Source organism: Rhinoraja longicauda, chromosome 24 (genome assembly GCF_053455715.1).
Source record: "Rhinoraja longicauda isolate Sanriku21f chromosome 24, sRhiLon1.1, whole genome shotgun sequence".
In the NCBI taxonomy this organism is placed as follows: domain Eukaryota; kingdom Metazoa; phylum Chordata; class Chondrichthyes; order Rajiformes; family Arhynchobatidae; genus Rhinoraja; species Rhinoraja longicauda.
This window is the reverse complement of record NC_135976.1, coordinates 24826832-24898920: the sequence shown is the minus strand read 5'-3', so window position 1 is coordinate 24898920 and position 72089 is coordinate 24826832. Positions and strand designations below refer to the sequence as shown.

At 45.7% G+C, this 72089-nt stretch overlaps 1 protein-coding gene across 1 annotated transcript; it reads right to left on the bottom strand.

The window, feature by feature from the left end:
- Positions 1 to 22299: 22299 nt before the first annotated feature.
- LOC144605315 (ankyrin repeat- and BTB/POZ domain-containing protein 3-like) lies at positions 22300 to 62832 on the bottom strand. The gene is made up of 17 exons (XM_078420437.1): positions 61988 to 62832; positions 47081 to 47212; positions 45990 to 46194; positions 44467 to 44619; positions 43805 to 43970; positions 40639 to 40728; positions 39034 to 39135; positions 38268 to 38355; positions 36962 to 37097; positions 34079 to 34299; positions 30720 to 30895; positions 29801 to 29906; positions 28793 to 28895; positions 27787 to 27877; positions 26984 to 27052; positions 25997 to 26110; positions 22300 to 23989 (listed from the first exon to the last, which is right to left on the bottom strand). The coding sequence occupies exons 1-17, from the start codon at positions 62826 to 62828 to the stop codon at positions 23789 to 23791; spliced, it is 2994 nt and encodes a 997-aa protein (XP_078276563.1). The 5' UTR covers positions 62829 to 62832; the 3' UTR covers positions 22300 to 23788.
- Positions 62833 to 72089: the final 9257 nt, after the last annotated feature.

Sequence of the window (72089 nt, the reverse complement as noted above, 5' to 3'; positions counted from 1 at the left end):
GATTTAGATTTTTAGATTTAGTGATACAGCGCGGAAACAGGCCCTTCGGCCCACCGAGTCCGCGCCGCCCAGCGATCCCCGTACATTAACACTATCCTACACACACTAGGGACAATTTTTACATTTACCCAGTCAATTAACCTGCATACTGTACGTCTTTGGAGTGTGGGAGGAAACCGAAGATCTTGGAGAAAACCCACGCAGGTCACGGAGAGAACGTACAAACTCCGTACAGACGGCACCCGTAGTCAGGATCGAACCTGAGTCTCCGGCGCTGCATTCACTGTACGGCAGCAACTCTACCACTGCACCACCGTGATCCCCCTGTGATCATGTAGCTTTCCATTGGGTGCCAGATTCCTATCAGATCCCAAAGGCAGACAATTTGGTAGAATAATTAACAGCTGCAAATTGCTCCTGGTGTACAGGTAGAACAAGAGAACAGAAACAAGGAACTGCACATGCTGAATCTTGAACGGGTGAAGTAGCACCACTGGAGGACACGAATGGGCAACGTTTCCGGTAGTGACCTTTCCTCAGACTCAGAGAGGCGACGTTTCAGGATGGGATCCTTCAGACTGACCCAAAACGTTGTGTATCTGAGTCGAGTTCAGTTCAGTTTAGTTTATTGTCACGTGTACCGAGGTACAGTGAAAAGCTTTTTATTGCATGCTAACCAGTCAGCAGAAAGACAATACATGATTACAATCAATCCATTTACAGTGCATAGATAGGAGTACAGATTTAAGGGTGTGGAGTGATTGTAATATAACTTTGTCGATCTGCTTCTGTGGCTAGCCCGCAAATAGTCACCTATATGGGAGCGATGGTTCAGAGACACATCCTGAGATGCAGCCTGACCCATTGAGTTACTCCAGCCTTTTGTGTTTATAACAAGCGGGTGTTTGATCAGAATGTGGGGAGAATAATAGGGAATTAGAGTCACAATACTGTAAATGGTCAGTAATTACTTGTTGGGCTGAAGGGCCTGTTTCCTAGCAGCATCTCTTTCTAACTCTATGACTCACGGATTATGAAAAACTGTAGAACAACCGGTCATATCCTCCAATTTAACTACTTTCTCATTATCTTTATGAGCCAGTTTCCTACACAGGAAATCTGGTTTCTTTTCGTTCATGAGTTATCTATCTGTGCCATATAACCGTCTTCAAATAAATGTCTGTTGGTCATCCATATAAATAACATTTCCCTCATCCACTACTTCAATTACTACTACTTTAGTTAACCAAAAGAGCAAGAATGCAGGGTACTACAGGCCCCAGTTTGTTTGGCAGTAGCAGGAATAATTGCCATAATCGGCCATTAAGGATGTGATAATTGAGCATTGTAAAACAATGAGGATAGACACAAAATGCTGGAGTAACTGCAACGATCACATTGAGTTGAGCCAATGTAGATTTAAAAACTGCAGATGTAATGCTTTTGGATTTTCAGTGGCTCCAATTGAGTTTTCATAAAGATGTTATTAACGAAAATGAGAGCAAATGGGATTCAGGATAATATAATGGTGAATTGAGGATTGGGGAAGGGAAAGGAAACAGAGATTAAGAATAAATGGGTTATTCTCAGGAAGGAAGTGTTGATTGGTGGGATGCTACAGGGATCAGTACTTGGGGCCCCAGCCATTTACAATCTCCATCAATTACTTGGATGAGGGAACCTGAGGTAATAAATCTGAAGCTGCTGATGGTTCTTGTTGTAAATTGTAAAGATGAAAATACTAAGAGCCTTCAGGGGGATATAGATAGAAGAGGTGAATGGGCAAAGGCATGGGATATAATGTGGGAAAATGCAAGCGTATCCACTTAAGTAGAAAAAGTAGAAAAGCAGGATATTTTATATACAGTAAAACATAGTAGAATATTTGGTGATCAAAGGGACCTGGGTGGGTGTCCTTGTACATGAAGCATTGATGTGTACAGCAAGCAACTGGGAAGGCAAAACACAACGTGCTGGATGTACTCAGTGGGCCAGGCAGCAATGCGGGAGGAATGGACAGGCGCCGTTTCAAGTCGGGGTCACCCATTCAGACTGATTCAACTAGGAAGACATTTTTAATTCCAAGTACAGTTTAGTACATTAGAAAAAAACACAAGCTTTATAGTGTCATAGTGGGACCTCAACTGGAATAATGTGAACAGATCTGCTCTTCCTACCTAAGGCAGGATAGACGTGTCATGGAGAGACGTTCACCAGATTGATTTATGGGACAAGATTAAAGTCAACTGCCCAAATACTGTCCAGATACTGTTCCAAGGACTAAAGGAAAGAGAACCCTTCTCTTTGGAGCTTAAAATTCTGACAGGACTGCACAGGTTGAATGCAGGGATGATGTTTCCCAGACTGGGACATCTAGAATTGTGTCAAGGTAAGGGGGTTGACCTTTCAGGACTGAGTTGAGAAGAAATCTCTTTGGATAGAGGGTAGTGAACCGTTGCTGTTCTCTGTCCGTGTGAGCTGTGTAGGCTCAGTCACTGAATACATTCTGTACAGAGAGAGATTAATTTTGGAATATTAAGTGAATCAAGATATATGAGGTTAGGAGAAAGTTTGAGGTTAAAGTTTGGAAACAATCATGTGGAAAGGTTGACGAGGTATGAGAATCTGAATGGCAAACAGTTCTTTCTGTTTGGTGTGTTCTCATGTTCAAAACTTTGATCAGACTTGGCAGCATGCCCTACCCTTTAGAAAGCAGTTGGAGTAACTCAGCGCAGTAACTCACGGCAGCAACTCTGGTAGATAGCGATAGGTGACTTAGGACCCTCCTTCAAACCACAGAAAGCAGTACAGGTTCTTTCTAATAGTTTATTATTGTCGCGTGTACGGATACACACTGAAAAGCTAGTACTGAATGCTGTCCAGTCAAAGCTTACAGTGGTACATGAGTACAATAGATTCTCTTCTGGAACAGCATGCTGAGAGTCGTCATGTTCTAGTGCATATTCCAACTTCCAAGTCTCTGTAAAAGTCAATCTTGGCCCATGAAGATATGCGATTTCTTATTTTCTCGCATAGGACCCGGTGTCCTTACGGTACTGGATCAGTAATATAGGGGCCAGCCTGGCTTAGCACGATCCCACAGCTCATTCCACCGCCGCTCCATGCAGATGCCGCAGGCTGCCTCGATACACTCGCTCACCCGGCTACTGTAGGCCCACCCGCAACCACCTCTGACAACACTACAACCCGTGACCACCGCAAATGTACTGTCCATTGTCTCCAGCAGCTGCCCCTCCGTTTCCGTGTGCTAAGGTTGGGGAAGTCCCACTTCCCGAGCCCATCACAGACCTTTAGGGTAGACACAAAATGCTGGAGTAATTCAGCTGGTCAGGCAGCATCTCAGGAGAGAAGGAATGGGTGACGTTTCGGGTCGAGACTCTTCTTCAGACTGAGGGATGGGTGACGTTTCGGGTCGGGACCCTTCTTCAGACTGAGGAAGACTGCTGTCTACTTTGAGGAAGTTCTTCCCCTCTCTTCGACGAGAGTTTAGCAACATGCTCTCTCACTGTTCCCCCTCTGTGATTACTCCTGCCCTCCAACTCTACGACATCTACCTTCGATTTGAACCAGCATCTGCAGTTATTTTCCTATACATCTTGCCGCTTCTCCCTTCGATTTGAACCAGCATCTGCATTTATTTACCTACAGACTTTTAGGGTGACCTCCTAGGGCAGGGAGGTGAGTTTGCAGATTGTTCACATTCCCCTTCACCTTTCAACACCGCCAAATTGGAGCAATGGGTGAACATTTTCTATCCATGTCTATAGATCCAGTAGTTTCCCAACAATAGATCTTATTGTAAATGGTCCATATTTTCCTTAATTGTTTCTCTCATCTTTCTTGAGTGGAGACTTCCAATGTAAAAGAATAATTCCTCAACCAAGGGAGCTTTAGAAAATGATAGTTAAAGTGTGTTCAGTGCCCTCGTTGGTTTCCTATCAAACCCCATGATGGAAACCATGGGGCGCTTGGGCTTAGTCACTCTTTAGAGCTGTCATTTTCTTCATTGCTGTTGTGCTACTAATTTCCGGCCCTTGGTTCAGTGCTGGATTTGTCCAAGGTACAGTGAAAAGCTTTTTGTTGTGCGATATCCAATTGGTGAAACGACTATTTATGATTACAATCAAGCCGTCCACAGTGTACATATGCAGTCTAAAGGACATAATGTTTAATGCAAGATAAAGTCCAGTAAAGTCCAATTAAAGATAGTTCGAAGGTCTCCAATGAGGCAGATGGGAGGTCACGACCTCTCTCTATTTGTTGCGGGATTGTTCAGTTGCCTGATCGCAGCTGGTAAGAAACTGTCCTTGAATCTGGAGGTGTGTGTTTTCAAATTTCTGTACCTCTTGCCTGATGGAAGAGGGGAGAAGAGGAAGTGGTCCAAAGAACAGCTCTAAAGAGTGATTGAACTGGGGTGAGACTGGTCCTTGATTGTGTAGGAGGCCTTGCCGAGGCAGAGTGGAGTGTAGATGGAGTCAATGGAAGGGAGGGTGGCTTGCGTGATGGTCTGCACCATGTCCACAACTCTCTAATTTCTTGTGGTCTTGGATGGAGTAAAATGAATACCGCCCCCAGTTGGTCCTCTGGACAGAAATCTGTACCAGGACATTCAGTTCATAAGATCATAAGTGATAGGAGCAGAATTAGGCCATTCGGCCCATCAGGTCTACTCCGCCATTCAATCATGGCTGATCTATTTCTCCCACCTAACCCCATTCTCCTGCCTTCTCCCCATAGCCTCTGACACCTAGTTTAGAGATACAGCATGGAGACGGGCCCTTCGACCCACCGAGTACGCGCCAACCTGCCATCATCCATATACTAGTTCTATCCTACACAATTAGGGACAATTTAGAGAAGCCAATTAACCTACATAACTGCATGTCTTTGCGATGTGGGAAGAAACTGGAGTACCCGGAGAAAACCCATGTGGTCACAGGAAGAACGTACAAGCTCTGTACAGACAGCACGCCCTAGTCAGGATCGAACCTGGGTCTCTGGCGTGTAAGGCAGCAACTCTACCGCTGTGCCACTGTGACACCCAACTGAGGCTCCAGTTGCATGGATACAGATACCATCAATGTAACCCCTGCCTGGATTGGCTGCACTGTACTATCTTATCCCAGAACATATAGCTCACCAGAGAATTGCCTTGTATGGATGGTTTTCAATTTTTATTAGTTCTTCTGTGCTCACCACTCTTCTGTGCTGTTATTTTCCAACACAGCGTGTAAATGATGCAGATGTAATATGAAACTTGGGCAGCATAGTAGAGCAATTTATAGAGTTGCCTCCTCACAGCACCAGAGACCTGGAATCCAGTGTTGTCTGTGTGGGCTTGATGGGAATATGGGGAGAATGAAACAAAACATACAGGATGAGTGCAAAAAGGTTGGTTAATGGTTGGCACAGATTCAATGAGTCAAAGGGTTTGTTTCCGTGGTGTATCGCTTGCTCATTATGAAACTGAATGATAAAGAGGTTATGAGAAATCATCTGAGTCTAAAGGGAAAACGTTTGTTCTATCCAATATCCCGAGGAGGAATGGATTGGTATTTGGTGTGTGAACACCCAGACAGTTCCAGGATTTTAGACCTGGAATTTAGGAGAAGAATGAGGCCATTCAGCCCATTGAATAGGATGTCACGGTGGTGCAAAATGGTTGGTTGATGGTCGGCACAGATTTAGTGAGCCAAAGGACTTGTTTTTGTGCTGTATTATTTGCTCATTTTCAAACTGCCTGAAAGCACCAGAGACCCAGGTTCAATCCTGCCTAAGGGTGCTGTCCGTACGGAGTTTGTACGTTCACCGTGAGAATGTGTGGGTTTTCTCCAGGTGCTCTGGTTTCCTCCCACACTCCAAAGATGTACAGGTTAATAGGTTAATTGGCTTTGGTAAAATTATAAATTGTCCCTGTTGTGTAGGATAGTGCTAGTGTACGGACAGGGTGATCGCTGGTCACAGCAGACTCGGTGGGCCGAAGAGCCTGTTTCCACACACACTAAAGTCTAAAGATTCAATCATGGATGATCTATTTTTCCCTCTCAGCCCCATTCTCCTGCCTTCTCCCCATAACCTTTGATTCCCTTACTAATCATGATCCCATCAATCTCCGCTTTAAAAATACCTGGTGTCTTGGCCTCCACAGCTGCATCTGACGATGAATTTTGACCTAACAACGGTGAAGGATCAATGATATATTTCCAAGTTAGGATGGTGTACGGTTTGATGGACAACTTCCAATAATTGCTGGCCATTGCATTTGGATCACCCCTGGTCACCCATGTCAGTGAGTGACCCACACAAATTCACTTTAGGTTAACTAGGACAAATCTAGCAGCCCGGAGCTATACAATGTACATGCACTATTTTGTGCTCCTATCTTGGGCAGATTTAGAAACATAGAAAATATGTGCAGGAGGAGGTCATTCGGCCCTTCGAGCCAGCACTGCCATTCATTGTGATCATGGCTGATCATCCACAATCAGTAACCTGCGCCCAACTTCTACCCATATCCCTTGATTCCGCTCGCCCCTAGACCTCTATCTAACTCTCTCTTAAATTCATCCAGTGATTTGGCCTCCACTGTCCTTTGTGGCAGAGAATTCCACAAATTCACAACTATCTGGGCGAAAAAGTTCCTTCTCACCTCAGTTTTAAATGGCCTCCCCTTTATTATAAGACTGTGGCCCTTGGTTCTGGACTCGCCCAACAGTGGGAACATTTTTCCTGCATTTTAGCTTGTCCTTTTATAATATTATATGTCTCTATAATATCTCCTCCCATCCTTCTAAACTCCAGTGAATACAAGCCTAGTCTTTTCAATCTTTCTGAGTCTATTGTGACAGCTTGCTGCTTAAAATAGTAAACCATGTCTGGAAAGTGCCATTACCACCCCACCCTGCCCAGGCAAACAGTTAATCTTTCACATGACCTTACTCCCTGGTTTTGACAGATACCCTTAAAGTCAAAGCAACATCCTCACTGCCACTGCTGTAAAATTCTGATAATCCAGCATCCAATTGTTTGGAAATCCTGACAGTCCCGCATCTGATTTCACAAGACCATAAGACATCGGAGAAGAGTTTGGCCATTTGGCCCATCAAGTCTGGGGAGGGGGTGGTTTGGAGGGGTAATGATAATTGAACCAAGGATTTGCCGAGGGAGTCTGAGGAAGGCGGATAGTTGTGGGGTAGGAAGGTTTACCAAACACTTGTGCTTGGTCTGCCAAAGCCTACTGGATCTCTGCTTCCCATTCCCATACTGATCTTTCTGTCCACACAAAGAACACCTCATAAACCATTTGGGTAGCTTGCAACCCAGTGGTATGAATATTAAATTCTCCAATTATAGGTACCTTCATTACGGTCACTCTCTCCCTTCTATTCCCACATAAACCCCTTCCCCACTTCTATCCCCTCCCTCACTCTCCCCAGTGTCCCACCTGGACTTGCATCGGCTTCTCCTCTCCCCCTCCCCTTCCACCTTCATTGCTTCCTCTCGCTTCATAATTTTCAACTCTTTAATACTTTGTCTCACACCTTCTGTCTACCTCTGGTCTTTGTCCAAACATCTGCCTATCAAAAACCCTTCCTCATCTGTGTCAACCTCCCAGGCTTTATCCTGTCCCAGCTTTCTTCCCCCTCCCCCCTACAATCAGTTTGAAGGAGGGTCCCGACCTGTAACGTCACATATCCATGTTCCCCAGAGGTGCTGCCTGACCCTTGAGTTATTCCAGAATTTTGTGTCTTTTTTTGTAAACCAGCATCTGCAGTTCCTTGTTTCAACATAAGAAGTGGTTGAAGATAAGACCATACTCGCCTGACTTCACCTCATGCCCTTTCCATTCAGTTCCTGCTGTGGAAATTCCAGCGCACACTTCCTTTCGTACACCAGCCAAACCCATCTCCTTCTTTGACTCAGCATCATGTGGTCTTCATTCTGTTGCGATGAACACATTGGGTGTTGTATGTAGTCCTGATATTATTAAGTGGAAGTTTTGTAGCAACTGCTCTTATCCCTTTCTCATGTTTATCTGCATGTGATCCTGGTCTTAATCCTAATTCCCTTCTGCAATCGTCCCCCTATGTTTTGGCCAATACCAAGTATCAACTTTTCCCCGTGGGTTCCTCATTATCCATTCTCCTCGTAAGATATCCACTTTCCATCCCATAATCAGCCGCTGGCTCTGGGAGAATCTGTGGATGGACTTCACTGGACGATTGCCATAAAGTAGGGCAAAGTGTTGGTTTCTGGTAATTGTGGAGCATATTATCATCATCATCATATCATATATATACAGCCGGAAACAGAAAGCTATCCCATGAAGGGATCGACTAGCTTGGATGGAAAATCGTCCCTGGATAAGGAATGCTGACCAGGGAGATTCAGATCCAAGGTTGCATTTAACTGGGAAGATGAAAAATGTGTACACTAATGAGAATCCACAAAGATTAGTTACTGTTTAGATCTTCCTGACTAGAGTGGGCCTGTCCACAGTAGACTTTCTGCATCCGTGGGCTCAGAGTGGGCCTCCGTTCGTCCTAGGTGCAGAAGGTAGTTGGTTGCCAAGCAATTTCCTGGAGTCATAGAGAGATACAGCACGGAAAAGGCACTTCAGCCCATCGACCCTGTACTGACCATCAAGCACCCTCTGACACTAATCCTACATTAATTATCTTTTAAATTCTCCCCACATAATTATCAACTCTCCCCAGAATCTACCACACAACCAACACATTCAGGGCAACTTACATTGGCCATTTAACTGACAATTCTTTGGGACACGGGAGGAAACCGGAGCACCCGGAGGGAACTCACATAGTCACAGGGAGAAAATGCAAACTCCAGAGAGCACTGGAGATTAGGTTCAAATCCAGGTCTCCGACCTGCTTCACCCACCCATCTGCTCCTTTCATTGCCCTGTCATTTCTCCAGCAATCCTGCTTCTGTGCTTCTACAATATCCCTTTGTATAAAGTTACTCTGTTAACGCTACACATTTGTTGTCACTACACCAGTGACATCCACTGGTTCTTGTTCTTCCACTGTCCACTTTGCTTCTACGTTAGTCCATTCATTTCCTTTGTATTCATTGCTGTCTTTCTTCTTGCGGGTTTTCACATAATCACTGCTGTATCTTTCATTAATGCCACTGATTTTTAGAGTTTTTCAATTCCCATATCAATCCCAGTTCTTGTGGAGGTCATTAATACATCTGTTCTCTGCACCCTTTCCTCCCTTCGATCCCAGTTCTTGTGGAGGTCATTAATATATCTGTTCTCTGCACCCTTTCCTCCCTTCGCCAAACCAACCATGTCCTTGTACCTTTCTTACTTCAGCGAATAATGATAGGCCAATGACTCCCACACGAGGGAGCAATTGCATTTCTAGAAAACAGCCCACAATTTTCCATCATACGAAACCACGTCACCTGCTTATGTATTAAGAACCTTGAGTTGGAGATAAGAAAATTGTGTTGATCTATTTACTTTTCGCTTTGCATGAATTGAGGGAGAGCCAGTTGTATTCTGTATCGCAAATTTCAGTGTAGTGATTTGTGAATCCGTAAGGGCAAGTTTCCCTGATACAAATAGCTGTAACACAGGTCGCCTGTACCACAGCTACATTTGGAAGATGTTATGTTACTTGACAACAGTGTCCATCAGCTCAGTGGTGCCATGTGTTGAGTTTATTATTCCGATGTATAATTTAGTTTATTATTGTCACCTCTACTATCCTTTATCTCCTTATCTTACACTTTCTGTTCTTTCATCTCTTACCTTTGTACAACCATCTGTACCAAAAGCCCCCTCACTTGTATCCACCTATCACTTGCCAGGCTTTGCTCCTCATTTCCAGATTTCTGCCCTCCCACCACAATCAGTCCCAATGGTCCCAACCCAAATGGTCACCAATCCATGTTCTCCGGGGATGCTGCCTGACCTACTAAGTGACTCCAGCACTTTGTGTCTTTTTTTGTAAACCAGCATCTGCAGTTCCTTGTCTCTACTTCTTTTGTATGCTGAGTGGTGCAAGTAGTACAAAGTTGTCTCTGTGTCTTTACCTTTTCCCAGTCTAATCATCTCTCATTTTCCAACACTTCTCTAGGCCTGGCCAGGTCAAAGAATGGGATGAGCCGGGAAGGAGTCATGGTGAGTAGTTTTCATCTCTGATGCATATAATAGTTCAGCCTGGAGGCAGCCGTGCATGTATCAGTGCGGGGATTGGACATCTTTGGGTCAGATTCAGAATACATCTCCTTTTTTAACCTCTCTGCAAAACACTCAAAGACCATACAGGGCAGTATAACGACGCTGCAGTGGAATTGCTGCCTGACAGCACCAGAGACTCCCCCTCGATGTTGACTGTGGGTGCTTGTCTGTACGGAGTTTGTATGTTCTCCCTGAGACTGCATGGGTTTTTCCTGGGTGCTCCAGTTTGCTCCCACAATTCAAAGATGTACAGGTTTGTAGGTTAATTGGCTTTGGTAAGTTGTGAAATTGTCCTTGGTGTGTAGGATCGCTTTAGTGTATGGGGTGATCACTGGTCCGCATGGACTCTTGTGGGCCAAAGGGCCTGTTTCTATGCTGTATCTGTAAAGTGTAAAGTCTAAAGGATGGGTCAGATTCAAAATAAAACTTGGCCTATACCCTCTCCACAAACACTCCAAGGCAGGTATGGGATGGGTTAGATTCAGATTCAGATTCAAAGCTCTTTTTATACATTGGTTTAGGTTGAAGGATAAAGAGGGCATCTGAGGGGGTCCTTTCTCACCCAGAACGTGGGGAGTACCTGGAATACATCACGAGGGAGAGGGGTGGAAGCAGAGTCACTGATTGTATTGAAGAAATGTCTGGTCAAGAATAGTCTAGGCTTGGACGACTACGAGCCAAGTGCTGGACAATGCGATTAATATGGATTGGTCAGTATGGATGCGGTGGGTTGAATGGCCTGGTTACATGCTGTATAACTCTATACTAACCCCTTAGAGCTTATAAGCCCACTTGCATACAGAAAAAGCTATGCCTGTGCACATGGTACTCAAACACAATACAAAGCACCCTCTATATTTTCCCAGTAAATACCCACAGTAGAGACAGCATGGGGTGAGTGTTTTGCACTGAGTTTAGTTTGTTGTTCCATGTGCCTTGGTACAGTGTAAAGCTTTTATTGCATGCTAACCAGTCAGCGTAAAGACTATACATGATTACAATCAAGCTATCCACAGTGTACAGATACATGATAAAGGGAAATAATGTGTATAACCGTCAGTGCAAGATAAAGCCAGTGAAGTCCGATCATAAATAGTCCGAGGTTTTCCAATGAGGTAGATAGTAGCTCAGGACTGTTCTCTAGTTGTTTGTTAGGATGGTTCAGTCGCCTGATAACAGGTGGGAAGAAACTGTCCCTGATTCTGGAGGTGTGTGTTTTCACACTTCGATAACTTCGGCCCGATGGGAGAGGGGAGAAGAGGGAGATGCCGGGGTGCTCGATTGACGATGAGGTTCCTTCTGCATTGCCCGAGCAAGAAGAATAGTACAGCCGGTGTTGGAGATGGAGTCAGGAATACTCGGGAAGGTGGGTGGATTTGTGGCTGCATCCTGAGTCTGGGCACAAGAGACCACAGATGTTGAAATCTTCAGTAAAAAACAAACTGCTGAAGGAACTCAGCAGTCAGGCTCCATCTGTGGAGGGAATAGACACACAATGATTCTGGTCAGGACCCTTCCTCACACTGATGGAGATGGTGGGGGAGGATAGATGATAGAGAGGGGAAGGGGTGAGGCAAGAGCTGGCAAGTGATAGGTAGATTCAGGTGAGGAGGGGTTGATTGTGGGATTTGTCAGGTGGGGGAGAGATAGGTGGAGATTGTAACCGAGGCTGGAGGTGCTAAGTGGAGAATACAAAAGGGTGCAGAGGGTGGAAACCAGCGGTGAGATGGGAGGAGAGGGATGGTGCATAGAAGGAATGGTGGTTTGTGCCACAGTGATTTGTGGAGGGAAGGATAATTGTGGACCCCGGGACAGGAAAGGGTGGGTGATGAGAGCATGGACGATGGATGAGAAGCCAGGATCTGGTGTGCTTGTGTATTTTGCAATCCCTTTCAACCCACTGGATTTACTGGAATATCAGTTCAGTTCAGTTCAGTTCAATTTAGTTTATTATCATGTGTACCGAGGTACAGTGAAAAGCATTTGTCGTGTGCTAACCAGTCAGCAGAAAGACAATACATGATTGCAGATTCTAGCTCTAAATAGTATAGTATAGACCGATCAGCCAAAACATTATGACCACTGACAGGCGAAGTGAATAACATTGATTATCTTGTTACAATGGCACCTGTCAAGTGGTGGGATATGTTAGGCAGCAAGTGAACATTCAGTTCTTGAAGTTGATGTGTTGGATGCAGGAGAAATGGGCAGGAGTAAAGACCTGAGCGACTTTGACAAGGGCCAAATTGTTATGGCCAGACGACTGAGTCAGAGCATCTCTTAAATGGCAAGGCTTGTGGGGTGCTCCCAGTCAGCAGTGGTGAGTACCTACTGACAGTGGTCCGAGGAGGGACAAACCACAAACCGGCGACAGGGTGTTGGGCACCCAAGGCTCATCGATGCGCGAAAGCAACGAAGGCTATCCCGTCTGGTCTGAACCGACAAAAGGTCTACTGTGGCACAAATCACAGAGAATTTTAATGGTGGTCACAGGAGGCATGTGCCACAGTACACAGTGCATCGTACCCTGCTGCGTATGGGGCTGCACACGAAGGACCAACAGCATATTAGGCAGGTAGTCATAATGTTTTGGCTCATCAGGTCATAATGTTTTGGCTGATTGCTGTATACTATAACATATACTATACCACAGTGCAATATGTAAAGAAAATGTGAATTAAAAGTGTTTGGGTATTAATAGGAGTTATATCTGATAGTCTGGAACATCAACTAGTCCGAAAACTCCAAAGTCCCAAGGGTGCCGGATGACTGGAGTTTAACTGTATTTATTGAAGGAGGGGTTAATAATTTAATATTATTGATTCAGATTTCTTTCACTTCACAGCGCCAGTTCTGGCAAGGAACAATCGTGACCAATGAGAGACTCGAAAATGGAATGAAGTTGTGAGTACCAGAGGATGCATTCCGGCTCGTCGTCAATCAGAGCTTGTTGCTGATCACCCCTCACCCACTGAGTAATGATATTTGCCTCTGTTTTACAGACAGATAAGATGGGAAACAGTAAGTCAAGTGTATCCAATGTACTGCACAAAAGCTCCCGGAGTGCGATCGTCATCCAGTCACCCATAGTAAGTGTCACAGTGTAATGGTACCCAGCCTGTCTTGTACTGCACCTTCCTACACCACTATCTGCTTGAGTCATAGCAGTTGCATCATGAAGCAACTCCCCCATTTGTGCTTGGTCTTTGCTGGCCAATTCAGCCATAGTCCAATCATCTTTGATTCTTATTCAATGGCGCCAAAACATGATGCCTCTTGCATGTGGGATCATTAGACTATTTATGTACAGTTTTCTAATCAGGACGAAGTATGGCAATACCGTACTGCACTGTTTGTAAGAAAATAATTTCACCGCGTGTTTATACTTCGCACGTGTGAAATGAAAAGCACCATTGAAACCAATGTTCCTGTAATCCTTAACCTCTCCAATTTGTAGAATATTGATGTTGATTTTTCACCGATCCCACATACACCATAACTCTATGATTGATTGATTAGTCATGGAGTCATACAACATAGAAACAAGCTCTTCAGCCCAACTTTCCCACGCCGGCCAAAATGCCCCATCTACACAAGTTCCACTTGCCTGTGTTTGGCCCATATCCCTCTCAACTTATCCTACCCACGCACCTGTCCAAATGTTTTTAAAATGGTGTGATAGTACCAGCCTCAACTATCTCTTCTCTGGCAGCTTGTTCCATATAACTACCACCCTTTATTTAAATAAGTAGCCCCTCATGTTTCTATTAAATCCTTTAACAGATGTCCTCTGGCTCTTGATTCCTCGCCTTCACTGATTGATCGAATGATCAATCGATGGATTGATTTATTGATTGATTTTCATCAGACACCGTCAGAAATTATGACATCCAGTATCTGACGGCCTATAAATGTCCAGTCTGGTGAGATGATTTTTTTAAAAACTCCTGGTGTCTTGTTTTGTTCACTTCTTATGTTCAGACACTGGGTGTCAGTATTTAATTTTAAAAATATCCCCACAAAACTCCAGATGCTGGAAATCTGAAATATAAACAGAGTCCTGGAAAGACTTAGCAGTCCAGACAGCATCTATGGAAAGAGACCTCCAGTTAACATTTCTGGTTGGAGACTTGCGGTCATTTTTTTTCAAGATCTGCAAACAGAATAAAGTGAGATTAAAGTAAGATGAATGAATGATGGTTGAAATGGATTAATTGGGCAACACAGCCTATTTCCTTTCTCTACAATCATATGTCCCACTTTAGACTTTACTTTACTTTAGACTTAAGAGATACAGCGTGGGAACAGGCTCTTCGGCCCACCGAGTATTCACTGACCAGCGATCATAGACAATAGGTGCAGGAGGATGTATCATCCCATACACCAACACTATTCTTCACACTAGGGACAATTTAACAATTTTTACCGAAATCGATTAACCTACCAACCTGTGGAGTGTGGGAAGAAACCGGAGCACCCAGGGAAAACCCATGCTATTACAGGGAGAACGTACAAACTCCCTCCAGACAGCACCCATAGTCAGGATTAAACCCGGGTCTCTGGCACTGTAAAGCAACAACTTTACTGGTATGCCACTGTGCTGCCCTTCTCGTGCAGCTGGTAGAGCCACTGCCTCACAATTCAAGAGTACCAGGTTCTGACTGTGTGGAATTTGCACACTCTTGCTGTGAGCTTTCTCTGAGTGCTCCAGTTTGCTCCCACATTCCATAGATGTGTGGGTTAATTGACCTCTATAAATTGCTGTAAGTGTGTAGGTGCCAATGGTAATATGGAAAAAAAATACCTTCTGTTATTTCATTGCCTAATTAGTCTCAATCCAATGATCGCAGGGCATGGCCAGACGATGTTTGGATGTGCATGTATGCATATTGATGTATGGATTTGTGTTTCTATGTGCATACTTACATTGCAAGGTCTTGTGGATGGTCTACCACAGATTCATTGAGGTCTTGTTCTCACATTCCCTCACCCAGTGGGTGCACATACTCTGAGTGTCAGTGATTCAGGGGGCAAGGCAGGAGAATGGGGTTGAGAGGGAAAGATAGATCAGCCATGATTGAATGATGGAGTAGACTTGATGGGCCGAATGACCTAATTCTGCTCCTAGAATCTATGAACATATGTCGAAAGCCCATTGCAAAGTGGAATCTTGCCTACTGAGTTTTAGAAAATTGTTACTTGTGTTTTGTCCATGTCTCCAGGAACTCGGGAATAACCTCACGGATGATTCTGCTCCTGCCACCCCTCCTCCGTCTACAAGCACGCCAGAAGCCAGCAGCGGCGACCACGATTTGTCAACAACTTCCACGTTGAGTGCAAGGGGAGTCAAGGAGACAGCAGGAATAGGATCGTTGACTGAATTTGCAGCCTTAGGTAAATTCCCCGTAGGACTAGACAATGACTCCAGAGAGCCAGACAAAATCCCTGCAGGACCAAACGAATTTCCAGCAGAACCGGGCAAAGTCCCCACAGCAACAGACCAGGTGCTGACAGAAGCAGCCAAGGACCTCACAAAGCCAGACGAAATCCTCGGAGAGCCGAATAAAATCCCTGTGGCAACAGACAAAGTCCCCGCAGAAACAGTTACATTTCAGACAGAACCAGACAAAATCCCCGCATTATCAGAACATGTTCCCACAGAAGCAGACAGAGTTCCCGGAAGGCCAGACCAAGTCCCCACAAAAGCAGACAAGGACCCCGCAAAACCGGGCAAGGTTGGAGCAGAACCGGGCCAGGTCCCCATAGAGCAAAACAAAGTCCCAGCAGAATCAGGCGAGATCCCTACAAAACCAGATAATGTCCCAGCAGAAGGCCCTACAAAACCAGACAGAGTTCCAGCAGAGCCAGGTGAGGCCCTCACAAAACCAGATAAAGTCCCAGTAGAATCAGGAGCGATCCCTACAACACCAGACAAAGTCCCAGCAGAAGGCCCTACAAAACCAGACAGAGTTCCAGCAGAGCCAGGTGAGGCCCTCACAAAACCAGATAAAGTCCCAGTAGAATCAGGAGCGGTCCCTACAACACCAGACAAAGTCCCAGCAGAAGGCCCTACAAAACCAGATAACGTCCTTACACAAGACAAGATCCCCACACAACTCGCTAAAGTCCCCGCAGAAACAGCAGATGTACCTACAAAACTGGACAAAGTTCCAGCAGAGATCCCTACAAAACTAGATAAAGACCCAGCACAAGGTAAGGTCCCCAAAAAACTACACAAAGTTCCAACAGAACCAGCAGAGTTCCCTACAGAACTACGTAAAGTGTTAGCACAAGGCAAGGTCTTCTCAAAACTAGACAACGTCCCAGCAGAATCAGTGGGGCTCCCCACGAAACTAGACAAAGCCCCAGCAGAAGACAAGGTCCCCACAAAACCATACTATGTCCCAGCACAGCCAGTAGAGTTCCCTACAAAACTAGATAAAGTCCCAGCACGAGGCAATGTCCCCGCAAATCTAGACAAAGTTCCAGTAGAATCAGGTGAGCTCCCCACAATATCAGACCACGTCCGAGCAGTGCCAGGCAATGTCCTCACAAAAATAGACATAGTCCCAGCAGAAATCTCTATAAAACAAAACAAAGTCCCAGCAGAATCAGGCGAGGTCCCCACGAAACCGGACAACATCCCAGCAGAACCAGCAGAGGTCCCCACAAAACCAGACAAAGTCGAAGTAGAACCAGCAGAGGTCCCTGCAAAACTGGACAACGTCCCAGCAGAAGTCCCTACAAAACCAGACAAAGTCCCGGCAGAACCAGCAGAGGTCCTTACAAAACCGGACAACGTTCCAGCAGAACCATCTGAACTCCCCACAAAACCGGACAACGTCCCAGCAGAGGTCCCTACAAAACCGGACAACGTTCCAGCAGAACCATCTGAACTCCCCACAAAACCGGACAACGTCCCAGCAGAGGTCCCTACAAAACCGGACAACGTCCCAGCAGAGGTCCCTACAAAACCGGACAACGTCCCAGCAGAAACAGCAGAGGTACCCGCAAAACAGGATAAAGTCCCCACAGAACCGGACAAAGTCACCTCAGAAGCAAAGAAATTCTTCGCGGCGTTAGGCAAAGTCCTCACAGAACGAAGCAGAGTGTTTGCAGAACCAAGTACGCCCTCCACGGAGCTGGTCAACCCCCCCACAGCGGCAGAGAAACTCGCAGGAGAACCTGAGACATCTCCTTCTGCAGTGGACCAAGGTGCAAGGGGACCAGTTGAAATCCCTGCAGAACCAGCTAAACACACTGCAGAATTAGTCACTTCCCACATAGCAGCAGATGATCCCGCTGGACCGTCTGGAAAATCCCCCACTCTGTTGGAGAAACTACCCACGGGAGCAGACGAACTTGGTCCGGGTGAACGCAAAGCCCCTGTAAATAAACTATCTGCAGAACTGCTCAAACTGCACAAAGCGTCAGAGAAACGGCCGGGATTCGCAGCCTCGGACAATCTATCCATTGTACGTGGCCAGTCTCCCACAGCCTCGATCCACCGACGTTCTCTGTTAGAGCAGGTCCACTCTGGGTCAAGCCAGGGCCCTGGGGAAGCAGTTCGGTTCCCTGCAGCACCTTCCAATGTCTCCTTTGGGCTAAAGACAGATGAGAGCAAAGCCGTGAGTGAAGTAACGTCTCCCTCGCTTTCCGACGTGACCACCTCGAGTTCGGTCACTCAGGCGTCGTCCGCAAAGTCCCTGCAATTGGAGGGAGCCAAGGACACAAGTCCAGAAACTGTCTCCCGTGACGAGTGGCCGCAGGAGCCCAGGGACTCTGCGCCAAACCTGTCCGCTCTCAGGGCAAACTCGCCTTCCCGAGCAGACGAAGAGCCCGTGGCGCCCGGGGCAGGAAGACAGCTTCACCCCGCGGCGGCCAAGGCTCCGGCCATCTCCACCTCGGCTCCCTTCCTCACAGCCTCCGCGACGCCGCGCAACCCCGTGCACTTCGACGAGACCCTCTACAATATCCTGTTCCGCACCCCGATGTACGTGCCGGACGGCATGTTGGTCAGTGTGCCAGAGGAGGACCAGGAGTACTGGGGCGTCTTCCACTTCCTTGGGCTGGAAGCGGCCCGGGATCTGATCAGGAAACGGATAGACGACGAGGAGAAGAAACTTAAGAAGATGTGAGCATTTTTCCCCCTCTCCCCGCCGTGCAGGAGCAGATTATTTACCCACAGTTAAAGATCAGCACTGGCACCGTAGGCCGAATGCGTATGGTGGGGGTTGTTCAACGACCCACAGGAGGAAGGCTGCGTTCTCCACTGACCAATGTTTGACCCCCCCAGGACTTAGTAACTGGTCGAGAGGCCTTCGCCCACGGCTGGAGGACTCGTGGGCCTAGAGTTTGTATTGTTGAGAACACCAAATGTTTCTCCCTCTTTCTCTCTCTGCAGTCTGACACCATTGAGTCGTCCACATTAAAACGTACAAAAGGATTGATGTATTTCCAGCTATATGTAGGCTTTGTCTCAGAATTCCCCTGGGCCTAATTCTCCTGACTTGCAATGTTTATTCCAAAAAAAAAAAAAAAGCAGGGCGTTGTGCACGTGTGTGTGTTGGTGCTGTCTTTTATTTTGAATATAATAAAAACTCCAACAGAAAACGAGAGCGAGCGCTGTAGGATTGGTTGGTCGTCATGTCACTGTTGAAGACTTTGCTTGTCTCTTGAGGGGAGCAGACGGTGACGTGGAACAGTTAGTTAGTTCGTTGGCAAAGTCCATGGCGGGCAGCGTTTAAACCGCGAGTCCCTTTCCATCACGGGAAAACTGGGCAGAACTTACCCCTCGCAGTCTTGGGTTCACATCCTGGGGCTAGTGCGAAATGAGTAAAGCACACGGACATCTCACCTACTCCTGGCGATGGAGCCTTGCGCTCTCTCAAATGCAACGACAGGTTCCCTCAGCTAAAGCCACAATGGGCTCCAGTCTTGCAGCAGCGGGCGAGGGCAATGTGTGGAGATGGTGTCAGCGCACGGCACGAGTATCTTGTGCAGATCCTGTGTGCCTGCAGTTGCTGAAGGCACAGTGTGCTAATGCACTGACTGCATGCACCTGGGGATATGCCCCCCCCCCCCAGCGTTATCTGACCCTCAGTCTTGGTTACTGCAACCCCCGGGTAACAAACGAGTTCAGTCTCAACAGACGCCCAATAAATTGATTTTGTCCACAAGTAAAAAAAGACACAAAATCACTCACCTTGGTAACTACACCTCCACAGTATTGTAACGAAACGCATCAAAAGCACAATAAAACCGATAAGAAAGAACAATTACTCGAAGCGGAGGGAGCCAGGTAACTAGTTCTGCCATTTGTAACAAATGTTCGTAGGCATGTTGATTTTTAAACATTTAATATGAGAGTTCACTTGTATGTACAGGTATTCATAAGTCGGGCGTTCGTAACCCGGGACGTTCAGAACTTACCCCTCGCAGTGTTAGTGGGATTTTACTATTCACAAAAAGGATACAGAATGCTGGAGGAACTCAGTGGGCCAAGCTGCATTCCTAGAGGACATGGATAGGTAACGTTTCAGGTGGAGGAGCTTCTTCAGAATGATTGTGTGTGTGTGGTGGGGTGGGGCTGATGGTTGGAACAAAGGCCGGAGATAAAAAAGGAAGGTGTGAGCCAGGTTTGAAGAGTTGTCGAAGGTACTGCAGTGCTGGTTTACACCGAAGGTAGACACAAAAAGCTGGAGTCACTCAGCAGGTTAGCCAGCATCTCTGGAGAAAAGGAATAGGTGACGTTTCAGTCAAGAAGTCCTTTCCTTGATCATCGTTGCTGGCTTTGATTTGTCCTTTTGCATACCTTTCAATCATTCGTTCTTTGTATCTTGTCATTTCTTTGGAAAGACACAAAAAACGAGTAACTCAGTATCACAAAATGCTGGAGTAACTCAGCAGGTCAGGCAGCATCTAGGAGAGAGGGAATGGGTGACGTTTCGGGTCGAGATCCTCAGTAGGTCAGGCAGCATCTCTGGAGAAAGGGAATATGTGACGTTTCGGGTCAAGACCCTTCTTCAGACTCATTTCTTTTCTTCCTCTCTCCCCTGACTCTCATTCTGAAGAAGAGTCTTGATCGGAAACATCTCCTTTTCATTTTCTCCAGAGATACTGCCTGACCCACTGAGTAATTCCAGCTTTTTGTGTCTATCTTTGAAGAGTTGCGGATTGTAAAGCCAGAGAGACACACTCTCTGTCTCCATCACAGGGGACAGACTATTGACACCCACAGCTTTGTTTTACTATTCACAACTTGATTGCACTTTCAATGTATTCTTGTAAATTGTTTTGAGTTGTGTAATGCAGTTGACTGAGATAAAGCATCAAATGTGATCCCCTATCAGTGGATCAGCAGCCCTTTTCTAGTAGATCATTTGACCATAAAACAGCAGCAGAATTAGGCCATTCAGCCCATAGTGTCTGCTTATTAGCAGGAGCCTTTGAATAGGGTTGCTGACAGCAGGTGGAACCCTCAGGAAATGCCACATTGTCAGAGGGATTGTCCTTTGGATAAGATCTCAAAATAAAGTTGCATCTCTTGGAAAAACTCCATAGAATCATTCATCTAAAACTGCCCATGTCTAAATATGCATCCAATTGATATTTGTTTTAAGACGCCTTCGCTTGTGGCTCTGCTTGTAGCACTAAATTGATGACATTGGGAAATGTTCAAGTGCTTTAGCAGGAATATTTGTTTAAAGAAGGGCTGGGAGACAAGCACTTACCCAACCTGTTCCACTATCACTTACTGGCATCAGATCAGGCTAAGCTAGCAGCTGCCTCTTTTGCCTCTGCCTCTTTTGTTACTGTATGTTATTAGTGATGACGTGCGTAAGATTACATTTGTTTCCAGTCTGTTTGATTAGCAATGTTTGCGCACAATTCCGGATAAGGTATTCTCCATGAGCTTAGATCAATTCCCTAAGGCTGCCTTCCTACAGTTCTCATTTAAGCAACACCTCAATTTTCAAACACTTCACCTTGCTTTCAGAAACCTGTATCATCTTGTTCCTCTCAGTCTATGTAAGCTTGTCCAGACCTATCATTTGTCTGCATATCTGCAGACCTCTAAATCTAATCTCTTACTAACCACCTAATTTGTTGGTGTCACTGGATACTGTAAATGTTAACACCTATAGACAAGGTTAACTGGGAAGAGGCTGATTGGACAGTATTTGAATGGATGTCCTAGCACATACCCAGACAAACTTCACCTCAACATCTGTGCCATGTGTGAGAAACTTAACTCGAGGAATGATTAGTCCATGTACACCAGGGTTAGTATTAGTTTGCAATACTAATACAATACAATACTAATGGGTACAATACAATACCTGCTCAAATTCTAACCCTGGAAAATAGAAAAATAGGTTCCTATATTTACACCAAGGTTAGTATTTCACCAGGTATTGTACCCATTGGTATTGTATTGTATTAGTATTGCACTCATTGCCATCTCCACCACAGTTGGGCAGTTCTTAATTCCAGGGTGATTGGGACGGTTCAGTAAGACACCAACACCAGTGAAAGTCTTAGGTGGCAAAGAGTTCGACCATTATTTACTTGTGTAGGAAGGAACTGCAGATGCTGGTTTAAACCAAAGATAGACACAAAAAGCTAGAGTAACTCAGCGGGACCGCAGCATTTTTGGAGAAAATGAATAGGTGACATTTCAGGTCGATACCCTTCTTCAGACTGATAAAGAGCGGAAAGGGAAACGAGAGATAGAGACAGTGATTATAGGGAGATATAGAACAAATGAATGAAAGATATGCAAAAAGTAACGATCAAGGAAAGGTGGAGCCCACAATTGTCCATTGTTGGCTGTGGGGTAGGGGGTAACGAGTTATACAGTGAAACTCAACAGGACGGCAATGAAACTAGTACAACGACCAGGGTGGGGGAAGGATGGAGTGAGAGGGGATGTAGGGTTACTTGAAGTTAGAGAAACCAATATTCATACCGCTGATATTCATACCAAGACCATTTACTTGTCATGTGATTGAAGTTACACACCCATCTGAAGCCCACGAAGAACACAAAAGAACACATTTGGAATTAAATCCTGTTTAATTATAAAAGGCACACTACAGGGCATCAATGTGTTCAACATTGTAAATAATCATGTACAGCTCTGAAATCTTTTGTTTGATTTTCATGCCTGAAGTACAGATTTCTGACACTTTCCATAAATATGAATCTCTCTGTTTAATAATATTTTTACACCAGGAAATCCATTATTAAGCAATAAGACACAGTAGGTTACACACAATATTGCACTTCAGTAAAAAATAGTCATTTAGTTTCTCTTTTGATTGCAAACATGCATGAGGCACAGTAAAGTCTCGGAATTGAATGCTTGAGTAACACATGTGAAACAGTCCACGCCAGCCGACTTCAGGTAAGTTTATACAGTCCTTCTAGAAATCCTATTGTCACTTCAGTGAGATTCAGTGAGTCACTACATGACTCAGACCAAGGATCCATTGGGAGACTGTAAACAAGCAGCCCCCGATGCAAGCTGACTTCAGGTAAGTTTAACTTTAAGATAAGCTGTTGTTGGATGAATGGATGGCAAGCTGTAAAAGGTTCTTCTGTTCTCTACCATCTGAAATACGTTTAATGTCTCTGCTTGTCACAGATCATAACTGGCGGAGATACTCTTAAGATGCATAGGAGGGACGGTTCACCGAAACTGATCCATCACAAGGACTGTTGCCCATTAACTGCTCACAGACCATGATGTCCAGGAGGGTTGTCCATACAGCCAGTGTATTGTCAGGAAATAGCCTTAATGTAAATTAAAGCCAGTTTGAGATGGAGACATTGGTAAGATGGGATGGGATGAGATCGGGGGAGGTAAAAAAAAATCTTCATTGTCTATGATTGACAGAGTGATCCTCAATATCAAGATGACCCATAACCTGGTGTAAATATAGAGTTGACCTCATTTGTTTGCTACAGTATCAGAGGCTCTATGGGTCCACCCTATATTGAGGATTGGATCACATTATTTTAAGGCAAGGTGTTGTTACATGAATTAATAACAAGTAGTAAAAGGTTATTTTGTGTAGAATGGAACTGCAGATACGGAAGACAGACGCAAAGTACTGGAGTAACTCAGCGGGTTACGCAGCATCTCTGGATAAATTAGATGGGTGATGTCAGGTCACCTCATGTTGCCTGACCCACTGAGTTACTCCACCCTTTGTGTATATTAAAAGTTTTTCTGTTCTCTGTCATGTTTAATGTCACTGATCACAAATTAGTCCTTGCTCTGTTGGAAGCATAAATACAGGAAGGCATGAATAGAAGCCTGGATGAATCCTGGGGATAGAGAAATCAAGGCATGGATATTGAAAGAGAAGGAAGAAGATTCTCTGAGAGAAAATAGTTACGGTTCTTTTGCTGTTTTCCAAGTCACTACATATTACATTGGGCTGCTCGTTTGGTTTCCCCAGTAAAGCAATCTCCATTTACAGGCAATGTTTGTTAGTCGTCGCCACCATTGAAAGGCTAAGTCGACATTTGAGTCCTGTTGTTAAATCATACCATGGTTTCCTTAGAGATGGGCTGGTAAACTGCTTGCATCCTGGCAGTGAGAGCTTGCTGTAGGTCTGCCAGTAGATCAGATTTTACTGCCTCATTCTTCAGCAGCTGCCGGAAAGAGTCCTGCTCCAATAAAGACAGCATGTTCTTCAGAAAGTATCCACTGCAGTAGGAGACCAAATCAGAGGCATCCACGACCTGTAGCAAACAAGTGTAGCTTTTCAGAAAAATAAAATCACAGCAAAATTGCCCACTGGCGTTTTCTGACCTCAAGAGAGAGTTGCCCAATTAGTTCCATCTCCCTATTTTACTATAGCTCAAAGATTTTCCTTTTGAAATATCTATGCAATTGGTTTTGAAAGTTATCGAATCTGCCTTCTCTACCATTTTAGGCAAGGCACAGCTCATCGCAGAAAACGTTAGTCTCAATCCCTTCCAATTGTTTTGACCAACAACTTTATATTTCCTCTGGTTACCAACTAGTGGAAAGTATTTCTCCCTACTTCTTCTATCAAGCTATAGAGGGGGTGACACACTGGCACAATGATAGATTTTCTGCCTTACAGTGCCCGAGACCCAGGTTTGATCCTGACTACAAGTGCTGTCTGTACGAAGATTTTACGTTCTCCCTGGGTGGGTTTTCTCCGGGTACTCCGGTTTCCTCCCACACTCCAAAGATGTAAGGTCATTGCTAATATTGGAATTTCTATAAGGCGTAGAATTGCATTTATTGGGTTATTAGCCTCTGAAATGAAGACAGGCGTGAACACTGCAACATATCTCACCGAGAGGCAACACCAACAATAGGTGGAAAGATAGGAAAGGGAGGAGATGGCTACTGTCACTGTGGTTAAAACGGTTATGTTCTGACTATCCATTACAGTTTCAAAAGACGCAGCAAGTATGATCCCACAACAGTAATGATTTGGGGTCCCCTGCTCTTCAATAATAACAGTAGATGTGGACCATGCACCCTCTTCAATGTTAACAGTAGGTTTAAGCAGCACAGCCTCTTGAATCTGATCCACTGTCTACAGGTGATTTGATCTTTGGCCTCAACTTCAATTTCCTGCTTACTCCCCTCACCCTCAATGCTCTTTACAGCCAAAAAGTGGGTGCATCCCAGCCTTGAATGTAACCAATTCCCTGGCATTTTCAATCATACCTAATAATTATCCATATCTATAATTAAATCTAGTTTCAGATTCCAGAAAGGCATTTTATTCTGTTTAGATCACCTTCACAGAACATCTAACAGTACAGCAATTAACAGGTGCCATGTCCCACAAAGTCCAAACATGATACCAAGATACACTAATCTCATCTGTCTGCACATGATCCATTTCCATGCATTTGCTGCATATCCCTGTGCCAATCTAAACATCTCTTAAACGCCACTATCATATCTCCACACCCGGCAGCATGTTTCAGGCACCTACGATCATGTAAAAAATTGGCCCCCGCAGATCTCTTTTAAACTTTGCACTTCTCACTTTGAAGCTGTGCCTTCTCATCTTTGACATTTCCAACCTGCCAAAGGTTCTTACTGTCTATCCTATCTATATCTTTCATAACTTTATATACTTCAAACTATCCCTCCAGTTCAATTTTTTACTATGAAGTGAATCCTGTCCCATTACACTCGACCAGGTCTAAAGTAGCCTGCTCCATGGCTGGGTCAATGGGCTTAACTTTAGTGCCTTAACTTTAGTCCAGAAGATGACACCTCCAAAGGTGCAGCATTCCTTAACTACTGTTCACGGGACATCAGCCTATATTATGAGATCATAAGTGATAGGAGCAGAATTAGGCCATTCAGCCCATCAAGTCTACTCCGCCATTCAATCATTGCTGATCTATCTCTCCCTCCTAACCTCATTGTCCTGCCTTCCCCCCATAACCTCTGACACCTGTACAAATCAAGAATCTATCTATCTCTGCCTTAAATATATCCACTGACTTGGCCTCCACAGCCTTCTGTGGCAAAGAATTCCACAGATTCACCACCCTCTGACGAAAGAAATTCTTCCTCATCTCCTTCCTAAAATCCACAGAATGAGTTCTCCACACAGTGTGGATCTCCACCAATTTCAATGCCATTAATTTCTTAACTTATCTCATGAATTGTGGAGGATACTCTCCTTTAATTCAAGACACTGCATGTTATGCATCTTGGATATCAGTGTAAGATATGGATGACCTCACCTTAGCCCTTTGGTAGGTATTTGAAATGCCAGCAAGGGTCAAGTCCCTTGAACACACGACTTCACAGTGATGCTTAAGCGACTCTAGTTTGAAGATGCTGGAAGCTGTGAGAACCTGGCACAGAGGCAGAGACATGAGCACTGGAGTAAAACGATTATGGTCCAAGAATGAATAAAGTTTCTCCACAGCCATTAAAACCATTCCACCTATTCTAGCTTACACACATTCCTTTCATCTCCTCCCACAGCTCACAAATGATTATCAATTCTGCTGAACACATTTAACCTTTAATATAATCTCCTCTAAAACAAAACAAAAAATCAGAAAGCAATCACTATTCTACACCTTGGCTAGAGGCCATTTTATTTCACTCCATCCATGTCCATCCCTTTACTCCTATTCCCTGACAGATAAAGGTCTTGTTCGTCTCTGCTCCAGAATCCAACAGTTTCACCAAACTATAGATAGACACAAAATGCTGGAGTAACTCAGCAGGACAGGCAGCATCTCTGGGAGAGAAGGAATGGGTGACATTTCGGGTCGAGTTTGAAGAAGGGGGTCGACCCGAAAGGTCACCCATTCCTTCTCTCCAGTGATGCTGCCTGTCCTGCTGAGTTACTCCAGTAATTTGTGTCTATCTTGGGTTTAAACCAGCATCTGCAGTTCCTTCCTACATACAGTCAAACAATAAATATCCTTCCATTCAATGAGGGGAGCACCACATCATTTAATGCCTGTCACCTTCCCACCCTACACAGACAGCCACATTGAGCACATTGATCTAAGAAGTCCTCAGCTCATGATTCTTCCCTGCCCAGCGGTAATGAGTTTCTTGCACTAACACTTTAATGCACCTTAATATCTAAGTGAGGGAGTGGATAAGTAGATTTTGTGCTGGGACACCTGGCATCTTGCTCTCTGGCAGCAGGCAATGGAACAAGGTTTCAAATAAGCGAGAGCTGAGATACATAGGAGAGGGCATCTTACCTCCAAGGCTCGGCTTTTACTGATGTCCATTCTCTCTGTCCCTCCACTGTAAATGTGCTGAACCAGGCACTGTGGAGAGATTGCATTTCAGTACACGGGTCTGTGCATGATAAGCCAAGTGAAAAAACATTTCCCCAAATGTGACGCATGCATTTCTATAACAGCTTTGGTTATCACAAAGGCCTTTACACCCAAATATTAATTTCCAGGAGGGCAGTCATATTTTGTTGGGAAATGTCAAGGTTAAACTGTACATTGCCAGCTGTACAAAAATCTCACCAAGATGAACAACCAGTTATTTACTTTTGGCAATGTTGACAATAGATAATGTCTTTGTGGCTTAACATCTCTTCCGAAGGACAGCTCCTCCAAGAATACGACATCCCCTCTTTACTAAATTGAAGTATTTGTCTGGGACAAGTGTCGGAGAACTCACAAATTAGGGGTTCGTTACCAAAATTATGTTCCAAGCCTAAGCATGATTAGTGACCAGGACCGCTTATACACCAGATGCATGAAGGTTTGGCCATTTTGCCTACATATACCAGGTATCCACAGTAATAGTTGACAAGAAAATGTATCATAAGAACATCAATTCATGAGTGATAGGAGCAGAATTAGGACATTCAGCCCATCAAGTCTATTCCGCCATTCAATCATGGCTGTTCTACCTTTCCCTCCTAGCCCCATTCTCCTGCCTTCTCCCCATAACCATTGACACCCTCTCACACCTATGTGGTGTGCATGCAATTATCCTGCTACCCAGTTTATATTAAGAATTTGCAAAATCTGCTGTTAGTTACCTCAAATGTTTCGAACCCTACATCCTTTATCTCAATGGGATTGCTGGCCTTGGCAGTGTTGGAAGCGCAGGCTTCAATGAGTACTTTGAACCTGAAGTGTGAAAATAATATTATGTAGTAACCGCATAATCATAAATGATAGCGCACTAATGGCCTTCAGCACCTATGTTAGAGTTCTACAGTATGTACACATCTTTAATGCAACAATATGTTGCTGATCCTCGCTTCAAGAAATCTTCAAGGAATGTGAGCAGGAAATATACCCTTAAACCCTAATCAAACAAAGTCTGCTTAATTGCAGAGAAACCTCTTGACTGATGGTCAAAGTAACACCATTTGCATAGTCCTCTCCCACTTACAACTGTGATACGAAAGACACAAAATGCTGGAATAACTCAGCAGATCAAGCAGCATCTCTGGAGAATATAACCAGATAACATTTGGGGTCGGGACCCTTCTTCAGACTGACTGTGGGGCTTGGGGGGGTGGGGGGGCAAAAGAAAGCTGGAAGGGAGGAGGGGCAGGTCAAAGCAGGGAAGTGATAGGTGGATACATGTGAGGAGGGTTTGGACAGGCAGATGGCTGGACAAAGGCCAAAGACAAAAAGACGAGGCAAGGATAGAAGAGTTGAGAAACCAGAGGAGGAAATGTGGGTAGAAGTGGAGGGGGAGAGAGAAATTCCACCAATTTACTCCCCCCCCCCCCCCGTCCCCTTCGCTGTGTACTCACTTCTCATATTGCAGCCCTCTTTGAGCTTTGTTCCATCCTCCCTCGCCCGTTCCCTTCTCACTTTGAAGCCAGTGTTTCTCTACCTTTTAGTCCTTCCCTTCACATAGACATACGTTGCAACTGTCATGATGTTATGCTTTTACCCGCAGTATACTTAATCTACAGAATGGGGATCAGACTTAAACGATAGAATCTCCCTGCCCCAGCTTCAAGGCCAATGCACTAACCCGGGTATGCGTTGAACAGATGATTAGTTTGATGAACTGTGGCCTCTTACCGGGGTGAGGCAGAAGACAGCAGCGCACGATCGCCGTAGAAAGGTTTCCCTCCCACGAGGAAGGTGACGTCTGAACGGTTCCGGTTGTTCATGGGGACGGGCTCTGCAGGAAGAAACACAGAGAGAGAGAACGAGTTAAATTAAGGACTGTGAGACTCCTTCTGTCCCGGTTGGCAAGTGGCTGTGCATCACTGTGTACTGTGAGATCCCAGGGAACGGTCTGTATTCACCCTGCAAGAGCTGCTACTGCTCTCTAATCCTACAGTGGAACATTTTGGAGCAACACTGGAAGGCTCCACAGTCTTCCAGTGGATAGGAAGAGAGAGACTGAGATGGATGGGGTAGACAACTCCATGGTTTGATAAGAGAAAGCCACACAAGATTGCTATAGATGGTGCATAGAAAAGTACAGCACAGCAACAGATTATTCTGCCTGCAATATCTTTGCCAACCTTGATGCCAACTTAAACTGCACATGATGTGCATCTCTCTATTCTGGTTGATAGATAGGAATATATCAAGTAGATGCACAAAGTCTCTTACCCAAAGTAGGTGAACAGAGAACCAGAGGACATAGGTTTAAGGTGAGGGGGGAAAGGTTTAATAGGAATCTGAGGGGTAACTTTTTCACATAAAAGGTAGTGGGGGTACGGTACTATTGCAACATTTAAAAAACATTTGGACAGGTACATGGGTCAATGCAGGCAGGTAGACTGGTAAGTGGGACATGTTGGTCGGTGTGGGCAAGGGCCTGTTTCCACACTGTATGACTATGACTATAGAGAGACAACCACATGGAAGGGGGAGTGGGAGACTCCTCACAGAGGTAGGTGGAGGCTAGGGTAATAAGCCAGCTTCATGGGGGGTGGCCATACCAACACCTCATGGGTATGGCGGAGTCTCTCCTTGTTGTTATGACTCAAGAGCAAAACGTTCAGCATTAAAGATGTGCTTGTGATTGAGTCCACTGTATAATCCCACTAGACAGAGGAGACAGATGAGGCTCACCTGCTGGAACACTGCTTTTCTCCTTGGGCTCCTGGATCACAGGGATATGGTAGGGCCCATAGCAGTGAGTGAAAATGGCAGCCAACTGTCGAATAATATCATCGTTCTGAAACATGCAATGCCAAAGAGACACCGAGGTCAGTTCATCCAACATTCAGTGCAGATACACAGCCCAGGCATTACTGACCGACCGCAGAGCAGAGCAGACTCACTGTTGAAACACCACTCTCTTCATCATAGTAGTTATCTCTGCTCACTGTTTAAGACAGCAAACCCTTGCATTTAATACCGTGGTTTGTTTTGGCCCCATGATCCCCATAATCAGAAGTCTGCAGTAGGAATTTGTTATGACAAAACTTTTACGATATCGTTGTTAGTTGAACTTCACAGGGGGATCTGCAAGATGGCACTTTATTGAAGGCTTTGCAGCCATGTTTGCAGATGATACGAAGATGGGTGGAGAGGCAGATAGTGTAGAGAAAGCATCTACACTCTCCCCAGCACAACCGCATTCTTCACACCAGGACTGCCACAACAGTCCAAGTATGGTTTGATTAATGTTTTGTTAAGTGGCGACATAACAATCCAATCTATATATTCCATGCTTTGACCTACGAAGACAAGCATGCCATATGCCTTCTTCACCACCACCAGCTGCCACTCTTGCCAGTTTCAGGGACTTGAATCCCTGGGTCCCTCTGCTCATCAACATTTTCTTGTGTCCTACCATTCTCTGTATCTCCTACCCACATCAGACTTCCCAAAATGCCTGGCCTGGCAATTGTTGGGATTAATTTCCATTTGTCAACATTCTGCCATACCTTCCATCTGATCTACATTGTTGAATATAACTAAAATATGTGTAAAAGATGCTAATGCAGATTTGTTCAGGCACAGAGAGGACTGCACAGCGTCACACCTTGCTCAAGTGGAATATGTTGAACATGAGGGGCAGGCCCTGGGAGATCATTTCCTCGCTGTACACATCCTTCAGACTATCGAACTCCTTCAGCAGATCCAGAGTAATGGAGCAGTGATGTTGGCTGAACGAGGTCTGAAGGGACTTCTGCCACGAGTGCACTGTCCATGGGACACCTGATGGAGAAAGAACAAACAGGCATGAGGCAAAGGGTGCAGACTTCGTTGGAAACAAAGAGGTTATGAACCAAGACACAGGAACTTCCAACACTTCACATACTCCACATCCCAGGCAATTGGTTCTGGAAAGACAGAAAAGTAGGTAGGGACCTGATGCGATCTGTTCACTGCGGTTCTAGCTGTGGATTAGTGGATATCTTCTCATCTCTGCATTTGAAGAGGAGGGCGAGGGTTAGGCATGTTACTTGGGTTGAGGGAGGGGGTAAGTGTAGGTGAGAGGGATTAAGCCTATGCCTTGGGTTTGAGGAGTTAAAAGGATCAGCCCCGAGCCTGGGTCCAGTGGGGTGATGGGGTGGGGAGATAGAGTGATCGGGTCCGTGCCCGTAGGGACAGGGGAGCTGGGGGTGGGGGAAGGATTGACCCCAGGTATTAGGTTTTGTAGGTTGAGGAGGCAGAGAGATTAGGCCTGTATCTTGGGTTGGGGGGGAGGAGTAAGGATAGGACCCAAGCCTTGTGTCCAGTGAAATTGTGGGGTAGGCATGCATCAGGATCAGTCCTGTGCCTCTAATGGAGTGCTGGCTTTGGTAAATGAAGGATGAGGCTTGCCTTGGAGTGGGAAACAACAGTGGACAGGCAGTTTATACATGGTCATATGGTGGGAGTAAACCAGGGAATGGGGAAGAGGGAGTGAAGGTGGTAGTAGAAAAGGATCACAATGGATGATTGGCCTAGGGTGGCTGGGTTTGGGTGGTCAGGTTACAGAACATTTTATTCACAAAATGCTGGAGTAACTCAGCAGGTCAGGCAGCATCTCGGGAGAGAAGGAATGGGTGACGTTTCGGGTCGAGACCCTTCTTCAGACTGATGTCAGGGGGGCGGGACAAAGGAAGGATATAGGTTGAGACAGGAAGATAGAGGGAGAACTGGGAAGGAGGAGGGGAGGGGAGGGACAGAGGAACTATCTAAAGTTGGAGAAGTCGATGTTCATACCGCTGGGCTGCAGACTGCCCAGGCGAAATATGAGGTGCTGTTCCTCCAATTTCCGGTGGGCCTCACTATGGCACTGGAGGAGGCCCATGACAGAAAGGTCAGACTAGGAATGGGAGGGGGAGTTGAAGTGCTCGGCCACCGGGAGATGCTGCCTGACCTGCTGAGTTACTCCAGCATTTTGTGAATAAATCGATTTGTACCAGCATCTGCAGTTATTTTCTTACAGAACATTTTCCCAGGATACAGCCTGGGAATGGAGGACCCAGAATCACAGCCCTCGTTTGGCACAGGTTTGGGAACCAAAGATCACCAGTGAAGATGAACAGACAGCAATGGAGTCGGTGGCTGAGGCTGGGGGAAGATGGGTCGTGGTCAGAATACAATGATGGCAGGGTCGGGTGTTTGGGAGGATCGGGGTGTAGTTTGGGGGTCATGGAAGAATCCAGTAATGGTTGTTCCCAGACAAACTGTGCTACATTCCCCCACAGTGTTTCAGAAGATGAGGAGTTGAGGAATAATATTAACTTTTCCATCCCTATCATGCAAAATGTGTTATTGTGCAAAAGTAACTCACTTAAGGTCGTGCTTAAATTTCTGGGTTTAAACACATACACTCCTGAAACAAAAGGCATCTATTTTCAACTGTAAAATGCTTTAGGAAAAGCGCATAGCGATGTTTCTTTTAGACCACTGTGCATAAATTGGTCACAGCATTTCCTCCTTTGCATGGTGGCTATAATTCAAAAGCTCCTTATTTACAATAAGATGTTCAGATGTGTCCTGTTAAACTTTCTACTGATGCTCTGGAAATCTGTAGACCGCATTACCCTATTCAGAGGTATAGGCAAATAACTGCAGATGCTGTTTTAAATCAAAGCATCTCATATTTTGCTTGGGCAGTTTACACCCCAGCGGTTTGAACATTGACTTCTCCCACTTCAGGTAGTCCCTGCTTCCCCTCTCTATCCCCTCCCCTTCCCAGTTCTCCTACTAGTCTTCCCGTCACCCCTCCCCTGACATAAGTCTGAAGAAGGGACTCGACCCGAAACGTCACCCGTTCCTTCTCTCCCGAGATGCTGCCTGACCTACTGAGTTACTCCAGCATTTTGTGTTTACCGTATTCAGAGCTTGTGCATACAGGTGCAGTTCCTGGAAATGCCAGCAGAGGGCTGTAACAGAACATATCTGGGTGAAGGCCCCATGGTTAATGGGGAATTTAAACTGCTGAGAAACCCAGGTCTGGATTTGTTTGGGTTATAAATTTTCCAAATAATTGTTTCCAGAGCCAATACAATCTTTAAGAACCAGAGACATCACGTAAAATCAATGTTTCCAACAATAAAAAACAGTTCAAATCAAGACAAAGTCAATAAACCACCAGAATAGATGGCAGTAATGATAGAAGCAAGTGGGGGAAAAACGACACAAAGTTCTGGAGTAATTCAGCAGGTTAGATTGCATCTCTGGAATATATGGATAGGTGATGTTTCAGGTCAGGACCCTAATTCAAACTCTGAGAAGGGTCCCAACCCAAAACGTCACCTAACCACAGATCTGAGCTATTGAGAGAGGTTGTGCAGGCAAGGACTTTATTGCTTGGAGCATAGGAGGCTGAGAGGGTGATCATAGAGAGCTTATAAAAGCATGAGGGGGAATAGATTGCTTGAATGCCCAGAGTCTTTTATCCAGCGTAGGGAAATCAAGAACCAGAGGATGCAGGTTCAAGGTGAGAAGAGAAAGATTTAATAGGAACCCGAGGAGCAACCTTTTCACTCAGACGGTTGTAGGTAGATGGAAGGAGCTGTCAGAGGAGGCAGTTGAGGCAGGTACTATTACACCATTTAAAAGACACTTGGACAGGACCTGGATAAGAAAGATTTAGAGGGATTTGGGTCAAATGTGGGCAAAAGGTACTAGCTAGAATGAGGCATCTTGGTCAGCAGTGACGAGTTGGGCTGAAGGGCCTGTTTCCGTGCTGTTTAAATCTATGACTTACTAGGTGAAACTGAAGCTCAGAGCAGATTGGGAGATTTCCATGGCCTCGTGGTTATGTGCAGATGGGAGCCTCTATGGAGGTGAACTGCTCTGGTCAACAGACCACAGAGGGATAAGGAAAAGAAAGAAACATTCCAGGAATGAGAGTTGAAAGTGCCATAACCCCACCCCAAGTGCACAAGAGGCTGCACCTACCCAGCTTGTGCAGTTCCACACTGATGTCGAGATAGTTGTGTTCGGCACTCTGATACAGGGCATCCTGCAGTGCTTTGCTGCGAGCTTTGCTACTGCGACTCAGCCCACATTTCGGAACCTGCTGCTTGCTCAACTCCGCCCCCTCGGCAAGGATGTCCTCCAGAGACACAAAGTCAGTGTTTGCGGTGTCCGGCTGTGAAAGAAGCTTCTGCAGCACTTTCCTGAGTCATAATTAAAAACAGAATATAGAGATATTAGCCATGTCAGCCATTCCAGTCTGTGTAACCAAATATTAAATTCATCACTGTAATTTACAGTATCTCGGTGAGATCTACACAGGTACCCTCCATCTATAGTGTAAACGTCCCCGGTTATTCATTCTCTGGTCCATTCAATTCATTGTTCTCCATCGAAAGCCAAGTAGCTCTCTGTCCTGCCTCTAATGAATAACTTCAGTACTGGGCCATCAATTGGAAGGCACTCTACACTGCACCACATTCTCTCCGTAAGGCTCCCAGTTAAAATACGCTCTCCTTGTGGATAAGTGTGAGGTTATCCACTTTGGTGGTAAGAATAGGAAGGCAGAGTATTATCTGAATGGTGTCAAGTTAGGAACAGGGGACGTACAACGAGATCTGGGTGTCCTAGTGCATCAGTCACTGAAAGGAAGCATGCAGGTACAGCAGGCAGTGAAGAAAGCCAATGGAATGTTGGCCTTCATAACAAGAGGAGTTGAGTATAGGAACAAAGAGGTCCTTCTGCAGTTGTACAGGGCCCTAGTGAGACCGCACCTGGAGTACTGTGTGCAGTTTTGGTCTCCAAATTTGATGAAGGATATTCTTGCTATTGAGGGCGTGCAGCGTAGGTTTACTAGGTTAATTCCCGGAATGGCGGGACTATCATACGTTGAAAGACTGGAGCGACTAGGCTTGTATACACTGGAATTTAGAAGGATGAGAGGAGATCTTATCGAAACGTATAAGATTATTAAGGGGTTGGACACGTTAGAGGCAGGAAACATGTTCCAAATGTTGGGGGAGTCCAGAACAAGGGGCCACAGTTTAACAATAAGGGGTAGGCCATTTAGAACTGAGACGAGGAAAAACTTTTTCAGTCAGAGAGTTGTGCATCTGTGGAATTCTCTGCCTCAGAAGGCAGTGGAGGCCAATTCTCTGAATGCATTCAAGAGAGAGCTGGATAGAGCTCTTAAGGATAGCGGAGTCAGGGGGTATGGGGAGAAGGCAGGAACGGGGTACTGATTGAGAATGATCAGCCATGATCACATTAAATGGCGATGCTGGCTCGAAGGGCCGAATGGCCTCCTCCTGCACCTATTGTCTATTGTCCTTGGCACCCCACCCTTTACACATGGTTCCCAGATGTAACACTCTCTTGCTTGTAATCCCTTCTGATCCTAAATTCAAGTGCTAATCCAGCAGTGACTAGCTCTCTGAACTGGAATTCTGTATAAGATAGCATCCTCTGTAAAAGCAGAGGTAGGTACAGTTTTGCTGTCTAGGGCTGTGACGTACACAGTGTGTTGAGCAGGTCTTATAATAGAGTACTGAATTTAGCACAGCCTAACAGGACCCTGCAATGTCCAGTCACATCGTCAGGGCTCCAGCATTTGAAGCACACTTTCCTGGAAGCCATCACATGCTTGCAAGCATGTGGATTATTGACTACTGATTCCAAATGGCAGAGAGGGAGTAAAGGAGAGACAGCATGCCCCCATTTCCCAGTCCACATCCTTGAGGTCCTTGTGGAGGAGAAGAGGGGGGGGGGGGGGTCCTTTGTACTGGGAGATCCATGCAAACCAGCACTAGGAGGATCAAGTAATGGAAGCCATTGTGATTTTTGAAGACCTATTGGTTCTGTCGGGGAGCTCAAAGCCGCAAGGGAGAAAATGTATCAGCCCTTGAACCCAATGGAAGGCTACATTGTTTACAAATACATTCACCACTCAGCCTCATGGTCTCTGTTACAGGACATGTTGATCAAATCCTCCTTATTTGAGTAGACAGTGACACTCACACTCCACTGGTGTAGTGAGCCGCACACTGGGAGAAATGGCAAACATTAGCATTCAATGTGTGGAATGATGGAGAAGCCAGACGTCAAAGTTTACCAAGATCTGGACATCCATGGGCAGAGCACGGGTGTGGCTGCCGAGCGATGGAATGCCACGGATCTCTTTCACCACCCACATGGAAGACCTCAACACCGTTCCTCAGAGAGGAGTTAGCAGGAAGGTTTCCTGTGCATTGTGGGAGGGATTGAGCCTTAGGATACCAGTTCTTTCTGCCTTGCTGCCCTGCGGTATCTGATCTTCCAGACATCATAAGAACTACCATTCAAGAACTACTGTACCACTACTGTAAGAAGTGGCAAGGTGCCTCAAGCACCTTGATCAGTATGGCCAGGCTTCTGAATCAGTAGCAGGCCTCCACAGTACGTTCTTCAGCAGACAACATGTTTGTGTAAATTGTGCAAGGAACAATTTTTAACTAGAAGTCTAACAAAATGGAAGCACGCAGGGACGGGTGATTGGTCTGAAGTGGGAAAACAGATCAAATGTCTCCTGCAACCTTCTTATGGAGTATTGCACAAGACTTGGCAGGACTCCCATTGAGTTCCATGTGACTGACTGAAAGCCAGGTTCAATTTTCCATCCATTGTGACTCCCAATGTGAGTACAATCTACTCCACAAAATATCCATCTTCAATTATTTAGGAATTTCTGGACTTATTTGCTAGATCCAACTGACAGAATAAACATCTCACACATAAAACTCTCTCTGCCTTCAGCATAAGGGTTTAATTTGGAATGCCCTCTGATAACCTCGACCTTACAAGTAAAAGCACATTGCCCCTTTTTCTTACCTGTGCCCATGGGCAGCAGCTTGACTGAAGGGATTAGCAATTCCATGCAGAGATGTTGCAACACCACCTTTGTCAATGGTCCCCGCCAGGAGGTCGGCTCCCTTTTTCAGCAAAAGGCAAACCAGATCAAAGTGACCTGAAGGAGATGTAAGACCAGACGTGAATCAGAAGAGAACTGTGCAATGAGGAGATTTAGAATGGGAAGAACGCCACGCAAGGGCATATCATCACATTTATAGGGAAAGGGTAGGACGCAGGGAAGAAATATCTTGTGCAGTCTGAGATAAGAAAGGGCATTTTATGGAGTCTGACAGTGGGAAGTATTTGTTACATGCACAACGTGACATCAGAGAGAGATGCATGATACACTATGCGATGTAGGGAAGGATATCCAACCCCTGGAATATAATCAAGGGGGTCCGATGTGCTAAAGTATTTAGGGAGTGAGGTGTGAGAGGTGACAATCAAAAAGGCCGATTTGTTCTGGATGTTGTCAAACTACCTGAATGTTATTAAATCTGTGAAAATATATTCCATCGCATTCTTGCAGGTTATGGGAAGTCTCTGAGCAATCAGAAGTTAAGTCATTCACTATGGGATACCCAGCCTCTGATCTTCATGTAATCAGCACATTAATATGGCTGGTCCAGTTATATTTCCCACTCTAGAGGGGAGTCACTGGATAAGTTGTTCAAAATATAGTGACAGGCAAGTCATATACATGAGATCAGAGGAGACAATGTTTGACCTATAAGAAGCAACAGAGGACTGTGGAGGCTGTGAATGGATATTTTTCTGGCGGAGATTGATATATTTGTTATTAGTGAGTGTGTCAGGGGTTATGGGGAGAAGGCAGGAGAATGGAGTTGAGAGGGAAAGATAGATCAGCCAAGATTGAATGGTGGAGTAGACTCGATGGGTTAAGTGGCCTAATTCTTCTCCTAGAACTTATAAACGTAAGAACTTATGAGAGACTTGATTAAAGCTATTAAAATGGAGTTTGTAGCACTTCATCAGTTTGTTTTTTTTGTGTGATAAATCAGTAAAAACTTATTTTCTACATGTTTTGTGTGATACTCAAAATAAACTATGAACTTCTACAAATAGAAATTGTGTGAGATAGAAAGTTTTCCTCATAGGTATTAATGTAAATCTTTAGGTGTGGTCTTTTTGACATAGTTAACAGCTGCCAGTGATATTTAACACTAATTTATGTGGCATAAATTTATCAATGTTGTTATTAATGCATTGAAACCTAATTTCTCTTATCTCATGTTGACACCACTTTCTTTCGGCTGCTGTGTACCTGCTGCAGCTACAAGTTGTAGTGGAGTATCCGACCAGCTTCCTTCGCTAACACACCCTTCGACATCGGCCCCGGCATCCAACAGCAACTGTATAAAAGAGAAAGAGAACAGAGATAAAAAGAATACGCGTTTAATTATATCCATAGAATCATAGTGTAATCCAAAATTCATCTATTTACCACAAAGATCATTGATTTGAAAGCCTGTGGCTTTCTATTCTACATTCAGCAGATTTTTCAGATGTTTCTCACTTCACCAAAAGTCCTTGTCTTCCTTCATTTCCATCCTATCCCCCATTTTAATTTTTTTCCCTGTTCTTGAATGAGCTAATTAAGATGTTTAAAATTATTCTTCTGGTGATGGTGTCCAGAAAAGCTTTAAGTTTGGAACTTAAAGAAGGTTAAATATCAAATACATTCTTCACAAAATATTTAGTGGAAATTTGAAAATCCCAAGGGCGCTAATTTATTGGAATTTTGTTGCGGTTCTCCTTCCACAGATGCTGACTGACTTGATAGGTGTTTTCAGAATTTTCTGTTTAATAAGATATTCTTCTATGTGAATAAAGTGAGCAAATTACTACATTATGTTACTTTGAGTTTAAAGGAATGGATCCAAGGAGACAGCCAGGCTTGCTCTGCCAAACAGCTGTTGTCAACCACGCTGTCAAGCTGCATGGATCTCCAAGGACAGTGGCAACAGAAGGCGGTGGAGTGAACTTAATTCATGTTCGGTTATACCCACAACATTGTCCTGAAGCCATACCTGTGCAACAGGCAGATGACCGAATGCCACGGCAAAGGTGAGGGCAGTCCAGTCTCGAGTCTCCAAATGGATGGATAGGTACTGCTGGGTGTTACTGGGTACCTGTAAGCACAACAATTACAATTCAGTGGCTTCTCAAACACTTCTCATCTACCTCGAGTGTCATTATTATTAAAAAATAAAGTGCTGGAGCAGCATTGTCTGCAGAGCAGCACGGTGGCGCAGCGGTAGAGTTGCTGCCTTACAGTGAATGCAGCGTCGGAGACTCTGGTTCAATCCCGACTATGGGTGCAGTCCATACGGATTTTGTATGTTCCCACCCGTGACCTGCGTGGGTTTTCTCTGAGATCTTCGGTTTCCTCCCACACTCCAAAGACGTACAAGTTTGCAGGTTAATTGGCTTGGAAAATGTAAAGATTGTCCCTAGTGGGTATAGGATAGTGTTAATGTGCAGGGATCACTGGTCGGCGCGGACATGGTGGGCCGAAAGGGCCTGTTTCCACGCTGTATCTCTTCAAGTTTGGAGATCTTCAAAAGGCAACATGGTGAGGACCTTTCTTCAGACTAATTTTAATGAAAAGATCCAAACAGGATAGAAGAAAACAGGCAAACACCATGAGGAGGAGGAATGTTGGAGACTAGAGAAGGGGTCATCACTGGGAGGCAAGGCCTCCTTGCCAGTGATAATGGCCTGGAGGCAGAGGCAACTGAGGAAGATGGGCTCAGAACCCGATGAGGTGTAGACGTTTCGGAACAAAGGTAAGGCCTCAGCTGAGGACTGACCGTTTTGATTGGAAAGGGGGAGGTCAGAAGGTGAAAATCTGACAGGAGTTAGGGATGGGATCAAATTCAGGTTCTGAGGGGGTATTGCGGAGGGAGGATTGGGCTTAGAGGGGAGGTGGGTGTGATGGGTAGGGGTAGGAGACGTTATCCACATCAGAGCTGGAGTCATACATGCACGCTGAGACTCCAACGTAAACTTGGCATGCCACATATCAATTAATGTAAAGGACATCAGTTTGATGCAACTCTATGAACTGTATCAGGGTCCTCAGATCACAGCCATACATCCCAGTCTCCATCAGAGACCATGTGGTGCAGATACAAATCAGAAAGAACGTCAAGAACTGTGGAGTATAGGTGTACACATGACAGAGTTAATATGCTGCAGGTACATACGTACATACATGCAGGCTGTGTCAGAGTCATGTTCTATGCATTTATTTGCAGGCCATTCTAGTGAATAATAGGGATGTAGAGTTGTAGGGAGATACAGATGGAAACAGCCCTTAAGCCCAGAGTCTGTGCCAACCATTTACACCAATCCTATGTTAAATCCATTCTTATTATCCCCTCCACATTATCATTAGCTCCACTTAGATTGTACCACTCACCCACATGCTGGAAGCAATTTACAGAGGCCAATTAGCCTATCACCTGAGCACCCAAAGGAAACCCTCACCATCATATGAAGAACATGCAAACACCCTAGGTCAGGATTGAACTGGCCCTCAGGTGTGTTATGGCAGCGGCTGTATGAACTGCATCACTGTCTTGCCCCATGAAAGAAGTCGATAATTTTGGAAATCCTTGATGTCGTCTTACCTGGATATCAATAGTTGCTCCAAAGTTCAGAAGGACCTGAGCCATCGCCTCATCCCCATTGCTTGCTGCATACATCAATGGAGTCATCCCCTGTTGAGTCAGTTGAGAAAGCATCTGTTTAACAATGAGAATACGAGGACCTGCAGATGCTGGTTTACAAAACAAGACACAAAGTGCTGGGGCAACTCAGCAGGTTAAAGAGCATCTCTTTAGAATATGGATAGATGACATTTCAGGCCTGGACCCTCCTTCAGACTGAGTGAAGAAGGATCCGGACCCTAAACATCACCTGTCTGTGTTTACCCACCCGACCTGCGGATTCGCTCCAGCACTTTCTTCCTTGATTTTTATGGGCAATGAGCTTTGCGGCAGGGCTATCTATGTGCTCAGAAACTCTGGGTACAAACGACTGGCACTGCTTAGACCCATTCTCACAGCGAGTGAAAAAGTGCAGAGTTGTGTGGTATTGGTATTGTAATCTATGTTATTATGCAGCTTGTGTTACACCCTGCAGTAAGATGACTAATATAACCACTGGCTGCACCTTCACCCTGAGTGGCACAGTTGCTGCTGGGGCTTATTACTTTTTTTATTAATCTTCACACCAGAAAAGAGGATTAAATAAATATCACATGGGAGGTGGATTTCCTACCTTCGTGCCACATGGTTGTTTCCCCACCCCCGCACCCATTTCCCACCTCCTGAGCCTCCCCATCACTGTTCCTCTCATTTGGGTAGCCGTGCTCCCTCCATTCGCAATGTTGTGCTGAATACTGGTTTTACCAGACTCAAGGATACGCATGTCAAGTCATGCCCACATTTCTAAAAACAAGCACATACTGTGGCGCAAGTGCAGGTGAATTAAAAATCGCATCTGCATGATCCAACACTGGGACAAACAAGAGAGTATGAGTTGATGGTGGATGAGACTTTGATACATATTTGTGGTAACTGCGGTGTCAACAATAGCGCACTGATACATGATGTGGAAGTTATCTTCAGTGTTGATGAACAATTCTCCACATCCAATAATAGATTCCGTCTGCCTGCCAATGAATTCTGGTATTTGCAAGGAATTAAATGCAACGAGGTGTCATTGTCACATGGGCCGGGCAGCCGTGAATAAGGAGGGACCCGGCAGGGAGGGGGTGCCAAGAACAACGAGGGACCCAGCAGGGGGAGGCACCGAGGACAAAGAAGGAGCTGGTGGGGGGAGGCACTGAGAACAGGGGTGGACACAGCAGAGGGGAGGGGGGTGTGAGACCAATGAGGGACTATCAGGACTCTAATGAGTACTTTTGTAACTTTGTCAGCAGCAGATACATGGCGGCTCTTTGCATACTTTGTGAAGTATCATGCATTCTAACAAAATAATATCTCTGGGGAGGAATGGCCCTAGAGATGTCATCATTAAATATACATGGACCACCCCTCCACTCTCTCCTCCCTTCCTTCTAAGTGCATGTGAATGAGTCTCTTTCACGTCACACCAGCTGTTTATATGGGATCGTGCCATTTATACTGCCTTATATACCACATTATGGAACCAGTCATATTATCATATTTTGCTGGAATTAGCCTAGAATTATGCAATAACTTTGGACATTTCAAATTCATTAATTACGGGTCATGATTTTTCCTACTGCCTGTAACTGCATATCCTACAAGACTTTTGATTGCTTCTTTATCATTTACCTCTATTACAAGTTTGAGAACAAAGGAACACTGCAAACAAAGACACAAAGTTATGAGAGAGGAAGGGTAGGGCAGAACATGGCAGGTAACAAGTGAACAAGGGGAATTCTTGATAAGCAGATGGTTGGACAAAGGCCAGAGATTTTTTTTTAAAAGCAGAAGGTGTGACACAAAAGGATTAGAGTTGTAAATTGTGAAGCCTGGGGAAGATATCTGGGTGGAAGGGGAAGGGGAGAAGTAGGTGTGAGAAAGGGGATGTAGGAGAGAAAGGAGAGGGGGAGAGGGAGGGAAGGGGGCTGTTAGAGGTCATAAAATTGGAGAAGTCAATGTTCATACCATTGGGTTATAAGATACCCATGCAGAATTTGAAGTGCTGTTCCTCCAATTTGCATGTGGCTTCACTCTGGCAATGGAGGCGGCCCAGGACAGAAAAGTCAGTATGGGAATGAGGAGAGTTAAGATGGTTAGCCCGAGAGATCCAGTAGGCTTAGGCAGACCAAGAACAAGTGCTCGATGAAACATGGCAACCATCTGATTAACACTTTTCTTTAAGTCCACGCCACGCAAACATTACGTGCCTTCAAGCCCTGGTTCATGTTTGAAATATAGTTTGACTATAATAAAATCTCTGTGATTTTCAGATTCTAGTAGAAGCAAAATTTAAACAATAGATACACTGTCAACACTTATACATTTAGATTGGAATGAAGGTTATCTCCTGTTCGCCAAAATTGGTAAACGGACCACAAACTTGGCACCTTTTGTTACCCAAGGTGCAATTCATTGAGTCTACAGTTTATGACCCTTAAGACATCAAACAGCTGGAGCCCTTTTCCCTCATTTTAGACTTTAGAGATCCTGCATGGATACAAGCCCTTCGGCCCACCGAGTCCGTACTATACAGCACATACCCAAGCACTTTCCTACACAGTAGGGACAATTTACATTTTTACCAAAACCAATTAACCTACAAACCTGCACGTCTTTAGAGTGTGGAAGGAAAGCGGAGCACCTGGAGAAAACCCGTGCAGTCACAGGGAGAATGCACAAACTCTGTAAAGACAGTACCCATAGTCAGGATTGAACCCAGGTCACTGGCGCTGTAAAGTTGCAAATCTACCACTGCACCATTGTGCCGCCCCTTGAACCACTGTGCTGCCCCTTGTGCCACCCCCATACCAATATCGCTTCTCATGTTATCACCATCTTTCAAAGTCATCTCAGCAAAGTTTGCTTTCAACTATTGCTATTCGTCACTGCTGATATTGCGCAGGGAGGAGTGGCCTATTGAGCAAAGGGTGTGTTTGCAAGCACACAATTCAAATCTCTGAATGTGCTTTAACCTTAACCAGATGTCACCTGTTCTACCTTTGTTCCATATTAAAGGCAATTTCATTTCCCAAAGATAGACACAAGGTGTTGGAGTAACTTATCGGATCAGGCAGTATCTCCGGAGTAAAAGGATGCAAACCTGTTCATTTAGTGTATTGATCCCATCTGGTCCCAGCAATGCAACAGCTGCATCCACCAGATCAGTGCGGCCAGCGCTCAACATCTGGAAGGCCAGATCCTGCTTCAGCTTCAGCTCTGCCTGCTTGGCATTCAGTCTGCAAGATATGCAGGGAGTGCCTGCAATCCTGTACAAATTGAGAACAGGGGGAGGAGAACATTCATTTGAATATATTAATTAGATATTGTAACAAACAAAAGATTTGAGTTCAAGAGACCATCTCTAGCATTGAACCCAACTCTTCCAATGTATTTGGTTTATTACTGTCACGTGTTCAGAGAGTGACAAACGTTGTTTGCTGCGATCCACTCAAATCATACCATTCCTAAGTACAATCAAGTCGTACACAAGTACAACAGGTACAAAAGAGAAAAATAACCGTCTCTTTCAGACTCGAAAGCTGCAAGATGGCGCTGGAACATGGCAACTCTCTGCATGCTGCTTCACAGAAGAGGATCTATTGTACTCATGTACAATATGATTTGACTGGATAGCACAGAGAATAAGCTCATCAGTGTATCTCTGTACACATGACAATAAATAAACTAACTGACTAATTAACAATAGGCAAAGAATCAGACACAAGCCGTTTGCAGAGGAAGAACAGGAAAATGAGTGCTGACCTGAGCTGTCGTGGCTCGCAATCCATGCCTGGCAGCAACAACCGGGCGGCCTGTCGAACATCAATGCTGTCCACCATCAAACTGTGTCTGTGCTCTGCCAGAGTAATGCACACCCTGATCCACTCAACCATTGGCGGGAGGACATCATAGAGTCTAGTGTGGAGTGGGCGAGAGAATGGAATGAGAGTTATCACAACGTGGACACACTGGTGATATGGGAGCAGCTAATCTTTACACATGCACAGAGGCGCAAGGAACTGCAGATGCTATCATCTTGAGTAAAACACAAAGTGCTGAAGCAACTCACCAGTGCAGGCAGCATCTGGAGTCTGTGGAGGGAAGGGATATGATGTTTCCATGGGGTGGGGGCTCTTTGTCAGATTTGAGTCTGATCTTTATACTGCAGCACTACTTTAATTTATACATACATGCAGTGTTTACGTATGTGCCTGTTTGTAATGGAAAATAACTGCAGATGCTGGTACAAATCGAAGGTATCACAAAATGCTGGAGTAACTCAGCGGGTCAGGCAGCATCTAGGAGAGAAGGAATGGGTGACGTTTCAGGTCGAGACTTGATGCCTGTTTGTAATAGTTGCTGCAGGCAGATACAATATACTGAGAACAACAACAGTGAAGGCTTTAGAAAAATAATTGTGTTCAATCTATTCAAGTTATTTCCCACTGGGGGTAAGATCAGTGGGACTTTTCTTCTATGTACGCTCCATGCATCACATTGAATAACCACAACTGGGGTTTTCTCCCCTCTCGTTCTCATATGAATGACGAGAAGTGTGTGTGTTGGCTCTACAGTTTGTGCCCACGCCTTGCAAGCTGCATAAATTCAGATAATAATCATCGCCTTGGTTCAAAAGCACCAAGTCAGTGGTCAGCATATCCTGTTGCAAACCTACCTATCATCAGGGACTTTTCATTTCCTGCAACCTTTCAAGACTATAGTCACCAATGTTCTCATGAAAAACCCCCAACAACCATCTGAATTGTTACGTCATTGCATGTCACCTAAAGTTGCAGCAGCAGCTTCTGTTCAATGCTCGTTCGAGGCTGGACTTTTTAAAAAACTTTGCAAAAACTAAGTATCACTTCCTCTTTTTACTTAATCATGGTTTATCGCTATGAAAATATGTACAGCAGCCAACATTAATAATAAGCTGTTCAATCCCATCCTTAACTTAGCGGGGATGCCCTCAGCCGATGATCTGTAGATGCAGCTAGTCTGCCTGCAGAGACAGCGAACCTGGCTACAATTGGTTAGCGTTGTGGTTGAAGATGGTGGATCTCGGTCGAGTTCCCCTCAGGTTTCTGAGATAAGAGAATTGCTGCCCTTGCGATCCTTTTCACTTTCCGATAAGTTCTGAGATCCCCCTTTCATGTGGCACTGAAAACTTTTAAATTCCCAAAAGTCCGGTGGAATATTTTGTGCTTTCAATGAATGACTCGACTAAGTGCAGAATAAATCAAAATCAGCGGAATCTTGCAAAGGTTGATTTCCAGTAGTCTCACCTTTCATTGCTTATTTTCACTTTCGGAGGTTCTTCATTGAGATTTTCCCACTCCATCTGTGGGCACTGTGTATAGTAGTAAAGACTGTGCAAAGCTTCAGGCTCCCAGGAATACGGACCCTTCTTGAAATGTAACTGTGACCCCTTGCTCTGGTGCAATGCACCAAACTGTTGAAGGTAGTACATTGCATGAGAGATCAAGTGACCTACAGAATAAGAGATAGACAGTTAAAATCTCTCACCTTCAACATTTAATAGTGTTGCCACCACCACAGTTCTATCAGTATCCCGGGAGCGTAATCATCACTGACCAGACACCCAACAACAATAGTCATGTGCCTCAACCAGAGTGGTCTGGAGTGTGAGTATACTGCAGAGAGTGATTTACCCATTGACTTTCTCAACCCTATCAAAAGCAGGCATGTTGAAAGTACCAATGATGATATTATGTGTCCTGCAGATGTTTGAAGGGTTCTGAGAGTCAGGGAGGAAGTTTTATACAACAGAATAGTCATCGTAAGGATTGACATGTATGCAGGAAGGAACTGCAGATGCTGGTTTGCTCCGAAGATAGACACAAAATGCTGGAGGACCTCAGCAGGAGTAGCTCAGCAACTGGGATGACATATAATTGTTCACCAGTCTCTCAAGCCTTTGAAAGACTAGGCAACAATTTTGACCTATTCTAACAGATAATTTAGTTTAGTTTAGAGATACAGCGCGGAAACAGGCCCTTCGGCCCACCGAGTCCGCACCGACCAGCAATCCCCGCACACTAACTCTTCCCGACACACACTAGGGACAATTTTACATTTATACCAAGCCAATTAACCTACAAACCTGTACGTCTTTGGAGTGTGGGAGGGAACCGAAGATCTCAGAGAAAACCCACGCAGATCACGGGGAGAACGCACAATCTCCGTACAGCCAAGCACCCATGGTCAGGATCTAACCCGAGTCTCTGGCGCTGTAGGGAAGTAGCTCTAACACTACGCCACGGTGCCGCCCATGGGCATTGTAATCATATGTTTAACATGTCCCCAAGCCGTACATGCATTGAACTACAAGGAGAGAGGGTTGCACGTTACTGACTGAGTTCAGCGATGGTGCCCACATAAGATGCCAGCATTGCTTGTTCCAGGTTCTTCAGGTCCAAGCGGGTGTAGAGTTGCTGATGATAGCGCTCTGGGTACTGGCTGAGGTACAATGGAAGGCAAGAGACACCTGAGAACACAAAAAAAAGTTCGCAGCATTTACTTTATGACGCAAGAAACCTATTGAAATTTGTAGGAGTTTAAGTGAGATATCTCCAAAAGTGGTACTTGGATCGAGTAACAGCACCCAAGATCAGTATCGAACCTGGGTCTCTGGTGCTGTAAGGCAGCTGCTCTACCAGCCACCACATCCTTCAGCCTACTCAAGGTTGGAATCATTTCCCATTTGCAGACCCGGTCCATATCTTGTCTCAGAAGTCTAACTTTAAGTAAAGTAGGCAAACTTGAAATGCTACACACACAACATTTTGCCCTATATGCGAGTTCAACCACTGAATAGCAATGCAGTAATTGTGTAGATGACTGTACACATTGCAAAAATCAAACAATCAATCACAATGAAAGCTCATCAATGCCACTACCTCCTCAGATGTTTGAGGAGATATGGCATGTCACAAAATACTCATCGAGCTTCTACAGGTTTACGGTAGGGAACATGCTGATTTGCTGCACCAAGGCCTGGATCAATAACCCAAAGAAGAACGAAAGGGGCTGCAGAAAGTGGTGGACATTACCTCGTCCATTGTGGGTATTGACTTCCCCACCATCAAAGGGATCTGTCTCAAGATGGCAGCTAATATCAGAGACCCACACTGTTCTGGCCATGTTCTCATCTCAATGCCACCGTTGAGCAGGCAGTGCAGGATTCTGAGAACTGTTATCCTTCAAGTACAGGAATAGCTTCTTCTCAACCATCAAACTCTTGAACCACACTGCACAATCTTAACCACAACCCAACCATAGTAACAAACTACTCCGAAGTGTCTCGACCCGAAACGTCACCCATTCCTTCTCTCCAGAGATGCTGCCTGACCCGCTGAGTTACTCCAGCATTTTGTGATACCTTCGATTTGTACCAGCATCTGCAGTTATTTTCCTACAATACTATGGAATTTGTATAGGTTACACTATGTACTTCAGCTGGCACTATAACAGTATGATCTGGTTACCTAGTGTAACAGATTATTTATTGTATTATTAGTTGTTATAAATTTGTTGTTTTGTGCATCAATGTGCCTGCAATCCTGCAGCAAGTAAGAATTTAATTGTTATGTTCACAATGCATATGGGAATTCTCTTGACTCAAAATGTTGAATGACCTCATATGGGTGGTTACAGTCAGCAAATGCAGCTCCAAGGGCAATCTATCACAACTTGTAATACAGTCAAACTCTGATAAACCTCTGTCTGATTATCTGGGAATCTCAGTGGTTCACAACTGACTCTTAGGATGATGTTTCTAAAAAAGGACACAAAGTGTTGGAGTAACTCAGCAGATCAAGCAGCATCTATGGTGAACATGGATAGGTGACATTGCAGATCGGGACCCTTTTTCACTCTTCTGAATGTTCCAGGCTCCTTTTAAACTCACCAGAGCCCGTTTCCAGCATTGATCTCTCAACTCTCCGGATTCAATGGACAATTCATTATACTGTACTGCTGAGTAACATTTTAAAGTACAAACTAGAGTGTTGGGCTAGTAGAATAACACCCAATGATTTGGAAAGTCTACCCAGTCCAGCATCACTAAAGTCCCAAGATCGCCAGAGTATCGGTTTTACTGTCATAGTCTTTGACACTTTCAAATCATCGCATCCCCATCAGCCACGTACCAACCAATTCGGTAAAATGAGTCACATCTAACATTGATTGGGTCCACCACGGTCCCACAGAAAACTTACAAAGAGAAACATAGAAAATTCATTGAAGGAAGCCAATCCTTCTGCCCCCACCACCACCATGTTGGTCCAGGTCCACGAGTAACCCAGCCCATGGAAACAAAGAACTGCGGATACGGGTTTCTACCAAAGACGGACTGGACGTGCTGGAATAACTCAGCAGTCATCAGCATCTCTGGAGAAACAGGATAGGTGATGTTTCGAGTCAAGACCCTTCATCTGACTGGCACTTTATACTCGTCTTTAGTAGCCTGCCAAATCTTCCAACACCAGGTCCCAACCCTGCAATTCATATCTCCTCAAGGGGTACCTTTCTTTAAATAATTAGAGTGTGCGCCTTGAGCACTTCTTCAGGCAGATTTCTAGACCATTACCAGCCTGAGGTGGAGTGTTACCCCCTCTTCACCCTTCCAATAATTACTTTAAATCTATCGCCATGGTTTTTGATACTCTGAGCAGAAATGTCCAATCCAAACCTAAGCCCCTTCTTAAATATCTGCACCTCAATTAAGTCTCTCTTCTGTTCCAAATGTAACAAACCCAGCTTGTTAATGTTTGCTCACAGGCACAGTTTCCTGGCAGCAGCCAGGTCTCACAGACAAAGCACTGCTGTCAGCCTCACACCCGCATCTCGCAATCTTTGCATATGGCCTGCTATTCAACTTCCTCAGGCAGATGATCCAAACATATTGCATGACATTTACTAACACATACACACCCATCTCTCCTGCAGGACTCGTTGTCAGCAGCAGATAACCCAGCAGGCATTAGGCAGAGCTGTATCATCTGTCTCCCATTAGTGGAGACAGTGTTTGCTATAATTGGAACACCAGTTACTTTGATTGGGTGCAATGACATTGTTACAGCAGTGAAGATGATGGCTCTCATAACGCATACACTCTCTCCTCGGCTTTTTCCCAGTTGCACGGTGCGACTGATATAAAGATGCATCTCTTATTTCCACTCGCTCTGACCACAACTCTATCACTCGTCTTTGTCCTTTCAAATGACAATGAACCTCAAGCTGGTCTGTCTCTGGTAGGAAAAGAGAGAGAAGTTGGGTGGCATATTGTCACCCAATTGATCTGCCACCTACTTGGACTGGCACTGAGCACGTTCTGAGGGGCACGAAGCATGGGAAGGCACCACACTGCAGTGGGCTGACACCAGCAAGGTGCAGCCTCCTGCAAGACAGGTCAGCCATGACCTGCTGAATACATAAGCAGCCCCCACAGAATGGCAAGGAGGACCTGGGGACCAACCATCCAGAAGGTTCTATCTTCAGCTGGGATATCATCCTTACTTGCTGAGAAGTGGTGGGGAATTATTATTATCAAGTTTGGCAGGGTCTAATGGCCAAAAATCTCTCCTTCTGTTGTTTATCATCTGGCTGCCCACTTGTAAAAAGAATGTCCAATTCCAGTCTTGAACTGAGATTGGAAGATTTCACTGAGGATGTTCTTGCAGAGGTGTTGTGCCACAGACTGCTCTATCATGTGGTTCAGGCAGCAGGAATCTTTGGGTGATAACAGCATCCTACTAAACCCCTTTCTCTGTATCCACTGCTCCAGCAGTCTATCTTCCTTTCATTCCCTTTCCTTGTTCTCCCTGTCATGCTGAGCTCAAAGGGGATCCACCATTGCAGTGACATCTGGAAACAATTGGAATGTGCAGAAGTTTGAGGTCAGGAACAAGTGCTTCAGCACATTACCCTCTCAAAAAACAAGTGGGTAGCACTTCAGATCCAATTCAGTATCCAAAATAAATGTGGATTGGAGCTCAATGGTTCAATGTTACTTTAATGTCATGTGTACCTAGGTACAGTGAAATTCCTTTTGACATTCACTTCAGTAAAAATCTTACTATATATAGGCACAATCATACTTAAGTACAAGAGTGTAATAATAGTAGTTTACACTAAGGCAGTACACAAGGGTTGTCACGTTTCTGGCGCCATCTTGTATCCTTCATGTTCAAAGTTGTCTTAGGTTAGCCTAAAAACCCAACTGTCCTGAATATTGCAGTCAAAATACTTTTAAATCACAAGAGGTTTTGCCCAGACCCACTCAACGAAAATATTTGCACAAATACAATCCTCCACACAAGAAGTGAAATCAATGACTAATTGGTTATTTTCAAACATGACCATTTTTATTCATTGAGAACAATACTGTGGAATTTTCACTTCCACCTGGATGGTGATTCTCTGAAAGATGACACTCAAATCACTCAAATGTGTCATTGAAGAGCCAGCCCAGGTTGTGTGCAATCTCTGGAGTGGATCATGAATGCACTCTGGGCTAATAGTTCTCTGCACTCACCAATGAATGATACCTTATCTTGCACTGGACTGATTCAGAGGTCACCCCCCCCCCCCACCTCCCTTCACCACTTTACTGCTTTGAGTATCATTTAATTCATGGAGTATCATTTAATTCATGAGGTAGATGGCAGGCCAGGACTGCTCTCTAGTTGGTGATAGGATGGTTTTGTGCCTGATAGCAGCTGGGAAGAAACTGTTCCTCAATGTTCATGCTAACCAACATATCCGATCTAAGCCGTTGCACGTATTTGACCCATATTCGTTTGGAATCAAAACAAATCGTGTGGATCCTCTAGATATTGAATTAGTGGTTTAGCAGCAGCCTCACCGGCTGATCAATTAGAAACCAAACATCCACATGTCTGCAGTCTGAACTCAGAGCTCCAGTCTGTAATATTGTCTCCTCTAACTCAGTAAGTAGTTGTGGGTTGAAATAAGTAATCTTGAGAGGAAGTGGGGCACTGCTGGGCATGTTATCTTTCAGCTTTGATGTTAAACCAGATTTTTCTGTATGCACACAAAGTCCAACAAGTTCTATTTCACAGAACAGTTCTCACAAGTGTTTTGAGTGACATAGAACTCTCAGCCAATAACAATAAAACTCTGCAGCGTTTCCTGGAAAATGATACACAGGCCGCAAAACACTAAAACAGTGAAAGATGTGAGAGAGATATCAGCTCAATTTTTAACAATGCCATACCTTGCCATTCATAAGAAATAGTCTGAAGCAGAAATGTTGGGCCTCAGTTCCCCTTTCGGGTTGCAACCATTTCAGTGATAGCTTTCCATAAATAATTTGCCTTCTGGGACTTCACTTCTAAGTTTAGTCACCCTGCTCTCAATAACTTAACTTCAACATGTAGTGAGGAGCACAAATTCAGGGGCTGTCAAACCGATCTTTATTTCAAAGCATCCATGCTCATACTAATCCAGACACTATAAAGAGATACGGGCATTTTACAAGGGGAGCAACACAGATTTACTGAGACCTTGCTTAGTTTTAGGCCATGCAAGGACGAAGAATATGGAATATAATATTCAGAGAATCATTAATAACGTCGAATACAGGGTAGGGTGGATAGAAGCAGCTTCTTTCAAAGAGATGATTTCTTGCAATACTCTCCTGTGGGAAGCAGGGCTGGTTGCTTCAATCCTTATCTCACACGCTGGTGTAGCTGGATAGCAGGAGGATTGGTGGAGATGAAGGGTGGGGGGGGGGAGGAGTATTGGGGGATGGAGGGTTGGCCGTTGATAGAAATGCAAACGTGGTTTAAACATGGATGGCACCAGCAGGTAGAGCTTCTGCCTCACAGTGCCAGGGACCTGGGTTCGATCCTGACTACGGGTGCTGTCTATACGCAGTTTGTAAGATCTCTCCATGGCCGCGTGGGTTTTCTCCGGGTGCTCCGGTTTCCTCCCACATTCCAAAGACGTACTGGTTTGTATGTTAATTGGCTTGGGTAAAATTGTAAATTTTCCCTAGTTTGTAGGACAGTACTGGTGTACGGGAACCATTGGTCGGCATGGACTCGGTCGGCTGAATGGCCTGTTTCCACACTGTGTCTCTAAACTAAACATAAACTAAACTAAACCCAGGTTCAATCTGGACCTCCGATGCTGTCTGTGTGCAGTATGCACGTTCTCCCTGTGACGGCATGTGGGTTTCCTCCGGGTGCTCCGGTTTCTTCTCACATCCCAAAGACGTGCAGTGCAGGGAGTGTGTAGGGAGTGGATGCGTATGTGGGATAAGGTAGAACTAGTGTGAACAGGTTATCAATAGTCAGGATGGACGGTGGGCTAAAGGGCCTGTTTCCACACTATATCTCCACCATGTGAAAATAAATAAATGGACATCAGGGGACGTTGCTTTGCAATTTGAGTCTATTGTCCTGTTTGGCCTGTTTTGGTGCCCAATGAAACTTGATCCCATATACGAATTACTACTATTTCAAAATCACTGGCCAGCCTTGTGTGTTTACTCTACCCTTTAAATGCTGCTCTAGTCTGTCCACGAGTTTACACTGTGTGGACTAGCAGCACCGCAGGATGTAATTACACCCCGACTGTTATAATTAACTGAGATCATTAGCAGTCATCAGGGTGTTCTAGATTATAACATAACCCAAAATAGGTTTAGAGACACCATGTGGTTGCAAGTGCATGCATTCTTTGTGATTTATTGTGCTTCAAAGTGCAACTTTGAGCTGACTGCAAGAGATCTGCGGTTATTTATAATGGAATAGAACAGGCTGCACGTCATATCCTGTTAATATTTCTGTTTGGAGCTCAGTCAATCAACTCTCGACCGCAAGTACGATTTACCATCACCTGATGAGGGGACATTCAACAGTGAGGGTCACAGAGTTTCTGTGGAAAATGTACACTTGGAGCTACAAGATGTAGCCATGCGTGACTGCAGGGGAAGAAAAAAAACCCTACACGCACACATTGCTGAAGCAAAGCAGCTGGGTCACATTTGATTTCTTTCCAAACTGCAAAAATAATTCATACACTTAGTGAGTGTCACAGATTGAATTTAGTACGTAATTGTACATTGTATTGGTGTGGAAATTTCTGGGAATTAACAAAGCAAATATATAATGCACAAACTAGGATAAATCTGGCAAAAACATTGGAAGGTGAATGGTCCTCAACTTAAAATGGCAACACTTGCTTCTCTCTCCCCAGATGCTGTCTGACCTGCTGAACGTTTCCAGCATTTTTCAGGTATTTATACTGTATTTTGCTTTTGAATTGGAACAAATTAGTTAAAGAGAGCAATAATAAGGCAAAGAAAGATTGTTTTAATGAAAAGGAAAATAAGAATAATCTCTAATAATATTTACTGTATTTAGGGAAGTTTTAATTACTCCCTTATGATGCTGGAAAGATTGAGCAGCATTGTAGGAACACAACTCTTGCCCACATTTTCTGCAGTTAATTTAATTGTAATTTAAAGTGTAAATGCAGAAACTTTACGGAACTACCGGCGAGACTGAGAACAAGCTGTTGTTTTAATCGGGGATAACATAGCAATTCACATGGTCTCTCTTCTTTGGCCCGAAGGTGATTTGAGCACCAAAACCAGCGATCACTAATAAACTACTTTTTTTTGGTCACTGACTACAAGTGTCTAGTCCTCTTTTAAACTCTTCACAGGAGAAAGTGCTCGAAACACTCAGAGAAGTTCTGCAACCCAACAATTCAGTGTTGTTTCCATTATTAATTCCTTTGTAATCTCCGCAATGTGTGATCTTTTGTTGCTAAATCCCCTTCAAGGGAGCCTCCCTCAACATGTTGTTTAAAAGGATTAAAATGTCCAGCTTTTTTCAATGTTCTGATGTTAATGTGTTTGCTGAACAATTTTTGGATCATGACTGAACCATGATATCAGCAGAGTTCCAGGAAAGTGTAAAGCAAAGTGCTGGGAACTATGCCTGATGATGTGCTTCCTGATTTCATTCCTGAACAACCACGCTTTCATTTAAAGGTTATACCTTTTGTTTATTGTGAAAAACAGCATTAAACACAAAAAATATTTTTCTATCCTTTTAAATTCTTTTAACATTTGGAACATATTTACTCAATCATGTTTGCCTGTCTCGTTCCCATAAATGGTCTCCTTTTGTGAGGCTTAGATACCGTGCTATATTCCAGTTTAAATGTAAAGTTACTGTAAAATGGTGGAGACTTTGGTTATAGGTGAAAGTTCACTAATCACCCGAGGCCTCACATAGTACATTCCACATGTTCAATAAACAGACAAAGAGCAGTGCTATGCTCTCTCACACCACTACTTTGCCACATTGACATCAGGCTCTTCAGTAATCACTGAAGGCAGCATTACTGCACATAATCAATTCCTGGACTGTTACTCAACACAGTTGGACCAGATTTCACAGCCATCAACTACATGGAAAACAAAGCCTCATTGTTTGACCTAGGAGAGTACTGGGATTTAGTGATGCACAGACTCAAGTAGTTCTGCTTCACAAGCTGTGCAAGGGGCTGCCTGTTCCTTTTAGTGAGGAACCAATAAATTATTTGATGTTGAAGAATGACATGCCGGGGCGGCACGGTGGTAGCATTGCTGAATTACAGCGCCAGAGACCCAGGTTTGATCCTGACTACGGGTGCAGTTTGTATGGAGTTTGTACGTTCTCGCTGTGACCGAGTGAGTTTTCTCTGGGTGCTCCAGTTTCCTCCCACACTCCAAAGTCCTACAGGTTTGTAAGTTAATTGGCTTTAGTAAAATTGTAAATTGTCTCTAGTGCATAGGATAGTGCTAATGTACAGGGTGATCGCAAGTCGGTGCGGACTCAATGGGCCGAAAGGTCTGTTTTCGCACTGTATCTCTTTAGACTAAAGTCTAAAAACTGTTAATGGAAGTGCCTATAGGTCTGGACTGCATGAGCATCCAAGAACGGTCACTTGCATAGTCAGTGCTATACTCCAGAGTGATCGGCTTTCAGGGTAAATGCTTCAGTATTGCTTCACACACTGGAAACTATTGCACTATCACTAGTAATCTTCCAGCACTCTATTATCAGAGCACTGACTATTCTACAACAGGGACTATCACTGATCAAGTTCTAGCCCCAAGCCTGATGTTGCTGTCACACTGACCCCTTTGGCATGAGTCAGCAGCTCAAGCCTACATTATGCATTGCAAATTATTCAATGTAATCCTTTGTTCTAGACAGCTAAGATGAAACTTTGAGTGAGAAGAGTTTATTATCTCAGTTGCCGATCTTCCTGCTCTCAGTAGTCAGTCAGAGTTTGACCGGGCATTTACATACTCAGACATACCAAAATATTTTACAAGACAGGAGAATTATTTAATTTACCTTAATCAACCACAGGATACTTAACCCCTTCAACTCTGACGGTATTCACCATAAGTTAATAATTATTTTCTTCAAAGGTTAGCTGCATTTAAAGAAATACTGGGTAAAATAGTTCTCACGGCAAAAGGGGGAAGGTGTCCTGTTTATAATCATGGAGTCATACCATGTGGAAACAGGCCCTGCAGCCCGACTTGCCCACGCTGACCAACATACCCCATCTACACTAGTCCTACCTGCTTGCATATCCCTCTAAATCTATCCTAACCACGTACTTGTTCCAAGTGTTTTAAATGTTATGATTGTATATTTTAGACAGATATTTTGGACAAATGTACCCACAGCCAAAATATGCAATAGCAAAAACATTGCCCATCAGTTCTTTAAAAAGGACTGTCAACTTTGAATGTCACTGTTTCAAGCTGTGATATTAATCGCAACAAATAAAAGGCGTATATTGTACAGCCCACCTCTTTCCATCCATACTTTGCACTCTTGCACCTCGGATGCAGTAACCTGATTCAACCTTTTGTTTAGAAGATTGACGGTGATGGGGAAGACTGAGACTGACTCCTCTCCCCACCCCATCCCCCTCAATCTTTGCCTCAGTCTGAAGAAGGGTCTCAATCCAAAACATCACCTATTCCTTTCCTCCAAAGATGCTGCCTGACCCGTTGAGTTGCCCTAGCATTTTGTGTCCATCTTCACAGCTCTTTGCTTTCAATAGAGTACAAAATTGTTTTACGGGAAAACATTTCACTGCTATTTTGCAGTTGTAGCTGCAGCAAAATAAACAAATAAATTGCACGGAGCTCAATTTGGTTCATTTGAAACATTTGCATAACATTCTTCCCTTGAAAAAGCTGAAAGGGAATTTCAGTGATTAAAATCACACAGAGTGACAGAAATACATTATGTGAACCTGGTCAACAGGCTCAGACTTGTCTGATGGGTTGGAAAGTATTCCTACTTGGTCTAGATTACAAATTTGCTCACCCAGATGTGATAAAAAAAACTCCTCTCTCACTCTATACATTCCGCTTCAACTCCAGGCTCTCTCTCTATCTAGTTCTCCATGAAACTCATTTTTTCTCACTCCCCTTTCTAACTGTCTCTCTCTCCCTCTCCCATGAGTCCTGGGCTTTGGTGACAGAGAGGGTTCCATGTGTGTGAGGTGGTTCCGATCGTCAGCCGGCCAGTGTGTGTTCTGGCAACCTACCCAACTCCTCTCCCATCTGTGTGATTCCCACTTTCCATCTCTTCCTCCCACCCCTCTCCCTCCGCCAACCTCTCTCTCCCTCCACCCCTTCTTCATCTCTCTCCCCATCCATTCTCTCCTTCCAATCCTTCTCTCTCTCCCTCCAATCCTTTTCTCTCTCCCACCCTATCTCTTTCCTCCCCATCCCCTCTCTTCTCTTTCTCCCCTTCTCCTCCCTCTCCCTTCCCTCCACTTACTCCCTTCCTCCCTCACCCACTTTCTCTTCCCTCCACCTCTTTCTCTCACTACCTGTTTCCACTCCTCCTCCCCCCTCTCCCTCCGCCCTTCCTCACCTATCAACAAGCTCATCCATAGTTTCTCAGGACTACAACGAACAACCATCTATAAACAGGGCAAATTTCTGCTGACTGAGAAATTCTGGTTGGGCGTTCCAGGAATCTCACCAGTAATGATAAAAGAATGGCAAAATTATTTCCAACACAGAGGGGAATTTGGAGATGATGGTCATCTATTGGCTCATTGTTTATCGAGGTTACAGATTTGGGAAGTGCTGTGTTTTTGTTAGATTCGATCATTTTGTGGCACAGTACACCCTCATTATAAGGGACTACAGGAGTGGGAGGGGGGGGGGGGGGGTGGTATCCACTATATCCGACTAAGATATTATCATTGTATATAGTAGTAGAAACAAATGTAGTTGTTTGGCACTGCGAGCAACAGGGGCACTGCGAGCAACAGGGGGGGGGGCAGCATGGGCAGCAGGAGGAGGGTTGTTGCGAGCCGGCGGTGATGCAGGCGGTCGTAGCTTCGAGCAGCAAGGAAAGCAATGTGAGCCGGGGGCGGCACAGGCAGCCATCGATAAGTCCATCCACTAAAACCGAAATGCATTAGAGAAGGCCGTTAAAGCGAGGGTTTACTGCGCTGAACATACAATACAATATATCTTTATTGTCATTGTACAGGGGTACAACGAGATTGGGAATGCGCCTCCCATATGATGCAATAAATTAATTAGCTAATCAGTATAAATTTATACAACCCAGTGAAACAAAATTAGAAACTGTTTTAAAACAATATAAAGTTCAAGTAGGTCTGTGCCGGTTCACTCTGCGATGTGACCATCCGGCTCAGCAGGACCGGTTCATAGCAGCTATGGCCCTGGGGATGAAGCTGTTCCTGAGTCTGGAGGTGCAGGCGTAGAAGGCCTTGTAGCGTCTGCCTGATGGTAGAATTTCGTACAGACTATTGCAGGGGTGTGAGGAGTCTTTGTGAATGCTGGTAGCCAAAACAATCTGATGTCCAAAACAATTACTCTGTCCTGTGCCTCGTCACTACAAAAAAAAACAACTGGACCAATTTGGGACATTCCCAGAGCTTCCTTGAAAAAATATATAACATCCCTTCTAACTTGTAGGGATCCTTAGCTCATGATCACTCAAGATGGAGCATTTTGGGGCACGGAAAACATTGATCTCTTTCATCAGGAACACCAACGATTCTCAGTGTAAGTGGCACAAGAAACACAACAACTTCTATAACTACCCTGCCCATTTGTGAAAGACCCAGTGGGTCCCAGATTGGTCTCGGAACCCGCATAACTGGAGTGGAAGCATGTTTATTCTGCGGAGCTACCGTGAGAAGGGCAAGCAGGTGTATTGCTAGAATGGATTTTGTACATAGTGCACAAGTGTTGAAAGAAGAGTACATAACAAGCAACAGAGCAGGGGATAAAGAGATAGGGATTATGTACAGGCAGGTGATATCTACACCGCATCTGCGCCCGGGATGAGGTGTTCCACACGAGGGCATCACAGATGTCCTCATTCTTCAGGAAACGGGGCTTCCCTTCTCCCATTATAGTTGAGGCTCTCACTAGGGCCTCTTCTATATCCCGCAGCTCCGCTCTTGCTCCCCCTCCCCCTATTCGTAACAAGGACAGAATCCCCCTTGTCCTTCCACCCCATCAGCCAGTGTATCCAACAAATCATCCTCCAACATTTCCGTCACCACCAACGGGACCCCAGTACTGGCCACATCTTCCCATCTCCTCCCCTTTCTGCGTTCCGCAGAGACCATTCCCTCCATAACTCCCTGGTCCACTCGTCCCTTCCTACCCAAACCACCCCCTCCCCGGGCACTTTCCCCTGCAACTGCAGGAGATGCAACACCTGTCCCTTTACCTCCCCCCTCAACTCCATCCAAGGACCCAAACAGTCTTTCCAGGTGAGACAGAGGTTCACCTGCACCTCTTCCACCCTTTTCTATTGTATCCGCTGTCAATTTCTCTACATTGGCGAGACCAAACGCAGGCTTGGCGATTGTTTCGCTCAATACCTTCACTCAGTCCGCCTTAACTAACCTGATCTCCCTGTGGCTGAGCACTTCAACTCCCCCTCCCACTCTGACCTTTCTGTCATGGGCCTCCTCCAGTGCCATAGTGAGGCCCACCGGAAATTGGAGGAAGAGCACCCCATATTTCGCTTGCAGCCCAACTGTATGAACATTGATTTCTCCAACTTTAGATAGTTCCTCAGTCTCTCTCTTTTCCCCCCTCCGCCTTCCCAGTTCTCCCACAGTCTTCCTGTCTCCACCTATATCCTTTCTTTGTCCCGCCCCCCTGACATCAGTCTGAAGAAGGGTCTCGACCCGAAACGTCACCCATTCCCTCTCTCCTAGATGCTGCCTGACCTGCTGAGTTACTGCAGCATTTTGTGATACCTTCGATTTGTACACAGCATCTGCAGTTATTTTCCTCCACTACAGGCAGATGAGATCAGTTTAATTAGGCACAATCGTTGTGGTACAAATGGCCCGTCCCTGTGCTGTTCAGTTCTACGTTTAACAGAGGGATATTCAGTTGAATGGGCAAATATCTGGTGAGTGGAATGTAATGTGTAAAAAATATGAATTTATCCAATATAAACAGGAAGCATAATATCCAAACAGTGAGAGACTCTAGAGGTCCGAGCGAGTCAAGGGTCCAGCAAGGTCTGGAGCCAATGGCCCCAGCAGAATGCTGACTCAGCTACAATGAGTGATTCGCCACATTTCCAGCATTGTTGTACTGTAGCCAAACTGTTAGTGGCTGTTTTCATTGCAGTGCACTGTTTCTTAACATCACACGCAGTGAGCAGAAATGGTTTCTGCGATAACAATGCAGACTGTGGCACACTGGCAGAGATTTCAGGTTGATCTTAGGAGGCATCACAGTGTGAATGCCAAGATGTTTTCAGTAATTGGAAGTCGCAAACAGGGGACATAGTTTCAAGATAAAGTGCCAGCCATTTAAAATCAAGATGCCAAAAAAATTATTGGAGATTATCAGACTATCTTTGGTCAGGCTTTACTGGACTTTATCTTGCCCTAAACGTTATTCCCTTCATTGTGTATCTGCATACTCTGGATGGCTCGATTGTAATCATGTATAATCTTTCCACTAACTGGTTCGCATTCAATAAAGGTTTTTCACTGTACTTTGGCACACATGACAATAAACTAAATTAAAACTACTTCTCACAGAAGGCAGATAATCTCTAGAACTCTTCAGCCCAGAGGCATGTAATGCCACCCCCACTCAATCTACTTGGCACAAAATGCACAAGAGCACAATGTATGCGGTTTATATAAATAATACACAGTTGTGCAACATTTAACCAGGAACATATTGCTTGTCAAAACAACTCTCCCTGGAATTGCTCAAAGAAGTGTCCTATGAAATAGAGTACTTAACTTGGATTTTTAATAGATAGACTGGGTCTGTGCCCAGACATGCTCCTGCTCCTTCACGGTAACGCAGTTTGAATTATAATTGGGACTACTTTTTGCGCCTAAATGGCAAAGTAACAGGAGCAAGTCTGAGGAAACACACGACCAATAGCGTTAAAACTCCAGGAGCCTGAATGGAACTGTGAGATTGTCCTGGAAACTTCTGTTTCAATGTAAACTCCCAACTTCTACCCCCCCCCACCTCGACCTCCTTATATTGTCATGTCCCGAAACGAAACGATGCAATTTTAACTTGCAACAGGACAACAGATATGTATCTCCGCTCTTGGTCAGGACTCAAGGACTGGCACTGTCATTTGGGACTTCACTTTACTTTTAGGTCTGGTGTCCTGTACAATAATGAACTCGCCTCAAATACGAGAACCCTGGAAACGCCAGAAACAGCTCAGCGGGCCAGGCAGCATCCGCGAAATCCCAGAAAGGATCTTCGGGTCGGAAACGTTTTCACTCGCTCTCTCCTTAGTTGCTGCCTAACCTGCTGAGTACTCTCAACAGTTCCTGTTTCAGATTTCCACAATCTCCAGTTGCTTTTTGTTTTTGTTGTTAACTCACAGCAGCCAATGAATGACCCGAAACTTCACCCATCCTTTTATCTCCAGAGACGCTGCCTGACCCGCCGAGTTACTCCAGCGCTTTGCTATCTATCTTCGGTATAAACCAGCATCTGCAGTTCCACCAACACTTTATCTCCTTGCGTTGTGTCGGACCCTTCCTAATTTGCAATGGACTTTAATACTTTGCAACGGATTTTAATACTTTGCAATAGACTTTAATATTTGCAATGAACTTTAATGCGTTAAAACCGTCAGATATATGACAGACATATAAACGTCAGACACAATATATGGGAATACCATTTTCCGTGTGCACTTACCATATGCGTTTTTCCCGCAGATCAGATGGTCATGGGTCTGAAATTGCCCCCAGAGATCTGCGTCGCTGCCGATGACTTGGTCCAATGCCTTGTCCGGGGCATCGGGCAGTTCCTTCCCTCGGCTGTGCAGGTTGTCCACCAGCCTCAGGTAGATCTGTTCCAGGACGTCCTGCAGACAGGCCGTCATGTAGACGGCTGCGTGCTCGTGGATGCGGCCCGACACCTTACTGTCCACCATCCAGCGGAAGAAGCGGCCCACCGAGAAGGTGAGGTTGCACTGGGAGCTCTTGCTCCTGTTCAGTTCCTCCCTGCAACTCATGTTGTACACGGACGAAGCCCTGACCGCAGCCGCCATGCAACTTTCCGATAGGGACCAGGACAGGACGAGCTGGGCAGCGCTTTGCACTTCGTGTTTGCTGCACTGGGCGCTCATCAGACTGAGTCTCTGCGCCTCTCTGGCGACGCGAACCAAAGTCCTGCTGAGGTACGTGAAGAGTTTCTTAACCAGAGCGCCGTCCACGGCGCACTGTTCCCCGGGTCCGCACAGCCTTAGCACATCTTCAACCTCCTGCTCGGTCCAGGGGACATCTTCCAAATGAGGCAGTTTAGGATAACAGTCCAGGGACTCCAAAGCTTCGGCGCCCTCTGCCAACCCGGTGTCCAAAGTATCACAGCTATCCATGTATCTCTTGTTCGCAGTCCCGGGATAGGAGCGCCAGGTACCTCCCGAGTGAGACAGGGACAAGCTGGACGATCTACACGAGGTGGCGGCTCCTCCATAACCAGAGTCCAAAGTCAAGTTCTCGAAGTTCCTGGCCGCTAGTTTGTGGAATGCGGACATGGCCAAGACACCAAGCGGCCGCTCCCGCTGCAGAGTCAGCGTTACCTTCACTGCCCTGAGAGCGGTTAGCCCAGACCTGCAGACGTCCTGTGACCTCGCTCTGTACAAGTTGCGACTCGGCTTCCTGACCTGACCCGGCCCTTTCAAAGTTGGAGGACGGACTGAGCGAATCAGCCAGGTTCCAACCCTCTCGATCCCTCCCTCTTTCCCCCGCCTATCTCCGTGAAACACACCTCCCCATCTCGACAGCATCCGACGTGTATAAACTGTCAGGTGAGCAAGAATTACCAGGGGAATGTGTCACGTTGGAAAGCAGTCCCAAGGCGGGAGAGAGGGAGTGTGATCACAGTTAGGTAGAAACAACGAACTGCAGATGCTGGTTTACAAAATCACTAGGTTAATTCCCGGAATGGCGGGACTGTCGTATGTTGAAAGGCTGGAGCAATTAGGCTTGTATACACTGGAATTTAGAAGGATGAGTGGGGATCTTATTGAAACATATAAGATAATTAGGGGATTGGACACATTAGAGGCAGGAAACATGTTCCCAATGTTGGGGGAGTCCAGAACAAGAGGCCACAGTTTAAGAATAAGGGGTAGGCCATTTAGAACGGAGATGAGGAAGAACTTTTTCAGTCAGAGAGTGGTGAAGGTGTGGAATTCTCTGCCTCAGAAGGCAGTGGAGGCCAGTTCGTTGGATGCTTTCAAGAGAGAGCTGGATAGAGCTCTTAAGGATAGTGGAGTGAGGGGGTATGGGGAGAAGGCAGGAACGGGGTACTGATTGAGAGTGATCAGCCATGATCGCATTGAATGGCGGTGCTGGCTCGAAGGGCTGAATGGCCTACTCCTGCACCTATTGTCTATTGTCTAATGGAGAACATGGATAGTTAAGGTTTCGGGTCGGGACCCTTCTTCAGACTGATCAATCTCCACCTTCTCCAGAAATGTTGCCTGACCCGCTGAGTTACACTAGCAAGGTGGGTCCGCTTTTGATCGTAGATAAAAGTGTGATCCATGGATGGGGAGAGGGAGTGATCGTGGGCAGGACAGCGTGTGATCGTGGACAGGACAGGGTGCAGAGAGATGGAGCGAGTGTGTGCTCCAGGACTGGTCAAAGTTTATGGTTAATCTTAGTCTCGTGGATTATCTCAATCCAGGGGCTAACATTCCATCCATCCTTGCAGACACTTTGGCCATTGCTGGTGACTCCATTGCTGAATTTCACAATCTCACCATTCCTGGTCGACACAGACAGACAGGACTGTGACTGATTACACCTGTTTATCCATCCTTGTACAGTGACAGAGATGGACAGAAAGTGTGGTCTAGGGACAGACGGAATGTGTGCCCTGTGCATGAACAAAGTGTAGTACAGGGATGGACAGTGTGTGTACAGAGTGTGTCTTATGGATAGACAGAATGTTTGGTGAATTGATGGACAGAATGTGTGTCCCCCCCGGGTTGGACAGAATATGTTCCAGTGATGCACTGTGTGTGTGTCCCCGGGATGGACAGTTCGTATGTCCCAAGCATGGTCAGAATGTGTGCACTAGGGGTGGACAGAGTGTGTGTACCACAGATGGACAGAGTGTGTGTACCACAGATGGACAGAGTGTGTGTACCACAGATGGACAGAGTGTGTGAAACACAGATGGTACAGAACCTGCTGAGGGCACGCAACAATGCCTTTAAATCTGGTGACACTTCAGCATACAGTGTTGCCAGATCAAACCTGAACAAAGGTATTAAAAGGCCCAAAGACACCCACAGGCAACGGGTGGAAGACCACTTCAACGCCACGGACACCAGAAGCATGTGGCAGGGTGTCAGGGACATCACTGGCTACAAGAGCAGCCCTGCCTGCCCCCACAGTTTCTCTGTCCGCTTTGAAACTGGCAAAACCACCTTGAGTGGAAGAACCCCTGCCGAGGCGGAGGGACAGGTCTTGCAACTGAGCACACAGGGGGTCAACGCACTCTGCAAAGGGTCAACCCACGCAATGCTGCAGGACCGGATGGAGTTCAAGGAAGGGTACTGAAGCAGGGCCGTCTTAACGCATGGGCCTGATGGGCACTTGCCCGGGGTACCACGGGCATAGGGGCCCCATGCTGATCTGTGTATGTTAAGTGACTTGCAATAAATAAATACTACTTTAAAAATGTAGGTTCAATAAGTGCTTTTTTCGCAACATTTTCCATCCCTAAGTGCTTCTCACAGCGAACTGTAAGTGCTTTTCGCAACAATGTAGCACCCTAAGTCCATCGCTAAATGCTTTTCGGTAAGTGCTTTTCGCCGGCACGACAGGGGGGGGGGGGGGGCTGGTAGGGAAAGGGGGGTGGGGGAGAGTAACGGTAGGGGCCCCAGTACACTGCTTGGCCCGGGGGCCCATAATGCTGTAAAAACGGCCCTGTACTGAAGGACTGTGCTGAACAGCTGGCTGAGGTATTCACCAGGATCTTTAACCTGTCATTATCTCTGGCTACGGTTCCCAAGTGCCTGAAGTCGCCTATCATAGTTCCGGTGCCGAAAAAAGCAAAGATCTCCAACCTGAATGACTACCGCCCGGTTGCCCTAACGCCGATAGTCATGAAGTGCTTTGAAAGGCTGGTCCTCTCACACATCAAATCCAGCATCCCTGACTCACTGGACCCACATCAATTTGCATACAGGGCAAATAGATCCACAGAGGACGCCATCTCTTTGGCTCTTCACACTGTCCTGACTCACCTAGAGAGACAGGGCACGTACGTGAGGATGCTATTCATAGACTATAGCTCCGCCTTCAACATGGTCATCCCCACCAAGCTCATCACCAAACTCCACCAGCTAGGCCTTAGCTCGTCATTATGCGACTGGATCCTGGACTTCCTGCTGGAACGACCGCAGGCAGTGAGAATGGGCCCGCACCTGTCCTCCACTATCACCCTGAGTACCGGCACACCACAGGGCTGTGTTCTGAGCCCCATGCTCTACTCCCTCTTCACACACGACTGTGTTCCTGCATTCGACACCAACACCATTGTCAAGTTTGCAGAAGACATGGCAGCGCGTGCAATAGACAATAGACAATAGGTGCAGGAGTAGGCCATTCAGCCCTTCGAGCCAGCACCGCCATTCAATGCGATCATGGCTGATCACTCTCAATCAGTACCCCGTTCCTGCCTTCTCCCCATACCCCCTCACTCCGCTATCCTTAAGAGCTCTATCCAGCTCTCTCTTGAAAGCATCCAACGAACTGGCCTCCACTGCCTTCTGAGGCAGAGAATTCCACACCTTCACCACCCTCTGACTGAAAAAGTTCTTCCTCATCTCCGTTCTAAATGGCCTACCCCTTATTCTCAAACTGTGGCCCCTTGTTCTGGACTCCCCCAACATTGGGAACATGTTATCTGCCTCTAATGTGTCCAATCCCCTAATTATCTTATATGTTTCAATAAGATCCCCCCTCATCCTTCTAAATTCCAGTGTATACAAGCCCAATCGCTCCAGCCTTTCAACATACGACAGTCCCGCCATTCCGGGAATTAACCTAGTGAACCTACGCTGCACGCCCTCCATAGCAAGAATATCCTTCCTCAAATTTGGAGACCAAAACTGCACACAGTACTCCAGGTGCGGTCTCACCAGGGCCCGGTACAACTGTAGAAGGACCTCTTTGCTCCTATACTCAACTCCTCTTGTTACGAAGGCCAACATTCCATTGGCTTTCTTCACTGCCTGCTGAACCTGCACGCTTCCTTTCATTGACTGATGCACTAGGACACCCAGATCTCGTTGAACTCCCCCTCCTCCTAACTTGACACCATTCAGATAATAATCTGCCTTTCTATTCTTACTTCCAAAGTGAATAACCTCACACTTACCTACATTAAACTGCATCTGCCATGTATCCGCCCACTCACACAACCTGTCCAAGTCACCCTGCAGCCTTATTGCATCTTCCTCACAATTCACACTACCCCCCAACTTAGTATCATCTGCAAATTTGCTAATGGTACTTTTAATCCCTTCGTCTAAGTCATTAATGTATATCGTAAATAGCTGGGGTCCCAGCACCGAACCTTGCGGTACCCCACTGGTCACTGCCTGCCATTCCGAAAGGGACCCATTTATCCCCACTCTTTGCTTTCTGTCTGTCAACCAATTTTCTATCCATGTCAGTACCCTACCCCCAATACCATGTGCCCTAATTTTGCCCACTAATCTCCTATGTGGGACCTTGTCGAAGGCTTTCTGAAAGTCGAGGTACACCACATCCACTGACTCTCCCTTGTCAATTTTCCTAGTTACATCCTCAAAAAATTCCAGTAGATTTGTCAAGCATGATTTCCCCTTCGTAAATCCATGCTGACTCGGAATGATCCCGTTACTGCTATCCAAATGCTCAGCAATTTCGTCTTTTATAATTGACTCCAGCATCTTCCCCACCACTGATGTCAGACTAACTGGTCTATAATTACCCGTTTTCTCTCTCCCTCCTTTCTTAAAAAGTGGGATAACATTTGCTATCCTCCAATCCACAGGAACTGATCCTGAATCTATAGAACATTGAAAAATGATCTCCAATGCTTCCACTATTTCTAGAGCCACCTCCTTAAGTACTCTGGGATGCAGACCATCAGGCCCTGGGGATTTATCAGCCTTCAGTCCCATCAGTCTACCCAAAACCATTTCCTGCCTAATGTGGATTTCCTTCAGTTCCTCCATCACCCTAGGTTCTCCGGCCCCTAGAACATTTGGGAGATTGTGTGTATCTTCCTCAGTGAAGACAGATCCAAAGTAACGGTTTAACTCGTCTGCCATTTCTTTGTTCCCCATAATAAATTCCCCTGCTTCTGTCTTCAAGGGACCCACATTTGCCTTGACTATTTTTTTCCTCTTCACGTACCTAAAAAAACTTTTGCTATCCTCCTTTATATTATTGGCTAGTTTACCCTCGTACCTCATCTTTTCTCCCCGTATTGCCTTTTTAGTTAACTTTTGTTGCTCTTTAAAAGAGTCCCAATCCTCTGTCTTCCCACTCTTCTTTGCTATGTTATACTTCCTCTCCTTAATTTTTATGCTGTCCCTGACTTCCCTCGTCAGCCACAGGTGTCTCTTACTCCCCTTAGAGTCTTTCCACCTCTTTGGAATAAATTGATCCTGCAACCTCTGCATTATTCCCAGGAATACCTGCCATTGCTGTTCTACCGTCTTCCCTGCTAGGGCCTCCTTCCAATCAATTTTGGCCAGCTCCTGCCTCATGCCTCTGTAATCCCCTTTGCTATACTGTAATACCGACACTTCCGATTTTCCCTTCTGCCTTTCCATTTGCAGAGTAAAACTTATCATGTTGTGATCACTGCCTCCTAATGGCTCTTTTACCTCTAGTCCCCTTATCAGATCAGGATCATTACACAACACTAAATCCAGAATTGCCTTCTCCCTGGTAGGCTCCAGTACAAGCTGTTCTAAGAATCCATCTCGAAGGCACTCTACAAACTCTCTTTCCTGGGGTCCATTTCCAACCTGATTTTCCCAGTCTACCTGCATGTTGAAATCTCCCATAACCACCGTAGCATTACATTTTTGACACGCCAATTTTATCTCCTGATTCAACTTGCACCCTATGTCGAGGCTACTGTTTGGGGGCCTATAGATAACTCCCATTAGGGTCTTTTTACCCTTACAATTTCTCATTTCTATCCATACTGATTCAACATCTCCTGATTCTATGTCACCCCTTGCAAGGGAATGAATATCATTCCTTACCATCAGAGCAACCCCACCCCCTCTGCCCACCTGTCTGTCTTTTCTATACGTTGTGTACCCCTGAATATTCAGTTCCCAGCCCTGGTCCTCTTGTAACCATGTCTCAGTGATCCCTACAACATCATACTTGCCCATGACTAACTGAGCCTCAAGCTCATCCACTTTATTTTTTATACTACGCGCATTTAAGTACAACACTTTAACTTCTGTATTTACCTCCTCTCTCACATCGTTCACAATTGGCCCTGCCCTTAATTTCTTTTCCGCTCTAGAACTTCTGTTCCCATTCTTCCGAGAGTCTTTTGCAATATCTCCTGTATTCCCTTTGACCTCATCTTCATATTCACAATTTGTTAACCCCTCCCCCCCACTACTTAGTTTAAAGCCACAGGTGTCACACTAGCAAACCTGCCTGCCAGAATGTTTGTCCCCCTGCTGTTAAGACGCAGCGGCCCCACACTCTCCCGATTTTTCGAGTGTTTTTAATGTTTTTTCAAGTTCGTCATGTTTGTCACTTCAACAACTTTGGACAGTCAGCAGGAGACAGTATAGTCGTGAGTTCTTGCTGGACAAGAAAACAACATCATCAACACTGGACGCTACGCTTGCAGAGGAACTTAGCGGCCTCAGAATACTCTGCCTGGCCTCGACCTCGGCCTCGAGTGCTGCCCCCCGGCTGGAAAGGAGACGCCGCAGGCGGTGTGAGAGGAAGCAGAAGAGGGGTAAGCGCGGAGGCATCCGGGCTAGGCTAGCGGCTAGCCCACACAGACCGGCTATTCCGAGCATGCTAATGGCTAATGTACGCTCACTGGACAATAAAATGGACACTATAAGACTTCTCCGGTCGACCCAGCGTGAGGTGAGGGAATGCTGTGTTTACGTTTTTACGGAAACATGGCTTAATGACAACATCCCGGACTCCGCTGTTCAGCTCGACCGGCTAACATGCTACCGATCGGACAGAGCTACGGTTAGCGGGGGGAAGACTCGCGGCGGCGGTGTGATTGTTTACATCAGTGATGCTTGGTGTCGGGACGCTGTGTTGGTCTACAAACACTGTTCACCGCTGGCGGAGTTTATGGTTGTGAAGTGCCGACCTTTCTACCTCCCGAGGGAGCTAACAGCTATCCTGTTAGTCGCTGTTTACATCCCTCCCAGTTCCAACAACAAGGACAGAGAGGAGGCACTCTGTGAACTGTACCGGGCCATCTCTGAGCAGCAGACAGCACACCCAGATGGCTTTCTCATCGTAGCTGGGGACTTCAACCATGCTAACCTAAAAACTGTCATGCCCAAAGTATACCAGCATGTTGATTTCCCAACACGAGAAAACAACACCTTGGACCTTGTCTACACGACCATCAAAGGAGCATACAAGGCTTCCCCCCTCCCCCACATCGGCCTCTCTGATCACCTCACCGTTCTGCTGAAACCGGCATACAGACCCCGGGTGAAAGACACCAAACCGGTTTCAAAAGAGGTACGTGTGTGGTCAGAGGACAGCACAGCTGCACTCCAAAACTGCTTTGAGACTACAGACTGGGACATGTTCAAGCAGGCAGCAACATACAACAACACAACCAACATTCAGGAATACACAGAGACAGTTACAGGCTACATCACCAAATGCATTGACGATGTGACCCACACCAGAGCCATCACCATCCGGGCTAACCAGAAGCCATGGCTGACAGGGGAGGTCCATGGGCTGCTGAGGGTCCGCAACGCTGCCTTCAGAGAGGGCAATCCAGCCGGTCTCAGAGCAGCCAGGGCCAACCTTTCCAGTGGCATCAGGAAAGCCAAACAACACTACACCCGGCGCATCACAGCCCACTTCAGTGACAGCAGAGACACACGGAGCCTGTGGAAGGGTATTAGGACTATCACGGACTACAAACCCTTACCACAGACCTGTGACAGTGACACCTCTCTCTTGAACGACCTCAACGGCTTCTTCGCACACTTTGAAGCACAGAGCAACACACCTGCGCAGAAAACAACTCCCCCCCCCAACGACCAGGCTATTTGTCTGTCTCCAGGCAGTGTGAGGAGCACACTGTTAAGGATTAACACCCGGAAAGCTTCTGGACCTGACAACATTCCTGGTCGTGTGCTAAAAGACTGCGCAGCTGAGCTCACAGATGTCCTCACAGACATCTTCAACATCTCCCTGAGCCAGGCTGTTGTTCCCTTGTGCTTCAAAGAAACCACCATCATACCTGTGCCCAAGAAGTCTTCTCCATCCTGCTTCAACGACTACCGCCCTGTAGCGCTGACTTCAACCATCATGAAGTGCTTCGAGAGGCTGGTCATGAAGCAGATCAGATCCAACCTCCCCCCCTCCCTGGACCCGTTTCAGTTTGCATATCGAGCTAAGCGGTCCACTGAGGATGCCATCTCCTCTGCTCTACACCCAGCCCTCACCCACTTGGACACTAAAAACTCATATGTTAGGATGCTGTTCATAGACTTTAGCTCAGCATTCAACACCATCATCCCCCAGCAGATGGTTTGTAAACTAACAAATCTGGGCCTCAGCCCCCTTCTCTGCAACTGGCTGCTGGACTTCCTCACTGCCAGACCCCAGTCCGTACGGGTCGGCAGCAACACATCGGACACCATCACGCTGAGTACGGGTGCCCCACAAGGATGTGTGCTAAGCCCCCTGCTCTTCACCTTGCTGACCCACGACTGCACACCCACCTACAGCTCCAACCACTTCGTCAAGTTTGCGGATGACACAACAGTGGTGGGTCTCATCAGCAACAACGACGAGACCCACTACAGGAAGGAGGTGGACCAGCTGGCCGCGTGGTGCACAGACAACAATCTCTTCCTGAATGTGGAGAAAACAAAGGAGATTGTTGTCGACTTCAGGAGAACGCACACCCAACACCCCCACCCACTGACCATCAATGGTGCTGCTGTGGAGCAGGTGAGCAGCACCAAATTCCTGGGGGTGAACATCACCGAAGATCTCTCCTGGAGCAACAACATCACGTCCATCGCAAAGAAAGCCCAGCAGCGCCTCTACTTCCTCCGCAAACTGAAGAGAGCGGGAGCCGCCACACCCATCATGTACACTTTTTACCGAGGCGCCATCGAGAGCATCCTCAGCAGCTGCATCACTGTGTGGTTCGGCAGCTGCACAGCCTCCAGCCGCAAGACCCTGCAGCGCATAGTGAACACTGCTGAGAGGATCACTGGCGCCTCACTCCCAACACTCCTGGTCCTTTACACCACCCGCCTCACCCGCAAAGCATTGAGCATTGTGGGTGACCCCTCCCACCCCTCCAACAGCCTCTTCACCCTCCTGCCTTCAGGGAGAAGGTTTCGCAGCCTGAGGTCAAGCACCACCCGACTAAAGAACAGTTTTTTCCACCAGGCTGTCAGGATGCTGAACTCTCTCCCCTCCCTTCCTCCTCTCTCCCCTGCCCCTATTGGACCTGGACTTTAACACCCCACACACACGCACATCCAGCACCAGACACTTTAAAAAAAAATTTTTTT

What these genes read in the sequence shown, in the direction of transcription:
- LOC144605315 (XM_078420437.1), bottom strand. Translation starts at nt 62,828, where the DNA reads ATGTCCGCATTCCACAAACTAGCGGCCAGGAACTTCGAGAACTTGACT. An exon ending in CTGCGGGAAAAACGCATATG is followed by an intron (nt 47,213 to 61,987) that starts GTAAGTGCACAC and finishes TTGTGTTCTCAG; the next exon opens with GTGTCTCTTGCCTTCCATTG. An exon ending in TAGGGTTCGAAACATTTGAG is followed by an intron (nt 27,053 to 27,786) that starts GTAACTAACAGC and finishes ATCTCTCCACAG; the next exon opens with TGCCTGGTTCAGCACATTTA.